This window comes from Physcomitrium patens, chromosome 22, assembly GCF_059467195.1.
Source record: "Physcomitrium patens ecotype Gransden chromosome 22, ASM5946719v1, whole genome shotgun sequence".
Taxonomy (NCBI): Eukaryota; Viridiplantae; Streptophyta; class Bryopsida; order Funariales; family Funariaceae; genus Physcomitrium; species Physcomitrium patens.
Genome location: NC_143431.1, coordinates 5,575,864 through 5,647,952, shown reverse-complemented (window position 1 = coordinate 5,647,952; position 72,089 = coordinate 5,575,864). Strand labels below are relative to the sequence as shown.

The following is a 72,089-nucleotide window of genomic DNA, read 5'->3' as shown; positions in this document are numbered from 1 at the left end:
GTGTTCCTTTCTCAACACTCCAGAACTGTCTCCATTCCTGTGAGATCTTGGTTCAACTATAGAATCATTCCATCCACTAACTGCAACCTGGCTATTTTTTTGGGACAAAACTGAGTAGGTGAAAAATGGAATATAAAAATTGATGCCCATTCATACATTTGAAAGTAAGCTTAGATCACTCAATCCAGAAGCGCAGATCTGTGGGATTGGATCCAAGAACTGCATCATTGTATTTCCGCACGGAAGATGATAGCATTTCTTATGAAGAACTTCACTCACTGTCTTCTGTTCATATACATTTGGAAGAAATTTGTATTCCGAGAGATTCTTAAGGCGGACATCGAGCTGAAGAAAAGACAAAAAGCAATATGGCAACTCGCTGAGATTTCAAGATTGTGCTTGATCATATCTTATAATTTGTTGATCCAGGTAAAATATAAAAATGCATTAAAAAGAAATACATGAGTATTTATGCTTCCAATCCATATAATCATACTTCACTTGGAGGGTGTAACCCATTGCTCCTCTGTCTTGAAATTACTAGGCTTGACTCCAGATCACAACAATAAGAAAAGGCCAATAAAATTTGGTTGAAATTAAATATTTATCCAGTTCACATTTCACAAACGTGCTTTTGAAATAGTAGTACTTTTAAATGATTAATTTTTAAAACATAAATCATATTAATAGGAATGTTTGTTTAAATAGGAAATCCAAATTTGGTAGTATTTGATTTTTCTGTAATTAGAATATTGTTACATTAGATTCAATAATAGATGGTCAAATCTCTACATGACTAGTTCATCAAGTTCAGAACCAACTTCGGAAACAATCTGTAATTCATAGTTATTATTTATAAACTGTACCCATTCTCTTACATGAATTAAATATTTGGAAAAAAGAACAGTGCTGTAAATTCGATTTCATTCATATTAATTATTGACTAAATTTTGTAACAATTTCATGAATACTGTGTTTTCTTTTAACAGTTTTAAAATTTTCAATATAAATTAAGATTTTAATAAAGAAAATACTAAAAGTTAAGTAAAACAATGGTGCCATAGTACTGTATGTATGTGTATATGAAAATAATTTGATAGTGGAAATAGAGACCAATAGTTATGAAAGGATCCAACCTAATCACACTATGCTATATGCTTTAAAGATAGATACCCTTGTGTGGCATCTAATAACTCTAATTTCACCAACCTCACACACAATAGCTTTTATGCACATAGTTGATGTCATGTCTATAAATTGCTAAAGCGGATTAACAAACTTGTTGTGAATTATCTTTAAATTTTTTATTCTATTTTTAAAAAATCTAAAGTGTCTTCAAGTCCACATTAAAAGGCCATTGTTCAAAAATCTTATTAACATCTCGTGCTTGATGAAGACAAATTCTTTTTTAGAAGCATTATTCTTTGGATATGGTATATAACAAGAAAAGGCTATAAATTAAATCAAATTATTCTTTTTATTAAAACTCTAAATATATTCGCTCATACCTTGATTTTAAATATATAAATTGATTATAATTTATAAATATTTAAATTATTATAAAATGAACTAATTAAATAATAGAATTTACAAAAGAATAAATAAACATTGGTTGATCTATCTATCTATTTATAATCATAAATATTGAGGTGCAAAGAAAAAAAATACATCGATTTTTTCTACAAGATTTTGAACAATTGTGATTTCAACAATGTTTTTAAAGAGATTAGAATAGAAATGGAATTTTAAGACCAATCTATTAAAAGTAATTTAAAAACATCCAAATTACATATCTTGATGATATAAAATATGTTATTATAGTTCTAGGTCTACAAAAACATCATTCTCAAACAAATATCTTATATTACAAGCAGTAAGGTTGACATAGTTTTGATTTATCATTTTAAAAATTAAAAAAATATTTTATATTTACTCTATAAATAAAATGGTACTTTCATTTAAAAAAAATTTTGCAATAAGAAACAAAGGGATTCAATTTTATTATATACAAAATCTATCTAATAACATTAAAAAAAATGTTAATTAATAGATTTAACCAACATAGCATTTTTATTTCAACAAAAAAATCATAAATTAAAAATTTCAAGCATATAAATATAAATATATATATATATATATATATATATATATATATATATATCTTAAATATTAATTTTGTAAAAAAATAATTTTTTTAAATATATATAAATTAATATCATTATAAATTATTTTCTCATAAAATTATAATATGTGTTACTAAAAATATTTTATAATGTTATAACTTATAAATAATGCTTTTAGTTACATTAAAGATTTATTGATTAAGTTTTTATCAATATTTTCTATTTAAATAACTTGTCAAAAAATATAATTTAATAATTAATTAATTTTATTAACTTAAAATTCATATTCTTTAAATTTATAATTACGAAAATTCTTAAAATTTGGCTATATATATTCTAATATTATCTAAAAAATTAATTTTTTTTTAAGAAAAATTATATTTCATATTCTAATTTGTAAAAATAAAATAGGAGATTAGAATAAATACCTAATTATTTATAAAAATTAATAAAATTTCATTTTTTATTGGAATATATATATATTAAATAAAACAACTATAAACCATGTATATATATATATATATATATATATATATAAGTTTTCTTTTAAAAAAACATATTCTATTTATGTTCTATACAATATTAATTAAAACAAATCTGAACAATAGTTGCAATTTTTGGTTAAAATGTACAATTATCACATTTTCCTATTATTCAATTACTTTATTCAAGAGTTTCATAGTGGAAAAATAAATAAACTAAACTAAGCTTAACTAAACTAAACAAAATTTCCAGTTCATCTAATTAAAAACATTGTAGATTAAGAAATAAATTGAAAAAAAAAATGTAGTTTCTTTAATAAATTTAAAATTTTTTTAGAATGTAGTTTACTTGATACACAATTATTATCAAGACATTAAATTGAATTTTATATTATGTAAGATTTAAAAATGAATAATATAATTGATATATTTAATTCTTAGATTATGTTTTTGACAAAATTTTCCTTGAATTAAAGTCTGGTTATCATATATATATATATATATATATATATATGAACAAAAATATGGTAATTAACATGTATCTCTCTCTCTCTCTCTCTCTCTCTCTCTCTCTATATATATATATATATATATATGTGGATTTTTTATTTTATTTTTTTATCCATATCTTGTTTATTTTGTCTTGGATTGTAATATGCTACTACATGGGATTCTCTATTATGAAAGGATTCACATCTAGATTCCTGCAAACAAACACTTTCGGCTTTAAAAAAATAGATTAAAAATTCATAATATACTCTCTTATTATAATTATTATGTCTTGGCTATTATAGAATACATATATACATATATATATATATATATATATACATAACAAAATATCGCATAGTATTTGGACAAATCAATAATTACCTAAATGTAATTTTTTTTTATCTTTATAATCTTTGTAACCATCAATACAAATTTTCGTATATATATTTTTATACATTGGTTTTGTTTTTTCTAGTGATATTTTGATATTTTATGATCTCCTATTGTTTTCTTTATTTGAAAGAAACTTCTTACTACACTTTTAGCTAATATATTCATTTTCTTAACAAATAAAAATAACTTAAATTTATTTTATATATATATATATATATATATATATATATAAAACCATAATATCAACTGTTACTTCGACATTGGCTAGTTATTTCAAACTAACATTCTTGGACTACCCTGGTAGATTCAATCAACAATGATTGCATAACAATAGCATGCTACAAGTATTGTATTGCTGATAATTGTTTCTTTCACACTATACTTCCAAGAGTTTTATACCCATTTTCTCCTCACCTACTCTTTTTTATCTATATACACATACCAATAATGCTTGCACACAAATAGCCTATTACAAATACCATGTATTGACAATATTTGCTTCTTTCTATACGAAAGTAATTCTATCTTAAAATCTGTATATTATTTCTACTCTAAATTACCATATTTAAAATCCCTCATTTCAACTATTCGAGTTTCTTTTTGTATAGAGTATAACAACTCTATCTCTACTACTACTATTATTATTACTATTATTATTATTATTATTATTATTATAGTAAGATTGTATAAAAATATGAATTGACACAAAAATGTTACAGTGCATTTACTTGAAATTTTGGATAATATGCAATCTCTGAAAAATAATATTATAATTTTTTTCAACAAAAGTCCACTTTGATATTGTATCAATTTTCTGTAATAAATATTTTTACTCATATTTAGTTCATCAATTTGAAGAAAGACTTTTCATATATATATATATATATATATATATATAAATATAGATATGGTTTATAAAAAGAACTGGTGGCAAGATTAAGTTTTTATTAAAACAAGAAAAGTTCAACTCATTTATTCAAGATAAAATTTGTAAGAATCACCATATAATTTAAAAACCAATTCTCTTCAAGACAAAATTATCATTTCATTAATATTTTAGTAATGCATAAATACACACACACACACACACACACACACACACATATATATATATATATATATATATATATATATAATTTAAAATCTTGATCTATCTTTATGATCTATTTAAAATTTATTCTAAAATATTTTAATATTTATAAATATATACATTAGAAATATAAGATTTTAAAAGAACTTCGAACTTTGTACTGGTAATACCTTGGCATGGCAAGGTATTACCATGGCAAGGTTAATACAAGAATGTTATACTAGATAATTTATTTTCTTATAATATTTTCTTATTTTAATGCCAGAAATAAACACCAAAACATTTCCATAGCTTGATCTTAATCTTTAACAAATAAAAATGTAAGATTATAATTATGTTTTGAAATAACTAATACATGTAACAGGAATGCATGGTATATATTAGTTTGTACAAAATGGTCTGACGAAAACTTTTTTAGAATTTGATTAATTCATTAATTGCCAAAAAAGGATATTTAAAAACTAATTTCTCCATTTGTTTTTATAATTATTTTCTATAAAATATGTTAGTATAATAAGTATGTAATACTTTACTACCAAAAGTATAATTTAAATTATGATATTTCTTATTTTATTAATTTATTATTAACAAATTTAAAATTATAGCAAGTGACAATTGATTTTATTTTTAAAATTTTAATTTCATGTTTAAAAATTTAGAAGCAAAAAATAATTATGATAAAGGATAAAATTAAAGGTTTTTTAAAGCTATATTTCTATATAATATTCTATTAAGTAAGCATTATAACTTCTACTAATTTATACTTATTTGTAATAGAAACTATTCTAAGACTAAATTAAATATATTTTTATTTTAAAATATTTTTGTAAACTTAAATCTATTTATATGTTTATTTATTTATTTATATCAATTTTGTTAAGATTTAAACCAAAATACATGTAATTTAAGTTCTATTAAGCTAAGCATTGTGGGCTATAAATCCTTCAAAGATTGTTTATAATATATTCCAAACATCCACCAAATAAGACATAGAATTTGTTTTTGAGACATTATTTATTCTTGCCAAGCTAAGGAAGAGTTACAAAATAGTGCTTACTTGCCTATTTCTTGCTCATTTCTTAAAATTTCTAAGAGAAGATAGATTAATAGTAGACAATATTGCTTAATTCCATATATTAAGCAGAAAAAATACAAAGTATTACCATAAGAAGACTAACTCATAGTTCTTTACATTATTATATCACTATTAACAATCATTGTAATATCTTAAAAACATATATTTAATTCTATTGGATAAAATTTAGTTTTAATTTTTTATTATTTACTATAAAATATTATTTTTTAAAGAATTATCTTTTGAAGGATATTTCAATTATAAAGTAGAAAATATTTCTACACTTATATTGATTTGGTGTATAAAAAATAATTTTTATAAAATGCAGCTATTCTACAATAGTATATATTTAAAAGTATTACTTCTATCAATACAGGTGAGATTAAAAGAGTCCTAAATCCACAATACAATAATGTTTTATATTGTTATATTGTATAATGTTGTATCAATTATCTATGTTTTAAAAAAAATTATTCAAAAAGTTAATGCATTATATTTTGTAATTATATTAATAATTTTAGTAGAAGTCTATAAAAAAATAACCATATATATATATATATATATATATATACATAAAATACATGTCTAATATTATATAATAAAAAATTATAATATAATTGCAATAAATAAATAAAGTTAATTATGCTAGAATAAATTAAGTATATTTTGTACAGTGCAGAAAATCAAAAGTAATTTATGGCATATAACTATTCAAACAATTAATTTAATGAATTTTTAGAAGTCTTTGAAGTTTCTTACATAGACATTGTTTAATATAAATACATCTTATTTGTTATTTTGCAAGTATGAATAATATAAAATAAAATATAAAATATAATTATCATGATTAAAGAATGTGTATAATTTGAATCATTTGAATATCTATACATGTCTAATATTGGTTTAATTTTTAAGATTTTTTCAAAACTTATAACATTAAATTTGAAATTTAAAGACAACACTATTGAAAAATTGCAACAAATGGATTCAAAATTTACCAATAATCAAATTAACGTTGCTTAAATTGTAATTTTATAAGATTAATTTGATTGATTTTTCATATTCTATATATATATATATATATATATATATAAAACAAGGTTGATAATCCTTTAATTATTATTGTAAAAATTATTTTTTATAGTAATCTTGTATAGTACATCTATTAGTAAACAAGTCATATCTGCAAAATATATATATATGCACTAATTGTAAGTTTATAGAATTCTTTTAAGATATATATATATATATATATATATGTATAGTACATCTATTAGTAAACAAGTCATATCTGCAATATATATATATATATATATATATATGCACTAATTGTAAGTTTATAGAATTCTTTTAAGATATATATATATATATATATATATATATGTATAGTACATCTATTAGTAAACAAGTCATATCTGCAATATATATATATATATATATATGCACTAATTGTAAGTTTATAGAATTCTTTTAAGATATATATATATATATATATATATGTATAGTACATCTATTAGTAAACAAGTCATATCTGCAATATATATATATATATATGGACTAATTGTAAGTTTATAGAATTCTTTTAAGATATATATATATGTGTGTGTGTGTGTGTTTGTGTGTGTTCCAAATTTGTATTTTTATTATATTATTTTTTGATGATTTTATAAATATTAGCCAGAAAACATGATTTTACTTATATCTTTTATTGTAACCTCTCCTTTTGACTAACACTCCCCTGGACCGGTAGCCGTGGCCTTTTGACCTTCCTTTTGACAAACGCACGGTTTCACATCAATATCCTGGACCGGTTGCCGTGGGCGAAACAACGGGTGCGAGGGAGGGGGGTGGATGTCCCTGCTACCCAAGGACCAGTACCTACCACGCGGTTAGTGAAGGCCGCCACGGTGGACAACGAGAAGAAGAATTAGAGGGGGGGGGCTCCGCTGACGTGGCGACCTAGAAGGAGAAAAAATTGGTCCTGTGTTTGCCCATTGCGGAGAAGGCGCCGGGCAATAAGGGAGGAGGATGAGCTGGCATGGCGGCTATGCCAGGTCCGCAAGGGGTGAGGAAAACATGGGAGTCACCATCTCTGTTGGCTTGGGATCTCACTTTGGCCCTTCAATCTCGTCCTGTTGACCAAATTCCCCACCCCCTCGGATTCTTTTGACCTAAATCTACCGCCTTTTTGGCACTGTTGCAGCGTTTTCCTAAATGTTGCTCAACTTTATTCATCACCTTGTTTCTTCACCTTGTGATGTGAATGAGTACCGCTGTCGAGTACAATCTCTAGGAAATCAGTATTGTAAACATTGAAACTGTCGGTAATACAGTATCTCTGAAAGATTTGTATACAAGGAGGAAATCATGTATGTATGCTTATATATATATATATATACATATATTTCATTTAGTCATATATATTTGAAAATTACACAGGATTACAAATTGAGATAAGTGTCTTGGATATTTTTCCTCACCAACATGGCAATCATATAGATTGTTATTTAAATTAGTGGAGGTTTTTTTTAGGTATACTATGTTAATATTCTAAAGATTCATTATGCATTGAACATCTAGTTGTTTTATTTTCTTCTTTTATTGGTCTAAATTTTATTACTTCAATAATTTGTATTGATGTTGATTATTTAGAAATAATGGATTATTTAAATTAATTATTTTTAAATTTAATTTAATTATTTATATCAACAATATTTAAACCCGACTTTATTTGACTTTAACTCTGTATTCTGTAAACCAAACGCTGATAAATGAACTTAAATAAAATTGCAACCAACTTAAAACCAATCATACTACTAATATCAGTAAATATGTGGATCTTGAAAACAAGTGGTCAGAAGCCTCGGCGTCCCCCATTTCAAAGGTCATTACCAATCAATTGTACTGGAAATCCAACAGAACCTTCTAAGTTTGACAAAATTGTGATATAAAACAAATGGAATGGGGCACCTCAGAGTCTTAGAGAAAGCAGGGGAATCATACCAATAATCTCAACCACTATGTGACAAGTGAGGAATGAGGTCATGTAGTAGTAGACGTACAGTGGAATCAACTGCAGTATGATAATTTTTAGGATGAGTCATCTTGTACTGTGTGAGAGGGGGTGCATGCTCTGGGCTAGTAGTTCAGCTCCTTGCACAGCTTCTCCTCGGGCCTCGCAATACAGCTCCATGGCTCAGGCTTAGGGTTATCTTATTAGCCGCGATGCCGCCTGCCCACACCGTATCCTGAGGCTAGCCAGTATCCGTAACGATTCTGACGATTTGTTTAACGTCTTTCTGTGGGATGATGTGTACTGGATGTTGCAGTTGTTCCTGCTGGTGACGCTGCAGCGTATGTGAGGAAATTGGTTGCGTTCGCCGGGGCTTATGGTAGTACGGGCTTCGCTTATGGTCGGTATTCGTACTGGGAGATTCGAGTCCACGCGCTTCTAATGTCCTGCGTCGTGGCAAATGAAGCTGTAGCTCAGAACGAGGGGTTGGTGCGTTCAGCGTCCGGCCAAGAGACATGCGGAGTAGTGATCTGATGATCATCACAGTGGTTGGTCTACGAGAGAGAGAGAGAGAGAGAGAGAGCGAGAGACAGAGGTAGAGAGAGTGAGAGCTGGAGCTGCATAAGTAATCAAAATCGTAGCTTTGCGGTTGGAAACGATGGAGTGAGGCTGGAAGTGTGTGAGCTGATTAGTAACGTTGTAACTGTGCACAGCGGATTTTTAGGGGCGGCTGTGTTCTCTTGGGCTGAGCTGGGGTCGTTTTTTTGGCCTCGAAGAGCCGTTTCCATTGCCTATGTAAGAGGGATGTTGTAGTGTTTTTTTTTTCCTCTTTGTGGTGTCGGACGAGTGTGGAGTTCGCGTTTGGGGGAATACCGACAGTGGTGCAGAGAGAAGAGCCAGAGAGTGGGTTTGAACAGGAGCTGTCAAAATGGTGTCAGCAGAAGCGAGTGAGAGGTCGCTGGAATTCTCGCCAACTTGGGCGCTCGCGGCTGTGGCCACTGTCTTCGTGGTCATCTCTTACATTGTGGAGCGCCTGTTGCATCGGCTCGGTCATGTACGAGCCTCTAAATCTCCACATACATCCCACTGGACGTCTTCCGAAAATACAGCTGATTCATGCATTTTTCTCATAGAAAAACTCGAGTAATGTTCCTCTGCGCTGTAACCTAAAAAAGCTTCCTTAACGGTTTGTGTTACTTTGTAATTGCAGTTCTTGACTAAAACCAAACGGAAGGCTCTATTTTCGGCCTTTATGAAGATAAAAGATGGTGAGTCCTTCAGAAGCAACTCTTCGCTTTTCAAGTAGTGGAAACAGTGCTTTCTCGCCCCCTAGATTCTGGACTACTAGGGAGCACGTTGCTGTAGTCGACACAGTGTGCCTCGACTTTAATTTGTATCACTATGAGCATTCTATTTGTTGCTGAGGGAGAAGTACTCATGCCGCATTTGCACCATTTTGTCAGAGCTGATGCTGGTGGGATTCATCTCCTTAGCGATGGCCCTGCTTCAGGGCCAAGTCACTAAAATCTGTATCAGCTCCTCACTGTATAATAATTGGACTCCATGCCACATTGGCGACCGACCGAATGTGGACAAAGGACACGCACGTCGCCTTTTGGCAGAGAAAGGAATTGGTGGCTGTCCGCCGGTGTGCATACACATTCCTTGACCTTCCAATTCTTGTCTCCGCACACCAATTCCATGCGAGAAATTTCTTGTTGAAGAGGTTTAGTTTCTCGTTTTGAGCTAGTTCCCTTAGTTTAAGTTTTGGGTGCGTGTAACCAAATCGTTTCGCCCTCATTGGTTGATGCTTTCTTACAGATAAAGTATTCTTTTCTAACAACTAATCCATTCTCTTTGTTGGTGATAGGGTCAAGAGCCCTTCATTACAGAAACGAGTCTTCATCAGCTGCACATTTTCATATTCATTCTTGCTGGTGTTCATGTGGGGTATTCTTGCCTCACCATGCTTCTCGCTCTCATGAAGGTGCGAGTGACACAGAAACGACCTAGTTTTTTCAAATTTAATTTAGTACAATTCAATTCAATTTTTTTGTGGTCAACAATGATTCATGTTAGCTTAGTTTCTGGAAAACTTTTTCTGCAACGTGAGCTCAGTGATCTCGTCGATGAGAGCCTTGCAGGTACGCAGTTGGAGGAGGTGGGAGAGAGAAGCACAGGATGCTGCTCACGTGGTGAATTTGGAAGGTGACTGACTCCGAGACCTCAAGTACAGCTAATGTAGGAATTTAGAAACTGAGCTTCATGATAGCTGTTGATTGTTTAGCTCTAGCGAACAAATTCATTTCTTTCTGAAATTGTGCTGGTGCAGATATCGCAAACAGCATAACTTTCACGCGTAAATCGTCGTTTCAAAAGTACCACACCGCCGCTTGCTGCAGCACCAACTTTCTCTTTGTATGGGTGGTGAGTTATTTCACAATCTAGAACCTCTTGAGAGGGTTTTGTAGTTGGGTACAGGCTAAGAGTTCAGTTTCTGGTTACAAGACCAAACCAACCTACTTAGTGTTGTTGTGTGTTCAGATCTGCTTCTTCCAGCAAATCTACATTCCACGTGCCGACTACATCACTCTTCGTCAAAGCTTTACAACCGTGAGTGTTGTCAACTTTCCTCTTCCAATGCTTGCCACTTTCAAGTGCATTTTGAAATTAGCTGCCAATTTGAATGATGTTGGCTAATTGAGAGAAGAAGCTATAATCAATCAATCAATTTTGCGTTGCAGACTCATCGCCTATCAGATGACTACGACTTTGATGCCTACATGATCCGGTCTATGGAGGACGAATTTCAAAAAATTGTTGGAATAAGGTAATGTTGTAGAGATGATTGGTTCTTGAATATTACTGAGGTGAAGGCAACCCTGCGTTTTTTATTTTTATTTATAAACAACTACCCCTTGCAATTTTTATAACTTTACAACACTCATCATATTGGTGATGTTTTGGCATTTTTGCAGCGCCAAGTTGTGGGCGTTCGTCATCCTTTTCTTGCTTTTCAACGTGCACGGAGTATACTTGTATTTCTGGTCGTCGTTCATTCCAATCATTGTAAGCACACCCTTGTCACTCCACCTAGAATATTAGGTTGAACATACTCACAATAGTATGTCTACTGTTGCATTTGATAGTTTTGGAGACATTATTGTGTGTATGGTTTTGATTTCCATTGTTTACAACCTTGACTTCGAAGTAGTGGAGACAGAGAATATCAATAGTGACCACATTGTCATCTAATTCTTTCACCTTGGATTGAGCAGTTGGTTCTTGTCATTGGGGCCAAGCTCCAGTACGTGGTTGCTACTTTAGCGTTGGAGGCCGCACATGCGCCTGCCGCATATGTCGGTACACTGCTGAGACCTCGAGATGAGCTGTTCTGGTTCAAAAGTCCCCAGCTACTCCTGTCCGTTTTGCACCTCGTCCTTTTCCAGAATGCGTTTGAGTTGGCGACTTTTCTTTGGTACCTGGTAAGAGCTGGCTGCATCATAGTCATTCCCTCTTTCCAGGATTTGTGAATGCTATAAACATTCACATCCATAGTGTACTGTACTGATGGATTTAAGTTGCATTCCCTTCCTAATGGGTTGTGCCGAAAGAAACTAACCTTGAGGTCATTGCAGTGGACATTTGGATGGCACTCATGCCTTTTGGAGAAGAACAAGTCGATGGTGTATATCCGCCTTTCACTGGGGTACCGTTCTGTCACCGACAACTTTGTGGCATTTTGTTTCCTTATTCTGAGGCCCATTCGGAGGATAGATTTACTATGTTGTGGTCCCATTCGACTATTTGCTGAGTACATCCACAGAAAACGGCAACTTATTCGGTGCACCATGTATGCAGGTTAGCGGTGCAGCTCTTCTGTAGCCTCAGCACATTGCCACTGTTCACGCTAGTTTCTCAGATGGGTAGCAACTACAAGCAGGCCGTCTTGCCTACCCGTGTCGGTCGAGCCCTACAAACCTGGCACAAGGATGCCAAAAAAAGACTCAAGGCGCACACGTCAGGCTTTTTCAACCTGAGTCACAAGAGAAGCTCTGAGGAGCATTCCTTGAACGACCACACCCCTGACCACGGATCAACATCACCACCCGACCGTCCCATCATGGAAGACAGTTCCATGATAAGAGAGGACCTGGAGAATCCTCGCACAGCAACACTAAGGACGCCGAAGAAGTTGAAGAGCTTCGAGATCGAAACGGTCCGGCTAAACACGAGTGTTGATTCAACGACCATGTACGTCCAAATTGATGCGGATTTGAAGCCGGACGAACGAGGGCGGATTTAAACAGGAACAAGCTGCTTTGGTCTTCACCTCACACAGGCAGAAGGTTACCCAAAAAAAAAAAAAAAAAAACAAACAAACAAACAAACAAACAAACAAAAAACCAACAAAAACCACAAAAATCTCGAATCTGAGATTTGATCCACAACCTATCACAGATGACAGTTCGAGATCCACCAGGAGTTATAACTCTCGAGCAAGCAGCTAATCGTCGTGACTGGTCCACCGACGTTAATAAGTCTAGCAAGATGTTCAAGGATTCTTAATTTGTTCGTGCAAGTGCGGTACTTCACCATCAATGTCGACCCTGCAGTTCGAAGAGTTGCAGAGTAGCAAGTCGTCGTGGATTGTTCAAAACTATGAAGATACAGACAAGCTGATGGATGGCAGCTTGCAAACCTGGATTGTCTAGTGGACTGAAGGTCCAGGTCTCCGATCACCTGGTTTCTAGCTTACGAATCCGACCGATACTCATTTACCTGATTTTCTCACGTCTGCATCGAACCCACATGTCCAAGATCCGTTTCACAGCTTTATAGATAAAAACTGGGTGGATCGAGAATCGGCAAGACCAAGCAGGATCTGTGATCGGTTTTGCAGATGTTGTCGATGTCCATCCATGCAGTGGAAGTTCATTGTGAACGCATTCTCTGTAGCTCCGTGTGATTCCTGTATTGTAGCAACTAAAATGGTTCTAATGGGAATATTGTTGATATCTGAATGGAGTGGAGCTTTGTGATGCTTTTCTCTGGAATGGCTTGAAATTGTTGAATGATAAATGGGTACTTTGTTGGGAGCATAACAAAACCGTGTTGAATTTAACACTTTGTTTCTCAAGTTTTTAGAAAAAGTCTGCTTTTTGGGTATTATATATTGTTATTGTTGTTATTGTTAGTACTTAGTTGAAACTTTTTTATATGGGTGAGCCTATCATTTATTGGAACTTCTTGTCTCATTACATATATATATATATATATATATATATATATACAGAAACAAAAAACAAAAAAGAAAACAAAAATAATTAGTAAAAGATTGAATCGACATAGGTCATCACTAGGTTAGAAATCCCGGCACAGTTCTCGATAAACATGTGAAGATGGGTATTGAACCAAAACAGCGCACACACTCTGCTTGCCATTCCACACACCTCATTAATGCGAAGCCTGTTTGTTGCTCACTTAAACACCTTTTGTACTGTAAGGCGCTTGTAGGGTCACTGCACAAATAACTTTTCTAACAGTTTCAGGAGTAGTATTCTACAACATGGGCTCCTAGTAAGTCTTTGTGTGTATGTGTACTCTCAGCTCTTTTTATTTTACTGTTTATTTTACTGTTTTTTGTATTTTTTGTTCTCTCAGCCTTTGAGGACATACTTCGAGAGTATGGTGAACTGCTGTTGTGGTGACATGTTGGTTTAATTTGATTTGAGAATACTCATTTGAGCTTGAGTTTGGGTTTGGAGTGTTTTTGAGGTTTTGAGATGTTCGTGAGTTATTGTTTTGAAGGTATTTTAGGAATTGTTGAAGTGGTGGAGCTTCTTGGGTAGGAGAGTAAAGTGTGTGTTTGATGTTACAAGTCTAAAACACACACTGGGAACATTTGATGAGATGTTATTTTACTGATATGTGTGGGAATCTTATTGAACACTATTTGGTGATGTGTATTTTAATGTGGATGATTGACAGAGTATTTTTGGTTGTTAACTCGTAGTTGGGTGGCTCATCAAATTGTTGAAATTATTCACATTTCTATTGAAGTAGAAAGTCTGTGTCACTAGATTTTGGACTTGAAATATTACTAAGTATTAAGTGAATTTAATAATTCGAAATAAATAAATAAATAATGATAAGAAATAAAAAGGAAATGAAAAATTGACTTCCTATTCTTTAACATCATACTCCGTATTTTCTCAGGTGGTATCAAAGTTTGGCATTCTTGCCTTGTTTGTTGAGGTTTAACTATATATCTGTAAGGTTTTCTTTATTTACTCTAACTGAGCGTCAAAATTTTGCAAATCTACTTTCCAAAACTTGAATCTTTCTGAAAGTTTTGAGATCCTTCATATCTATGAAAAAAATCTTCTTGGAAAAATAAGTAAAAAATTAAGAATACTTGCAAATTTCATTTTTGACATTACTACAAAATTGTTGGAGTAAATTAAAGTAAAAAAAGTAGCTTAAAAATATCATTTAAATGGAGGAATATTTTGGCATGTTCAGGATATAAAATGTTGAAATAAGAAATGTGACAAGCAATTACAATCATGGAACAAGACTCATGCTTTATAAATTATGTATGTATTACATAATTGATAATTGATTTATTTTTTAAGAAAATAAATTTAGAAAATGAAATGAAATATTTTTTTATTGATTTTATTTTTATTTTTATATTAAAGAAAAAAACATGTAAAGTCTAAATCTTTTATACTAATCTTCTTAAAAAGATTACATTTTTTAGAAGAGAGTTAATACAGATTGCATAACAAATGCTTTTTAATTTAGTTTGAGTGCTTTTAAAGAATATGATTTCTAGTATTTAAATGACTCAATTAATCTACAGATTTAAATAAATAATATATAATTGGATGGTAACAAATTATAAAATAATAACTTTTTGAAATACACATTTTAGTTTTTAAGTAATTTTGCAACAATATTGTTATTCACAACTAATTTTGCACGTGCTAGATGTTGTGTAAATGTTAGAATCTGTAAAAAATATGGTTAAGTTTTTACATTCTGTTTATTAATAAAAAAGATTCTTATAAAAAGTAATAATTTTTTTTAAAAAAATGAATACAATAAATTAAAAGAAATTAATAAGTTATTATTATTTTCATTATTTTTAATTTTTTACATTTTTTCACAAAATTTATGTTCTTGGATATCTAAAAACTAGTACTATCATGCAATTACATATATTTTGCATCTACTTTTGTTTATTTAAAAAAATATTAAATCCAAAATTTTAAAAATAAAAATTTATAGATTAATATTTGCTTGATTCTAAAATAATAATTTACATCTGAGTATGAATGATATATTATTATAATTAGAATTATTAAATAATACGTTTATTTAAAAATAAAAAATCAATTAATAAAAAATAATATATTTATTTAAAAATTATATTTTATAAAATAAATAATAGTTATGTTTAATTATAAATTTTTTATAAAATTGATATCTATTTATAAGAAAGAAGATATTATAGTGACTATAGTTAAGTATGATAGATTAGAGAATTATTAACCAAGATATAATTTTTAAAAATAATTTTGATCAAAATGAGGATGGTTTTAGTCTTGCCTCTATAAATACTAGTTAACAAGAAGACTTTTGAAGAACTAGATGACTAAAATCAAAAGTATCTAAGTTGTAGAATATTTTTGTAATGGCTTTTTACATAAAGTTTGAAACAAAACTTAATGTAGACTTTTAATACATATCTTAAGGTTAAAATATATTTTATATAAATTAATCTTAAAATATAAATTTAAAATTTCACATCTTATTATATTTTAATATGAAATATAAAATTAAATTAGAAAATAATAATATAAATGTAGTAATTTAAATTTATTTTAAAGAATTAAATAAATATTACATAATTTTATAAATTATTTTTACTATATATATTTTACTTGATGTATGAATATTTTTAATAAGAGATTTTTAAAAGTTATAAGATTAATTATATAGTTATTTTAATCTTTATACAAAAACAAAAAAAAATTTAATTATAAAATCAGAAAAATTTACTCTAATTCTTAATAAAAAAATTACAATTTTTTAAATTTAAGTACAAAATTAAAAAAAAATATATTTTTATTTAAAATTTTATGATTTAATAATTGATAGAGAATTACTATGCATTTTTTTTGATAAAAAAGATTAATTATTTTTATAATAGTCTTTGTCTAACTATAATTTTTTAACTCACTATTTCATTAGCTTTATCAATATATTAATAGTTGCAATCTCCAATCAACAAGTATGTTATATATATATATATATATATATATATTTATTTATTTTGTGAGTATTCTAAATTTGATATTTAAATTCTCATCATTGTCATTTTAAAAATATTTCAGTAGATAAAGTATTTATCTAATTGATTTATGATCTTCTAAAGAAGAAATAAAAATATGTACAACAATACTTTTAAAAAAGTAGTGAAATTGTCAAATATGTACAACAGAATCCAAGAAGTTTATAGGTGCAAAATTCTACCTATCAAATTCTTATAAATTCACCATTGCAAAGTTATTGAAGCAAGAATCAGACCAATACATAAAAGATTATTAAACAAAAAGTTTTTTCCTACTTGACTTCTGTGTAAACATCCCTCATGGCATTGGGAATGCTTGCCTTGCCAATTAAATGGAAAATTACACACATTCCAACAATTTTAATTATATTAAATTAATAAAAATTTAATCTATATATTAAGAAAGCTTAGGTGTAAGACAAAGAAGTCTTCTCATTGACTAAATCAAAAAAATTGTTAGCTTGAAGAAAGCCCTACATAACCTACAAAAAACCTCCAGTTTACTATCTATAAACAACTTTTTCTATGCACATCAGCACAAGTATCTACGAATAAAATATAAGAATAGACACATTTACATTTACAGGCACAAAAAAGTGAGTAAAAAGAAATGTCAACATGGAAGAAGCAATTTCAATGGAAATTCAGGAGCTGTTGAAAGGGCGCTGGTGTCCACGCGTGAAACCCAGTTGAATTCACAGACAAAAACTTTTCACACACAATCACACACGCACTCAACGAAGAAGCATTTTTGTAAGCAAAAATGTGATTCAGACTACTCTGATCTCTCTCTCTTTCTCTCTCTCTTTTGCTTGTTCTGTGTCTCTGTGTAAGAATCACTGCCCTCTTCCCTTCTTCATCTTCACTACAACCTTCACCTTAGTGACGAAGCTGGTGCTATTTATTTGCTAGCCACCAAACAGGCCAGTCTCAGATACTCCCGATGCATCCGAGTCTTCAAAAGCAACACTTCATCTGATTTTGTGGGTGATTTGAGTGCGTGACAAGCTTGGGTGGACAAAGCGACACCAGCTCCATCGAACCCGGTAGCAATGGATGTGTGCGAGAAGTTAGCGCGGTTGCTGATGCGGAGGAAATACGAAAAGGTGGAGAGGGGTGATGGATTCGGGGAAGGGGGATTGGAGCGCCATGACTGGATCCCGAAACAGACTGGGAAAGGTAAGATGGGTGAAACGAGTGACGATGGTGCGGGGGCACCAGCTGTGCTAGTGCCGAAGAAGTTCACGATTCTGTCCTCGGGGAACGACGTTGTGGACGAAGTGTGGTTGAACCAAGAGCTCCGCCGCACCATCGCCGAGGGTAGAGTGGATCTTCTGAGGAAGAAACTCCCCGCTCAGGAACCTCGTTCACGGTGACAAAATCAGAATAACACACACACACACACACACCACGTCGTCGTCGTCGTCGCGGATCCTGCAACTGATTGATGAAGTCGCCATAACATCTGTCGGCAGAAATTAATTCTTGTGGGGGATGATGATTCTCCAGTTTAAATCTCTGATCTGCTTCAACGCATGTTGCTTTTGCACCGAAAACAATTGGCGTTGACTTGAAGTTTTAGCACGCGAGGGTCGTAATTTGCCGTGAATTCTTTGCACCGTAGTGAGTTATGAATCTGTTTTACGTTAGTATCACCTCTTCAATCAAATCAAAATGGTGATTTGATTTGGATACAAGTATTTGATGCACATGACAGTTCTTGCACAGTGAAAAAAATCATGAATTCACTTTACACATTGTGTTCATTTGTTGCAGCTTATGCAATACTTGTGTATGATTTGTGTAGCTCGCTGTGATGTTATTTTGACATTACAATTGCTGATTTTTCTGAAGGGGTTTTCAGACCTAAAAGTGTATTTTGAAAGGCTTTATGGTTTGAAAACTTTATGAAAGGATTTTGCTTGGTGAAGAAAAGTATAAAATAAAAAAGAAGTCATGATGTGGATTTAAATATTGTGATCCTTGATATGGCAACTTGTATTTTGATTATAACAATTATGACAAATATAATAAAATTCGAGGTTCTTAATTGTAATAGATACTTTCAGCAATTTATGACATGACTTCTAACTTTATTGAGAAATTCACTTATTGAGGTAGGCCTAGCATAAAGTGGAGAGAATAATACTATTTATGCTTTTTAGAAAAAAAAACCTATTTTTTTTATCTCATCTTTACTTCTAAATTATTTTTGGTTGATTTATTTTTAAGTATAAAGATTTTATTCATAATATTCTTATCAATAATCATACTTTAATAATTTTGTATACCAATAAAACTAACAAAGTAGCAACTATACTACTTATTATGACATCTTTTGAGTATTAGTGGAATTTTTGTAGAACAAATACATAATCAAAGAATTGTATAACTATCTTTTTTATATAAGATATATATAATTATAATATATTATATAGATTTATGTACTTGTCTTGTTTTATTTTTATTTTTCTTTAAAAAGATTTTATATTGTTAAATAATAAATAATATTAATTAATCAAGATAAATAGAATAAAAATGACCTAAAATATATGTACATCATCTCTCTCTCTTTTCTCTCTCAATTACTTTAAATTTATTTTTATTTATGATTTTAGATAATTAATTAATATTTATATGAAAATTTAAAATAAAATTTGAATAATAAAAATAAAGTCATCTAAAATTAAACTTATCTAAAAATAAAAATATATTGAATAATTATTCTATTTAACTAAGATTTTTTTAATTTATGCTATGTACCATAGTTAGTATAAAACGTAAGTTATTATTTTACAAGATATGGTTTGTATTCTTTAATTAAAAAGGTAATGTCAAAATCTCTTTTATTAATCAATCAATTATTTAATAAATAATGATAATTTTATTGCATAAATTTATCTACTAAAAAAATTAAATAAGAAAAATTGACTATTTTTGTCTTTTAAAATAAGAATATTGTAAATTATAAAATTAGAAGTATTCTCATAATATTAAAAAGTTATATAAATTTGTTAAAATTTACATAGAAGCATCAATAAGATTTTGTATTAGAGTGTAATAAGCTCTATTACAAGTTTCTATATATATATATATATATATATATATTATTGTAAGAAAATATGTAGAAGTATATTACTGAGATAGAAGCTTAATGATGCAAATGCATGCTGAGTTCACCACCTACTAAGGAGGATTCAAAAGACTTAACAATAACAAAAGGTAAGCCTTAGTTTTGAGCTCTTATAGCATAAGTCTATAGTCTACTGACAAGGACTTTTTAGTGCAAGAACATTAACAATAACTTACCACCGTGGTCCATTTGATTTGAGAATAATCATCTTTTTAGGCCATTTAAGATTGTGTAGTATTACCACCAACTTATGGCAACTACAAGTTGACAACTAGTGATAATCTAGTGTCAACCATCTACATATCAATCAAACACGTAATATCAAATAGAAGTTAAATATGTATCTAAACACTCTTTTTAATAGTTATAAAACACTTTTTTGACAACTACTTTAAGAAAAGAGAAAATTTAGGCAATATGTCCAAATAAACCTTGGAATTATTTTATATTAATTAAAACATGTAAATTTATAAATATAACTATTTCATTAAGATTAATTATTATTCTTTACTTAGATATATTTTAAAAATCTTTTGTATAAAACTAAAGATTTTGATTTAGTGACATCTACGAAAATTTTGTATTAATCTCATTTTATATGGTATTTATTAATCTTTGATAAGTAATAGGAATATTATGTAGAGTTATAATATTTGTTATTTGTTTTTAAAGAAGGATGCTACAAGTTAGGCAATAATTGATTTATAAATCTAATGCTACTAAGAAATAGAATTCTATCATATAACTAATTTCTAAAAAAATAATTCTTACAAATACAGCTAATAACCAATAAAAAATAAAACATCTTTGTCCATAAGAAACATGATAATATGCCTAATATTTTCATATTACCTCCTAAAAGATTCTACAAGCAAAAATTTCATTCTAAACAATCAATGTAAGAAAACATTATGAGGTATTTTTAAAAATGTAATAACAAATCAATAATTTACTTGCAAAATCATTGAAAGCTAATAAAGTCAAGTATATCTTCATCTATTATTACTTACAAATGTTTTTTTGGTTAAAACTATTATTTTCTTGTATTAAACATTGATGAATTGAATGTTATTTATTTCTAATTCTAAGAAGATAAAATATTTCTACTGAAATATTAGTATTCATATTGAAATCTTCAAAAAAAAAATTTATTTTTTTCAAAATAAAGCTTAACACATTATTAATTAATTGTAGCTCTTAAGATCATTTGATGTTTTTCTAAAGAAGTCTAAGTTCAATCTTAAACAATAGATTTAATGATGATTTAATATATTAATAATTCAAATATTTAAGGTATTTATTATTATTATTATTTTATATTTTTTAATTAGTAAAATAAATATTGTAGGACATTGAGATTAGCTAATGATTATAGATGAAAACAATAAATATTATCAAGACATACTTAGAATTTGTACAACTATAACTCAATAAAATAGGTTTTTTAAATTTTATTTATATTACTTTTAAACTTTGGTGGTGATTTGGCCATGTGAATTAAATATAATTACTATAAATATTGAGGATTGTTCAAAAAAGTAATTTTATACTACTTTTTTAAATAAACAACCATGATATTTTCTAAATTTTTATATATATTTTCATACATGTTTTTTCTTCTATATTTTGACTCTTCTGTAAAAATAACTTTCTAAAAAATTAAATATTTAGTAATTCATATATTTAAAAATCTTGGTAAAATACTTAGAATATGGATAGAAAAATGAAAATAAAAAAACTTAATAATAATTGTACTTATGTATTATGATTTAAAACTCTAAAAACAAACAATAATCAAATTATTCTTTAAAACATTATATCTGAGATCTAGTTAAAATGCATAATAAAAAATAAAAAAATAATAACTTAGTTATATATACTAAATTATATTTTATAATTAGACTTTTTAGTTATCATGGAAAGAATATTAAATTTTAGATTTTTAAAAGCTTAAACATAATTTAGACTAAGTATAGACTATTTTTTATGGTAAACTTAGCAATAATATTTTGTACATAATAGTAAAATTCATATGTGAACATGTTCAAAAATCTTGCACATATAATATTAAATATAAAAAAATTATAAAAAAATTATAAAATGTATCATTTGACTAATATTTTTTCTTGTACTTTGTAAATTTATTCGTTTTTAAAAATAGTTATTTTCAATTTTTTTTTAAAGTATTATAAATCTTAAGAAAACTTTAGAAATATTAGTTTTAGTAGAATAATTTAGACAATTATTTTTCTTATTAAATAAAACATTCTATATGAACCTTAAGGTTAGCATTCATATATAACATATTCTATCATATTAGATTACTTTAGTTCTTTTTCTTCAATTTTTTTTTTCAATCAAATGTTCATGTAAATTGAATATATTATCTTAGGTTTTAATTTTTAAAAGATTTCATTTCATTAGATTAATAATTAAAATACAAGGATTTTAAAATAATATATTAAGATATAAAATTAAGAAGAAACAATTACTCAATTTCTAACAACAATAAGAATATAAAATAATATTTTATATTTATATAATTTATCTCTATTAATAATATATATATATATATACACACTAGTGGAAACCAATGTTGCTAGCCATAGTAAAGGTGTAAAAGTTTAATTTTTGGTTGCCAAGTCAAAAATTGACCACTCCTAAAGAAATGTTGACCAAGAAGAAAAAAAAAAAAAAAAAAAAAAAAAAAAGAAAGAAAGAAAGAAAGAAAGAGTATATGCATAAAAATGGAACCATTTATGTTTTTTCACTGCAATTGGCAAGCATGTTTTTTATATTAAATATTTGAAATGTTTTTTTTATTTTAAACAAAAATGAATATTTCAAATATTACATTCCACACTCTTTGCCAGAGGCAACCCCGGATTAGTGTTACTCATCGATCTCAACTTCTTGCCGTGCAACACCAATTTGGAGATCAGATTTAGAGAATCAAACTGCCAAATCATGAACGGCATCCCTCTCTATTGTTCCTCGTTCATAGCTGTGAAAATTCTATACAGTTGCTGTGACGTCCATCAACACATTTTATGAAGGATTGCAGTGTTGAAACGATCGGATTCCAGAGCCAGATGACGTCGTCGTCGTTTTGGGAAGGATTTTGCCACGGTCTGGCTGTCGATCGAGTTAAATGCTAGTTGACTGAGCCAGAATAGAAGTTTTTTGTTGGTGGAACTTAAGATCGAACCGTGGGTTGTCCATCGTTGCCTGCGCAATGTGATTGTGTCTGCAATCGACTTGTAAAAACGCTCAACACCCAACACTGTGAAGAATCTTAAATCCTATCACATTCTCATATCGGTTCCTGCGATGAGCAAAAGCGTGGACCCTTTCAAAAGCGTCACTCGAAAAAGTGACGACGAAACGGAAAGTGCAAAACAAATTCTGATCTGCTGCTGGAGTTGTGAACCCCAACAAACGGAATATTGCACCTGCGGCCAGAATTCCAACTATGGCTTGCCTCACTGCCTTAGATTCCTGCAGAATGAAAATGAAAACAACGTTACCCACATCATGATTCGGTGTGTCTGAATGGCACATCAGCATTAGACGAAAAATGGAGACGTGCTTAACGTCGCGCTCACCTCAGGACTTTCATCAAGTCAGTTGAATGGTTCTCGAAACAGTTTGCTCCATGCGACACCGACTGCTCCACGATGGCCGCCTTCGCGCTGGGGTTCTTCGACAGCTCGTAAGCGCACGAAAGCCTCGCAGACCCAGCATCCACCACCATCACGTCGGTGTCGGCGTGGGTGATCATGTCGGTCATGTAGCGCCGGGTCATCTCGCGGGCCACAATGGACTCCTTGATGGGGTCGAACGTGTAGTTGTTCTGGTCGTACTTGGCATCGGAGTACAGCGATACTCTGGTGGCCGGCGCGGCACAACGCCTCAGCTGCGCCTTGCGCGAGGTGCCCAGGCGGACCCCGCCACCGAGCTGCACCAAATCAGCGGCCACGCGCTAATGAATGTTGCATGCCAACCATTCCCACTCACGTCCGGTTTGAGTTGAATCACCTCAACGACCCTAACACCAAACCCCAGCGCTCGAGGAGCCACTAAGAAATTAGATGTCCATAAAAGTTAGAGATGAGTGTCTGATTATCTAATCGACATTGAGGCAGCTATTCAACAACACATAACACATCGGCGGCATCAATATACATCCGCTTGGAATGTTGCTTCTGAAAAAACGCAACGGAATGCGAATGCGCTCAATGCGATGAACAATTTAGACCAGTTGTTACAACGATTGCAGACGGAACATAGAATGCATCTGATGATGCAACATCTCGAAACAGCATGTTAACATCCCTAAAGGTAGCAGTTAATATCTCTGTTACATTGAGTTTTGGTCAGTTTTTTGATGAAAACAGCGAGGCATGAGCCAGTCAGAGAAAGTTTTTATTTCCTCTTGTTTATCCTTGTATTTGTCTCCCCATAAGCTGTTTTATATAATAGACTAGTTGAACCAGTGCTGTTGTCACGGATTTCTGACATAGATTTCCAGAAAGTTTAGATTGTTGATATCAGGATCTCAGCTTTTTAAGCATTTCGCCTTGCATTTTAGTAGGAAAATTTTGCAATTAGGTTCTTCAAAATTAATTCTACATTAATATAACAAAAAAGTCTAGAAACAAAAAAAAAAAATGGTAGATTGAGGAAATATTATATGGGATAATTTACCTTTTACAAATCAAGTCATGGGCTTAATGTACAATTAACTGCACATGTAAAACAATTCAATCTGCTTTATTTATTTGTTTACATATTGTCAATAAATAACATGTTATTATCGATGATCTAAAAAAATGTTAATGACAACTTGTTTTTATTTATTTTTGTTGTTGGTGTTAATAAGATAGATTTCTATCAAAAACATGGAAGTATTTACATTTATATTACTTTTAAAAAATGAAAACATTTCTAATTGAATTTCAGGAATTAAACTTTTTCAGCATATCAAACTGATATGGATATCTGTTGATTTTACAATAATTTTTCAAATCTATATATGAAAATACTGTTTGATATTTTAGAAACATCACAAACATTTAATATTGTATGTTCAATATGTTATATACATCTATAATCCTTGCAAAGAAATTTCATCATTTTATAAATTTAAGTATTTAATATTTGAGAATTATCATTATCAATTATGTAGAATACCAACCACATGATATTTGATAAATGTTTCCCAATTTTCATGTATCAATAAGAATTTTACATGGCATTAGGAAAACAGTTTATTTTTTTTAATCTCAATTACAAATGAATTTTGAATTTTTATAATTCTTCATTTTATTATCATGTATATGTTTTTTAAAAAAAAATTCCAACTGGATTTACTTAATTTTTTGCAAATAAATGACATCTTTAATTGATTTAACATACACACATATAAATATAAATTTTTGTGTCGTTGTCATTTATTATCACAATTCATTATCACAATTTCATTTGTATTTCATTTAGTCTAGATTCTTTTACTAATGTAGAAGGTTATTTAACTATTGTGGAAGTACAAAGATACTTGAAACTAAACAAAATCAAGAGATGTTCTTACTTTAAATTTAACTTTCTGTTTTTACTTTAAAATTTTGCAAATAATATCAGCATCCAAAGTTGTTGCTTCCGTTGTGGCCAAATGTCTGGCAGACTCTTGTAAGAATTTGCCGAATTCTCCTCTTTGTAATTTGATCTGGATTATTAAGGAAGTTCAGTCTTAGACCCTTCCCAATCTTGTGAGGAAAGGAATGATTCAAAAAATGTATGCGATTTAGATCAAGGATTGTGAGCCACTGCAGAAAGTATTATCAGAAGTCTCTTTTTTAGTCTTAAAGAAGTCGCTGAAGACTCAAGCACTTCAAGGTCTGTAATTCAAGAAACAATCCAGGACATTTTCAAGTAATTGCAATATTTTGAGATGTTGAACTCAGCAAGTAAACACTAAACCTGACGCACACCAAGAACTTCCATTATCGAATTGATAACAAAATCCATGGTAATCGGCAACACCCACCACATTCCGCCCAAGTATGCTAAGACAAAAAAAGACGTTGTGTAATCAGTTTGGTTACGTAAACTTGTAGCTAGGAAAACCATGAAAAAAATGATTAAACAAACATTATGCATTACACACAAGTATACCTGGTATACCAATCCTTTGTAATCCGCCTACATTGTGAACCCCATACGATGCATGAGCTATAATGTCGATTAGTCCGCTGGTGAATTAAGTGGTTTGATAGTTAAAATCTTTGTGTTGACAAAAACCAAATTCAACTCAGTTGTAACAGTCTCTCATATTCCCCGCTTTAAAGCCTGCCGTCCTCTATAAATCGCAATTAAATTTGGGTTCCTCTGTAACAACCAACCGATTCCAAACCATATTTTAAAAAAAACAAAACCATGCATCTCCTGCTGCTAAGAACTATCCTTGATCATAAAAAATCCTCACACCATTAAGAAAATCTCATGTCTCTAATCCAGCTAGCACTGACAGGCAGCAATCAAAATGTAAGGTGGTGTAGTTCAACCATTGCAACAAATCTAATGTCCAGATAATATTCCAAAAAATTTCCGACATGATCTAATGTGGTTTCAATCCCAATGAAGAACGAATATCTGTTTCACTAAATTCCAGAAGAGTGTGAGATTCAGCAATATGCTGCACATTCCTTAGTCCATATGCACCTCTGCATGAGGTCCAAAAAATCCAATACAAACTTAATATACCATAGAATAGAGTAAATTACATTTTCTTCTAAGTGAACAATACACACCATGAAGATCTTATCTAGCATGTACGGCTTTGGAATTTCCTCAAAACACCTCTTGCGACCACTTTCCATAATATGCAGGAATTGTAGAGGACTTTATGAAAAATATGCAGGAGAAACGGACTTAGCTACGATCCATACGAAACAGACATCAAAACCATGAAATGATCTCAGGATGGCACAACTTGTGATAGAATGGAAATGCGCTCATGCAACTAGGGAGAGGCCCCTCACGCAACCTAGCAAAAAAAATAAAAAATAAAAAATGGAGGAGACCATGATCAGCGAGAGCTGTACCCATTAAGAGCGGAATAGACAAACATGTGTAAAAAGCCTAACACATGCATTGGGGCCTGCACCATGGGACAAAAATGCAAAGGAGATGCTCCTGCAACACCACAAACCGCCATCGCAAACAAATAAAAAAACCCAACCTACTGTGATCAAATGCAAAGTGATCGAGGGATGTTTGTACCCTGTTGTATGCTTGAGTTTGAAAATAAATCACAAAACTATGAGCGTCGTTGCTCTTATGTCCTGCTAAATCCTCTTCTTGCCACTCCAATACTGTCACCAATAATCTAGTATATTATCTCGACAACGTAGTCTTTTGATACGATCAACAGTAAATGGCCGTGTGAAGTCTAAATAACATTAACTTTTTTGATGAGAACAAAGAGAGGGTGCATGAAGCAAATGAGAACCATGTTTTGTCTCGGCTATTTATCCTCCTGGGCAATCTTATATAATAGATATCTATAACTATAATAGATTAGTATTATTATTATTTTAAATTACACAAATTTCATTAATTCAAGTTGAACTATTTATTGAATATGTCATATTCATTCAACTATTTTTATGTATTTTATACTTAAATCATTTTTGTGTATATTCTACTTTTATTATTTATTAAAATATTAGAAGGATATAAAATAAATTTAATTATTTAAAGTTCATTTGCAACAATATTTGTTTAGTTTGCTTAACATATAATATTAGTTTTTTTCAATCAATTTTTTAAAACTAATTTATTTTATTGAACTTTGATAAAATAATAAAAATATAATCTATATTAATCAATTAAATTGTATTAAGTTCTGTTTTATTATATATAAATATATATATCTTTAATAATTTAGTTGGTTTCTTCATACAATATAATCTTTTTAAATACAACTATCAATATTGTTTCTAAATTTAAAAAATATATTTTTATTTTTTTTACACTATAAATGATATCAAAAAGTATACTATTGTAATGTATCTTATAGAGTATTATTAATGCCACAACAGCCTCTCCTCTTACCACTACAACTTCCATCTATGATATGCCACTTTTGTTTAGTTTTGTAAAAAATAATCAAGTTTTCTTTGTTCAATATTTTAAAACCATTCAATTTAACATCTTTTTGATTGGAATGAAAAAGATCTAAAGAAATATGTCAAGTGGGCAGTGAGTAGTGGTGGTACTAGGAAAAACTAAGGTGACAATAGTAACATAATAAAGTATATAAGAATACTTATTTTAAAAAATCTATTTTATTTCAAAGTGGTTATAAATTTTTAACATTTCACAATTATAGGTATAAAGATAGAATGCCTTTATAAAAGTCTATAATTTTTGAAACAAGAATATAGTTAGCAATTAAAAATGAGTTTAAAATTTGCAAATTGCGAATCTTCAAAGTTATAAGAAACATCAAATATGCAAAATTAAATAATAAATATATAACAAAAGTAGTATTTGAAAAAAAATATTTTAAAATGTATAAAAACAACCTATCACTGACCAATTCAATTCAAACACGGTAAAGGTAGCTAAATTAGCGTTCTATTTTCAAAAACCAAGTTTAACCTTTTTATCAAAAAAAAACGAGCACTTCCTGTCTAAAATAACGTAGAAGAAAAATCAACTTTACGCTTGACAGAGAAAACGTGTTCCAAGTATAAAGTTTAGAGTCTGCTGATAAACAAGTGTTTCAGTGCAACAATTCAAATATCTTGCCAATATACTATCATGGGAGATCCAAAAAGGTATGTGCTACAGTATTAATTGAATGCATCTTACAGCTACTGGAAAAAGAAAACAAGAAAACAAAAAAAAACAAACATTAATCAACGTACTCCATCCTATCAACACAATCTCCACGTACCACAAGTTTCATACATCTCTCCATTGCATCACTTTGAGCTCACGAGTTTGGGTGTTACTTCAGTACAAGCAGATGGATCATTTTCAACTGCTAAGCACACGGCACTTGAAAATATATTGGCTAGAACCTTGACGACTGCAGGATTTCACTAAAGAGCGACTTGAAATCCAGATTTTGGCTTGGAAAAGGTCAATATCACTAAGGCATGCATTCGTGAACATTGTGCGGAAAACAAAATTGATGATAGAAGTCGCTACCGGAGGTAAAGAAGTCTCACTACTAGGCTCATTTGGTATCAGATAATCTCACATAACAACTACTCCACACCCACAATAGAGCATATCCTCCTGATGCAAGACAACAGTCTGAAAAAAAGGTGGTCAACTTGCCATCGTTTCAGCTTCCGAGTCCTCGCTGTCATCACTGAAAATTACAGAATTTCAAAAAAAAATTAATCACGACTAGTCCAAGCATTCCCAGTCGAAGGATCATGCGAGAAGTTTTAATCAGGATAGACATCGACTGGACTGGAAAGATTGTGTACGCATCGATCCAAATGAATTAGCATTAAAGTGGCGGCAAGTTGCCAGGTGACATACCTCGCTTCCGGCTGCTTAGAAATCCGACGGGCATCTAACCCAGTTATGTACTTTTGGGCTGCTTGCACATTCTCACCTCCTGCAACAATGTGCTTTCAAGTCAGTCTTGGCTAAATATACACACCAAGATAAAAGAATGGTTGCACAAAAATATTCATTTACTGAAGTTCTGACTAATTAAATATGTATCTAAATTGAAGACAGGTGCCTTCGGAAAACTTCCTGAAGATGGTAATCAAGAACAGGTTAGTGTCAGCACAATCATCAAGGTGTATTCATGGTTACACAACCAGATCTAGATTTCAAAGAGTTAGTTTGACTACCTCGGCTGAGCTGGAATAGATGGAATGCGCAACGCTCTGCAGCCAATCGAACAGGAGCGCTACTATCCTGTAGGCACTCGCCCACGCCAGGGCCAGCGGCTGGGATCAAGCCTTCGAAGTGTACCTGTTGAAAAGTCTCAAGGTTACAACTATGATATATATCCAATAATCAATGCCAACTGTCGCAAACTCCCAATCTAGCGTTAAACTGCATTGAACTTATTCCGACTGTCAACTACTGTAGAAAATCCTTAAACCATTTAGAATCTTCTGGGAAAATATGATATACCCAAACATCGAACAACACAATCAAACGGACGAAGCGTGTCAGTAAACAAGGAGACCAAAAAGGATTACCTTCGCCAATGCTTTGACAGATCTTAGAGCTCGCCTACGCACATCGCTGGAGGAGTCCGTCAGTAGCAGGCATAAAAATGGCAGCGATTCCCCAGAAGACACTGGCAAGCGCTCCTGGACTTGGAATACTAAGAGCCTGGATATGGATTGGGCTGCAGCTTCTCGAACGGGAACCTGGTAGACGTTGCGATCAGACATCCATAAAATAAATACCGAACACAGTGGACGACGAATAAAAATGATCTGTGAGGACATGAACAAGGGACACCCACACATAGAAATAAATAAAGAATAACACACCAGATCTTACCTTATCATCCTTTGCCCTGGTTTTCAAATACCCAAGTACTAGCGTAAGTAAGGCTTGAGACCCACAAACGTTGCGAGAGGCATGCCGAAGTACAGAAGCCAAAGCCATTGTGCAGCCATGTCGCATTTGCCAGGTAGAGGTAGGGGCAACTGTGCATATCACATGTAGAAAGAGAGAAAATTCTGCGTCTCCCACATACTATCACAATACCACTTTTAGATAAACAGGACCAAAAAAGAGAAGATATAGCATTGCAAAAAGATAGAAAGAATGAAAATTTTCAATCAACAATCACTAAAACAAAACCGCACTAGGTTATCTTGCCCATAGAGGATTGCACCATCAGTAACATCAACTAACCTGGGAAACAATGCCCAAACTCTTTGCTGCAGAAGTCCTCACAACATCCTCCTCTGAGTTAAGAAGACCTTGAAGAGTCGATAATACGCGAGCATTTACAGTCGCACTCACACTTTTGCCAGCATGAGTCACTACTCCTTCTAGAGCTACAAGAGTTGCCTCCTTAACCCCACCTTCTGCAACCTGTTGAAATTGTGATCCAGTTAGAAGCAGAAAATATAGTGGTACCGTTCTCCTTCTTGACTAGTCTACGCACGAACAACTCAGCACTTCAAAAGCTATTCACAGTGCAATCATACTTATCCACGAGGCTCAAAATTGGCATTTTACTTAAATAGAATTTAGCATAGTATCTTCAAGAGGAACAATGCAGTAATTATATCAAGCGATATCAACAGACCTGCAGACCAGTAAGGAGGTCGCCAACGAGTGGATCAACTCGCGTACTTAGTTTGCTAAGCTTGCCCAAAGCCCAAGCTGCTCTTGAACGCACAGGCCTGAGTGAAAAACATGACAGAGGTTCACGATTGGTTCATACGAATAATGTAAAAAAAGAAATAAACTCAAACATCTGCTTCTGAGCACATATTAGACTTCTCATTTAAAGGCTAACGTCTTCTACAACTATTTGAGGCAAATTATGAATACCTTGCAGTGTCTTGCAGACACTTGAGGAATGTTGTTTGCAATTGAGGGAGAAAAGGCTTCAAACTTAGACCACCCTTTATGATCAGTACTCCAAGAGTGCCCAGGATAGAACTCTTCACTTGCCATGGGAACCTGTCTCCTATGATTCGGATCAAGGGACTGCACACAGAGAAGTAACTTAGTATATTTATCACTAAAACGAAAACAGGAGAGATGAATCAAATTTCATAAGTCCAGACGATTTACCCAGTAATTGAAACAACAAAAGTTTTCAGGGAACTCTCGCTTGTAACTTCAATTAATTCTCCTAGTCCGTCTGCCGCTTGCTCTCTCATGTCGGCTGAGCCACTCATAAGACTCTGCTCCCAAGAACAGCAAAACCCACTACGCTTAGAGTATGAAGAAATGTGGCTATCCTCATATGCACAGCACCATGTCAATGATGGCTATAGAAAGGTCCCTGAGAATGAAATTGTGAGCTTGCCTGCAGATAAATTGGCAATACAGGCTGCAAAGCTTTAGGAAGACAGAAACCTGGGATGAGTATAGGTCCTCCCTGCATAAAGAATAAACATGCTTCTTTAATTAGAGTGCTAGATAAAAACATGATGAAAAATACCAATGAACCACCAAAATAAACAGTAGATACCGAACGTAAGGGAATGAGTCCCACATATTATTCTCCCATACCAGTGAAACCATGATGGCAACAAAATGTGCTTCGGTATCCTAGGATGTGAATTTAATTGCAGCACATACATTAGAAATTGACACTGATAAATTCGACATTAACATAGGATATACGATCAAGGTTAATAATAATTAAGAAAAAAAAATTAAGTCTGTTCAAGAAACATGATCACACATTAAGCAACTAATCTAAAGGGCTAATTATATTATACGTAGAGGCAATGAGCAATTTTAACCTTGCGTTTACGACGCTCCTTGTCTCTTGCACTGGAAACTGCATCACGGATAGTTTTCAACAAGGAAGGCAAAGTTTCCTTGGAGAGAGTCCCAATAACATTTCCGAGAGCTTCCCAAGCAGCCTGAGTCAAAACAAAAATATCAATAATAAGATCACGATAATGTGCAAGATACGGTACAGAGTATTCTTCAGAGAATTACAAAATGCTAGATACGACAAATATCTTTAAAATGCAGAGGTGTTGTTGACAATTTTGTAGTACCTGAACTGTACTTTGATCATTATCAGTGAGCATTATCACCAAGGTAGTAAGCAAGTTGGGTACATCCTCCTCAATGCCAAGTTTGGTATTCTTGAACAAGAAGCCTACAAGGTAAGCAGAGCCTCTTCTCACAGCAGGCTGCACAGACACAGATAGCAATCAGTACCAAAACAAGAGAGGAAGAAACAGAACCACAAAAGGGAAGATACTTCAGAAGTGATAAACACACCATTATGTCGCTCAAGCCTCGCGAAAGTTCTGAAACAAGAGTTTCAAGACCATCTTCGTCAACTGCCAACACCACTGTTTCGGCTGCGCGCTTCGCCAGAAGTGAAATAGACTGCAAACACAGACAAATATTCAGTAAGGACAAACGTGGATGTTCTGGTTATACAGAACAGATCACAGTACACTAGCCAAGTATTAATTGGTGGATAGATTTCGTGACAGACATACCTCATCGCCACCTCCCATCGTTGCTATTAGAGGTGGTAACAATGTCGATAGATGGACATTCAAACCAGGCCCTGCAACTTCAGCCAATGCTCCTAGGGCATGAGCATTAAAGGCCCTGCACGTTATGAAGAAATTCTGTCAGACGTGAAGACCCCACTGACTTCGACCGCACAAGTACTTGAAAGTAGTAATAACGAAATTCAAAAGAGGGAATGCTTACGTTAAAGGAACTTGCACAAGTTTTGGGAGAATATGTGGAAGTACTGCAGCCGTTCTTACACTGTTCACATTTAAGAAGTATTAGCATGACCATAAAATTTGAAGCAATCATAATTTACAAACACTAGCTATCCAAGGGAAGCATACAGAATGAACATTTCAACCCATGAGCATGAAAGTGAATAGAAAAGACAACTTAGGCAGATCTACAATGAAACGGCTACAGACAATTTACATGCATATCGAGGTACCTTAGAATCTGCTTCAGACCATCCAAGGCAGTAGTTGACGTCTCATCATCCTCCAATGCATGAAGGAGGGCGGGAACAATCTCATCAACCGCCTGCATCCCTGCACTCTAAAATCATCAAAAAGTATCAACAGTCAGATCTCTTGATAGAACACAGTACTAGCAAGGTAAAACTTGAAATATTATTCGGTCTCTCCAATATGCATAGCCTTAAAAAGCAGCGGCAAGAAATAGCATAGATGGGTTTTGAAACAAACGTACGGTGAAGTCAAAAATGATACAACCACATCAGAAAACCCGCCTCAAGAAAACAATGAAAGAAGAAGACGAAACAGCACGCATGGAGTGTTAACAAGAACCAAAATAATAGCTTTACACATGAAAGTATCACCTTAAACAATGTGCTGAATGCTAAGCCTCCAGCCTCACGGACCACCAACTCTCTGCAAGGTACCAATAACAACGCACATTAAATTAGAAATTATATTTAGTGCAATTCTGCATCACAGATCAAAGAACCTTCGGCTGTCTTAAATACAGTCTTGAAAAGTTACTGACAAACCTGTCACACAGTGCTTTGCGGATGGTAGGTATCAGTTCGCTCATATATGACACCAACTGGTGCTTGCCAGCGCTTCCCATCACCTCACTTAGCCCCATGCAAACACCCTGCATAAATTAAAACGGTTAGGTGAGCTATCGGCTTACACAAATAACGAAATGAACAGAAAAGTCTAACCCAAACGAAAAAAATATACCTGTCTTGTGCTAGCAACTGGGTCATCAAGACCTTTGGCCAAGATAGGAATTATAGACGGAAGCACTCTTTCTCCTAGTTTACGGACAAGCTCGCCAAGGGACCGGCCAGCAACCTACAAGAGGACGGTGTAAACCGAAAATGTTAGAAAGTAGGATGCCTCTTATCAAATGAGGAAATAACGATATTCCTAAAACCAACCAAAATAGAAACCAAAGAACTTAAAGTACAACAAATACATATAAATAAGTTCGTCTCAATCTAGTTTCGCGATTCACTACCTGTCGACGTTCATTCGAGGTTGAAGCAAGAGAATCAATTAGAGTTCTCATTAAAACAGGCATGATCTCCTTCAAAGTCTTTGGTGTGTTAGCAACCACGGTCTTCCAAACATGAAGTGATGCCTAGCATCCAACAAAGCACACAGAACCGCAGAAGTGAATTTGGGGCAGACTTAGAAACGAAATGACACAATGTATAAATACATATATGCAAAGAAACAAAAACATACTGAATTCAATAAAACAAAATTCAGAAGCACTTGAAACATTCGCATAAGAGTACCTGTCGAACAGCAAGGCTGACGTCCGATCGCACCATATATACTGCAGCCAACACCTCATTGCGGCGCTCCGCACCTAAAATGTTAACAATAGCTCTCCCATGTGCCTCAGTGCTGGCACCCTCATCATCACTGCCTCCATCAATCACTACTTTACCAGACGTTCCCGCCACCTACATAATTGCAAATTACAAAAAAGAGTCAGCGCCCACCAAATGAACACATTTAAAATAAAATAAAATAAACCCCTACAGAATGAAGACAAAGCCGCATACGAATGGCTGCAGGCAGTACAGCAAACAATGTCCAAGAAACGTCTTTGAAGTTGTATCCTGAACAAACCTTAAAAAGCAGGTCACCCAGAAGCTCAACAGAGCTCTGACGAATACGCCAATTGTCATGAAATATCCCTTCCTCCACAGCAGGAAGCAAGAGTGGAAGAGAACTGTCATCCAATCAAGCCCACAACGAGAACTGAGGTTAGAAGTGGAAAATTTTAAATTATTAAACCATAAACATGAATAACTTTCAATATCAACTATATGCACAGAAAACGTAGTAATAAATGATCAACTTAAAAAAAGAGCTAAGTAAGTGCCCAGGGCATACGATGTTGCATAGTGCTCCACGAGAATGTGCCCTGAACTTAGAGCAGCATCCCTCACAGATTCGTTCTCATCAGCGAGACCTAATGTGTGACCACAACATGATGTTGCTTGTTATCAGGCAGAGATGAATTTGCTCTAACCTTATAATGAAAATCCTTCAAATTATAATATTCACAAACCAACGCATGACGTATAATAACCAACACAAGAGATGCATAGGGCCTTACCAAACTCAAGGAACATTATTGCTGCATACATATTTTTCAGGTAAAAATGCATCACACAATTAAATCATGATAGCTAAGTAGGAAAGTATAAATTCTACGGGCAGTTTACAAAATCTCCTAAACAAACCCGTCGAAAGTAAACAAGTTCTGTGTAGGTTCACGCACCATCAAGAATAGCTGGCAGCACTCTCTGAAGATATCTCTGAAAAACTGGTCCAAGAGCCACAGGCAGATACTGCAAAATACAATTTAGAATACAGTATCAGCTTCAGGTACTTAACGTGCTCAACTATATCGAATTAGATAAATATTTATCAACTAACATCCGAATCTCACCTTGAAAAGTGTAAGATAACCCTCCCTGACAGCAGGTCGCGGATGTGAACAATTAGAAATAATATCAGGTAGTAGGGACTCGAAGTATTCAGTGCCTAAAGCTGCAAGAACCTGCATAACAAGAATAGTTGAAGGATTTAGAAGACTTAAATAAACACACATTTGGCACAATCCAAATGAGCAAAAACATCTGACATCCCCATCCACTTTAAGGCACTTAGAATGTACATGACAATTCCAAGAGCAAGCATGAACATAATCTTCGGAGTATTGTCATCATAAATACCTCACTCAATCCTTGAGCGGCTCCAGATCTCTCAACACTGCTAGTTTCTGACTTCAATGTTTGCAATAGCCAGGGCACCAAATCCTTGAAGTTGTCATCTCCCATGCCTTTGATCAATGAGCCCAAAGCTCTGGATGCCACCGTTCTCACTTCTGGTATAGGATCGACCAAAACCTGTACCCACATAAACTCCATAATCAGTAGGTGTACTAAATATGAACACATTCCGCTACTGCGAAACAATATTCAGTGAAAATTAATGTGCTTAACAATTGTGCAAGACAACACCTACCTTTTTTACTTCCGGAAGAAGCAAAGTGAGATATGGAAGCATATCTTTATGTTCCGCTACTAGAGAGCTCATGTTGCCAACAATTTGGGCAGCTTTTTTCTTTGTCTCCGAACTTCTCTCTCTCAATCCACGATGCACAATTGGAACGAGCAATGCCAAAGATGGCGCATCCACCGAATTCACAAATGTAGTCTACATCGGAACATGTTTGGTGAAAAATATGGGTTACCAAACTTAAGTAATTATGATACCAAAATAAACTGCGTGCACTTTACTGCAAAGTTCAACAAATCACAACATCTACGTAACATTCTGATTAGCAAATGTAGGTCTTCAGGAGATGTTTCCATTGAATGGCCAAAACTGATACAAATCTTAAGCGACAAGAGGTTCAAATTCATGACGAAGAATACCTGTAAAAGAAGGTTTAGGGATGTTTTTGTATGCTCATTTGGATCAGCAATTGAAATTAAAAGTGTAGGCACCAAAGCAGCTATCTCGGGATTCCTTATGACGCTGCCAACCTGTCATTGAGTGACGACAAGTAAATTTAATGACATGTCATCATTGAACATAACGAGAAGCAAACACACTAAGGTAGAAATGCGAACATCCACCACAGGCAAAGTATTGGTTTGCAGCTATATAAACAGAAAAAAAAAACTGCCAGGTTTAAGGAAATTGCAAACTGGATTACCCATTAGAAATTAAACATGGTGCTCAAATAATGACATCACAGCCAAATACCTGTTGCAAGGCGGTTTGTGCGGCTGCTTGAACTTTGGGATGTGTATCCGTAAGCACCTGTTAACATTTAAGCAAACAACAGCCAGCATTCCATTTAAAAACTATTGCCATGGTAGTACGGTGAAAAGAGTAGAATTTTCAATTATTTAGCACTCAATTCTAAACATGATTCAGCACATTCACACAATTTGGTACCTCACTGAGTTTGGGAACAATAGTTGGCAAGCATTGAGAAAGTTGCCGAGGTGCACAAAATGCCATAGCGCCAAGAACTTGTATACTCCCTTGCTTTGTACGCCATGCTTTATCCTCTAGACCCTGTAACAAACCATATAAGCTAGACAAACATACATTAGAAGGTTCAACTAAAGCCTAGAATTTCAATGGGCATAAAATGAACAGATTAGAAATAGATAACATTAGGAGAGATACATGGCAAATTGAAAAAACAACCTCCGATAAAGGGATGTATTTCTAACTCTGTAGAGACAATAGATGCGAACGTGAGCACATAAGTGAATTACGACCTTCATCAACGCAGGAAGGACAAGCTTAACGCCAGGACCACTAAGTTGAGACATGATAGCACGGGCAGCAGCATCCGTTGCATCTCGTACAGCAATAACAGGATCCGAAAAGCAGATCAATAGGACGGGTAATATATGGATCACATACCTACAAAAGCAGAATGTAAACAATTTTTGTGAGCAAGCAAAAAAAAACACAATACTCGAATACTCACCTAAAGGGAAATAAAGACTATTCATTCATGAATTACTCAAATCCCGTCCTGCGTGCTACTTGATGCATAGATGAAAAATCCTGAAATAAGTAATATAATTCCTGATTCCTCACACTTTCGGCAGTAGTTTCTCAATAAATTACAAAATTGATGTTGGGAGAAATCTCACGGTTCAAAGAGGCGGCCCAGCTTCTCACACAGGCATTCAAAACCCAGTAGCGCACCTTCTCGTGCTTTTGCAGAAGACCTGTACATTGTACAAAGTGAGTATGGACAGAAAAACATCAAATTCTAAATGAAGTGATTCGTCTTTTTGCAACAGTGACAACTTACTTGTCATCAACACCTGCTCGTAGAGCTTCCATGATTTTGTAACGCTTTATGCTTGGAAGACCAAGACCCTTAATGACACCAGCCAAACCAAATGCAGCTCCTCGTCGCTCCCCATACTTGTCTGAGGCCTTGAGTTTATGCAAAAGATTTGACAACAATGCTGATGCATTATCCTGCAGAAATAAAGACGGTAAATATCCAAGGTCAAAACATCAAACGCAAGGTACGCATTAGGCATCATAAGATGTTGAAATCCAAAAGCATCCCGACACAGGGCAACTACGATTGGAGACAGGATAAAGTAATTTAAGTTGTATAGAATTTCTAAAAACGACAATGAAGGTATGTAAAATTACAAAACATTCAAAAATGCAGAAACATAAACTAGTTATTTCAACATAAATTTTCATAGGGATTCGAACAATTTGAAAGATCCTCAGAGTGGTTATACGTTACAAAATTAGTAAGGTTACTGTGCTAGCACATGAAACAACCTTTCGAGGCCTAAAGACCATTTGACAGGTATCATTTGTGCTTTTTAATACGTAAAACAGCAGAATAGTAAAAATACACTTTACTAATTCTAGAATTTTTTAAATGACATAAAGAAATGCTTATCCTGAATAATCGAATTTTGAAAAGAAAAATGCAGGTCTTCGGAAGGAAAACCAATAACATGCCTTTTGAGATGGCATTAACGGTGGCAAGCAGTCAGATACAGCACGCTGCACTGATTCCGACGGTGTGTTCAATACTTCCAGCAGTCTGTCTAATATTTTAGATACTTTGGAGGCATCCTGTAAAATGTTCAAAACAAAACAGCACAAAGACGTGTCACCAGTAAATCAGATTGGTGTAGACAAATCAAATCAAACAAAACCAAATAATAAGGTAAAATTGCTCATTATCCAGCATACAAGGAAATTGTATCGTCATTTAAAACAAATAAATTCAGAAAGTTAGACCGTACAAGCGTGAGATGTTTCGCAAGTGCTCCCATATAGATAACAACACCTTCCCGCACCAAATCATAGCGTTCTTCATCGGATGCCTGAAAAGGCGACGGATTTTTCAGTATGACATTCAATCTCTAAGACTACAAAAGCTCAAACGTTGAATTTCTTTAAAGAATGTTAAATGTTGAGACCATATAGTGGAAATATAAGATGAAAATCTTATCAAGTTCATAGTCAAAACATCTACCGACTTATGGGATATGTGAGAGCATATAAATAATAAGCTAGTCCAACACAAACTACATACAGATGAAAGTATAACTTCAAGTAACAAACAAATTCTGTAATTAATTTTTTATAAGCTGTGCAAGGTAACCATGTTTAGTAAAAATTAAAAGAATCAAAATTATATATTTACTTATACACAATAAAATATGAAGGCTAGACATACATTGCGATATGACAGTGAATGAGAAACATTTGTTCGAATAGGTAAATGTTGAGGGAACTTGACCTTCTTATCCAAGTAATTCTCAAGGATTGGGAGCAAAAGTTCAACATTCTTTCTGCCTTGTTTATCTATAATAGCCACCCCAGCCTGCATCATCTTTGACCTAACTTCCTGGTTGGGATCTGCCTGCGGACGTTGTAGAAATGATTTAAGAACGTTAGTAATATTTCACAGATCCAGGTACAACACAACTCAATTGAAGGGAAAAACCAAATAATACACATCAAAAAGTGGTACTACATACCAAACCTCGAGATATGAGAAACGTTATGACAATACGCAAATCGTTTTGTGTAAGGACATCTGCTGCTGCATGCAATGCCAGTCCCACTCCATGCCTTCCATACCAAGTTTTATCACCTTCACTGCGTGGGTTGGGTAGCTCATTGGTATACAAGGAGAAAGCTAAGCTTAAAGTCTCCTGAAGCATACAACAGTTAACTGATCAAAAAGCAAATACATACAGACGACAATATAATAGAAAATCTAACTGACTGGAAGCAGAATAACTAAGTGATAATGAACGTACCAGCACTGTGACTGGAAATTCGTACATCGCTGCAGCAAGAGCCTCAGCTGCTGCTTGACGCACATTTACGTTCACATGTGCAAGGGCTGTCATCAACCCTTTGGCATAATCCGTGTGTAACTCAAGGCCAGGAAATTCAGACCAAACTCCTTCTGCCACATCTCTGACGGACTGTTACCACAACATAATCAAACAAGTAAGTAACAATTCGTGACCAATCGTAAATAATTGAGATCGAGAACTACCTTAACCAATATAGCACATGAAAGTTGCATCATTTTGAAAGAAAAGGCAGGGTGATCTTCTTGACGTACCTTGGCTGGGTCATACATGGCCATCCAAAGTAAAGTAGTAACTGCAGAATTTTTCGGAACATCTTTTTGTCGAAGAATAGGTACATGTTTCACGGCATTTAAACATGCAATACGAACGATAGCAAACTCCGAGTACAAGCCGTTAAGGGCCTGATCATCATAGAAAGGAAAATGTGTCAGTTCAACTCTCGTGTCGGTAAAAGATATACATGTAAAAGTGACCTGGAATGATAAAAAAATTGGTGATACCAATGCAGTACCTCAGCTAAATTGTCAGGGTCCAATCCTTCACAAAGCTCCTTCAGCATAACCACGATTTTAGAGTGATATGAAGGTACACAACCCAACACATGGTAAAGAACCTGCAGAACGAAGGGCACAAAGGTTTTAAAACACATCAGCACAAGTGCATGCAACATTTTCCAGCCATTCATATGATAATAAAGTTCGCAATCAAATTCTAGAAACTAGGCGTTAAGCGTTTAAAGTAATGCATGAATAAACACGTAAGCCTCGGCAGAGTTAACTTAAAAATGGAGAAATGGTGGCAAGAACATTAAGTGTCGACTTACATTTAACATTCGTGTACGAGGTAGGGGGATTCGTGGAGATGAATGAAGAGTTAGCACAGCAAGCACATCGTCATGTAGCCTGGTCTTTTCATCCGCCAGCATAATTTGCTCCAAAACCTGGGCAGAACATTCAGCTCATGACGAAAGAGGTAATTCCAACATGAAATCTAAATACAACCAAACAGTGATATGATCTCAGAACTTAGAGGCTCCTGCATAAATTATCAAAAAGCCACAATGAATTACTTCCTTGAAATACCGATTCTTGGCTTCTAAATGACTATTGCCGAAAAATACAAGAGCTCTGACTCAAATTACCTTAAATTTGAAGAACTCTGATTAACAAATTACAGCTCCAACATGTAAGCATATGTGACATAGGCTGATAAAAGTATAATTGAGAACACGTACTGGATAGAGGACGATAAATGATGGAGGAGGAAGTGGTCCGTTTTTACAAGCTTGCACTAGACTTGTGATTACTCTGTCCACCACGCCTGGTTTCTGATTCTTCTCTTTATCAGATATTTGCAACCCTAGCAAAACCGAATTTGTTGCAACCATTCGCAAGGATGCCGCAATATCTGCACCCATGTCCCTAGGAGCTGCTACAGAATTGGCTAGCTTTTCTACAGTCTGATACGCCTCCATACTAACTAGAGGCGAATTGAGCAAGGGAAAGACACGATCAACCTGCAAAATTCGGTAGAGACGTTTTCATTATGAGAAAATGCCAAATTCATGCCATTCATGAAGTACCCTACTAACTAAGAATATCCTTATGCATTCCAAAGCTACCAGAAAATTTTACGGAGCAGCCAAAACGGTAATGATGACCAACAGAAAGTAGAAGTCGTGTGCTCAGAAAAATTACCAGGGCTGGTAGTTGTTCGTGTGCCTTTGCTGGATTCGCAGTAGCAACTGATCCTAAGGCTTTCAGCACCAACGAAAGTCTTCTCTTGATTACTTCCACATTTTCACGCACAACAGACTCTTCCTGAAGCTTAATCTCCCGCGCTTCCTCTTTCGCGGACTTGGACTTATCGGAATCATCTGCATGGGGGTCATTTTAAGATTATTTCAGATGAGCGCCGCCAAGCTGCGATAAATTTTACTGAAGCCATTGAAAGTAAAACGAGACACTACATGTTCGAGGAACAAAATAATGATTCACATGCTTCCTCCGTTTCTAATCCATTGATCTAGTTTCTCAATGCCCGCACACGATAATCTTCTCTCGAGCTACCAATTGACCACGAGGAATCTCATTTGAAAAAAAACCATATCTCTCACGTAGATAAATGGTTAATCACTCACAGACTACCGACAGCTGGATTTGAGCCTATGAATCCAGGTTTGGAATAGAAAAACTTGGTATCGATCAATTGGGGCTCTACGAGTTTCTCAGCTCCACACCGGGCAGTACAACAGAAGGTTGACCATGGTCATCCATGCTTGAGCAACAAAATATCGAAAGAATATGAAACCAACTTACTTGGTTTCTTTATTGCCTTAGTAGTGTCCTTCTTCCCATTATCAATCTGTCGAGAGATTGGCACAGGCTTCGACGAGTCCTGTAGAAGCATAACAAATACATCCTCGGTTATAAGTGTTAACAGGACAACTCCTACGATGAAAATGTTCAGAAAAATTGAAATATCAAACTTGAACAGTAAGACAAATTGAAATAACAAAGTATCAGGATACACCATTCCAGCGCACGATTACGACACAATCTGCTCAAAAAAAATGGCCCCTTCAATCTACCTAAGCTTTTGAGGAGATCGAATTCAGTTGTCATAGAACGGATGTTGTGTAAGAGGACTGCTCACTCAACACAGCTGGAAAATTCAGATGAGAAGAAGGAAAAGTTTAAAAGAGACTGAACCTCGTCATCTCCGTACATCTTGAACCGACCCCGTGCACTTCGGACATTTTTGTCCATCACAGCCTCTGCTACATAGACACCGAGCTCAGTAGACAGCATCCCTTCCTCAGTGTTGAATATCTGAAACGAGTGGAAACACAAATTGTGATATTAGATATACATAATAAGCGATAATTCGTGCTAAAACCTGTCTTGGAGTTCATCTCAGGATCAAACTTGCTAAAATTTTGTTCTAAGCACGTATAATAAATAGCAGAAAATCGATGGCACGTGTATTAAAATACAACTGCCAGAATGCCAGCTAAACTGAGCGGACGTGCAGATTTCTGGTAGAGAAATACAGAAATAATTAGTAAAATGGGGTCTACGAAAACAAGACTTGGCCCTACGATTCAAGTAAATATGGTTCGAACAGCAATCCAGGCAGTTCCATTAGACAAATCACATGTAGACATAGAATAGAACTATATCTAGAGCCTAACTGTCCTTATTCAACTTAAACCCCCAGTGTTTGGATGATGAAAAAAATAATAAATCCTCCTTCCTGGTTATACTTGCTGAAAATACGATGGTATCCTCAATAAAACTTGCAAACAACATCAATAATTGTATCACGCAATCCTCACTTAAATACTACCTTTTTAACATGAACACAATCGGACCATAACTAAAACAATTCAGATTAAGTAAGAAAAAGTACCTTTATATCTAGGGAAGATAAAGAATCGTGAAGGTTGCGATCCCCAAGAATATCCATTTCCTACACAACAAATTGTGCGCATTCACGTATCAGTTGTGTGCAACATGTTCCAGCATTGAAGTCATACACCAAAAGCAGTGATATATCGAGGCTGTTGATTAGTAATGTAGATGCAAACTACACTCATTTTTTCGAGCCCTAACAACCACGAAACGAAAGCATTCTCAACCGTACTTGGAGAAAAGTTGGAAAAAATTTGTCAGGTAGCATCCTCATGGCAGTTTCAAGAGAAAATATAGCGGCTTGAGAATCTGATGAATTTGTGCTAATTAACCCTGAAGATCCTAGAAGAACCTGCAGTCATTCACAGAGATCGATCCAAAACCATCAACCACGATATAAAGGCTATTTCAAACAAAACAAGAATATTCTGAAGCAGAATGGGGTCTAGGAAAACAAAATAGAATAATTTGAAACAGATTAAAATCTAACAAAAGCACCCAAAAAAATGAAGGTTTGTTAAAACTTTAGAATAATAAAACTATAATCCAATCCTTCAAGTCTAGATTGACTCGCCTCACAGACAGCAGAGGGATCAGACGCCAGAACGTTTGATAAATGCAGGCCAAGTTTTTTCATTTTCCTACACACAATCTGCATTCAGATAAAGAAGAACATAACCCAGTTTAAGTCAATACACATAATGCGAGTCAACAGTAGTTAGTCACTGACGAATAGGAGGAAAATAAAAAAGGAAACGCTATAATGAATGTACGATAACCAAATTCCAAAAATATGATCAGAAACAGTGGCGAACCTTTTAATCATTTTGCATAGAGGCAGCGAATGACATCCAGAGAGGAAAGTAATTGCACAAATGAAAAAAAAAAGGGAAGAAAAACAATACTCAACAATGATCTTACTTTCCAAATGACATCTTTGTGACGACCAGTTGCAATACAGGGATTGAGAGATAAAAGTAGTAATTTTGCACAACTTGAAGGTTTCTTAGCCAATGAGGTAGATGACACGATCAATAAGGCCTTGGCTAGCAGGTTAGAATTTGGAATAATGTTCACGGTTGCCCCTCCCGAAGACTCTCCAGCATCACTGAAATGTCCTTCCCACAAAACAAGCTTTCAGAAAACATCAACAATAGCACGCACATGATCCACATTTTTAGTCAGCATAGTTACAATATATAAAAACCAAGAAAGGAGCGGAGAAATTCGTTAAAATAAGATAAGTTAATTTCTTACAAAAACGTAAATTTCAGGGAAGAACTTTTCCCACCTAGTCTTAAGAAGGATAAATTGTCCTCCAAATTCACTAACTTCCACACTGAAGGCATCAAAAAGTGATTCAGATAATAAGTCATCTGCTTTCTGTGCATGGAGCACAACACCTTCAGCAGCTTTCCGCACAATTAATGCAGGATGCCACAAGAGGTTGACCAAAAGCTGCAGCCAACACACATTATTATACGTCAAAACAAACCCACAGTGATGTTTCAGGCATAGAAGGGAATTCGTGGCTCAAATAGACAAGCCCCAGGCAGAGAATAAGGAAACATCTCTTCTATTAAAGAAAACATCCCTCAAGAAGAAAATATGGTAGACTCAAAGCCAAGCTAACACGTTTACAGATGATATTCAAATCCAGGATCATAACTACACAAATAAATACCCTAGTAACAACGCGAATTCATCAGATTCGCAGAAGGAGCATGATGGAAGCAGAAAGTAAAATTTAAACATTGACCTAAGGTTAAGTGCACGCAATACAAGTCGTCCAGCACCGTTATACTAAACAGTAGACCTAAATGAAACTTCAGAAAAGATTTACTGCACCTTGGAAAAAGCTGTAATCCCATCAGGATGAGTCACAACCCTGAGAACCATGTCTTTGGTGTTAAATGACATTACAATCACAATAATAACAATCATAATAATAACATTCACAAACGAGAAGCAACGTGCTATTTTATCTCTTGAGAGTGTCGGAGAAAACACATTGATCTTGAAATTTTTGACAAAGATAGTGAACAAAAATGCGTGTACCTGCTCAAGTGTTGAAGGAGAACAACATCAATCAGTTCAGCGACAATAACACAATCATCCATCAATAGTTTTGCAACCTGAATCAAAAAGTAAGAGAAATACTGTTGGATCTGTTGAACCTCAAATGGCAAATCTCCTCCAAAATATGTCAAAATAGAGCAACTAGAAAATTTTCAATCAAAGAAATCAATCAAGCAAGAAAAACATGAATAAATGAATATATGCAAGTATAGATAGGTAGTTACCAGAGATGACGTGACAAATGTTGAATTTTTATCAAGCAAAACATCCCATATCTTCTCCTTCACAAGTATGTCACCTGTAACCACTCGCTCCATCAACAAGCATGTGAATACGTATCCAATATCATACTTAGCACTCTCTTCCATCTAAATCAGATGTAAAAATTATTAGATCGTCATTAAAGAAGGATACCTACGATAAAACAGACAGCTTCTTATATCAATGACTGATGATCTCATCGGGATTCTAATAAAAGCTCTACTGAGATCATCTTATAATTGATAACATACGTATGACATAATATCACACTTATTTTAAAAACATAGGATAGGCACTCGAGAAGGTAGAAGACAATAAATTTAGGTATGTCACTACAGCAGAAATTGTATGTTCGACATCAAACCACTTGCAAAAAACCACAAAAATCGGAACTGCTCAAACTAAAGTACAGCTTCGAACTGCAGAAAAAGAAAGTCCATTGTAATATTTTTGTGAGCTGCAATGATTACATAGTTAATTTATTCAAAGGCAACTGAGAAAACAAAGGTACCAATATCAAAACAGCAACGTCCAGTCGTACGAAACTTACTAGCTTTAGTATGAACAGCCGCAATCTTGGACACGAGTAACAAAGAGTAGATTGCATCAACTCGCAAGGCAGGTTTTGTGGCGCCGGACTTTATCAACAGGACCAAGGGCTCCGTTAACCCCATCATCTGCAAACATGACCACAACATCCATAATTTGCAACCCAATATGCTTGCATTCGAACAAAAAAAACATGAAAACATGACGTGTTGAACGATAACGACAAAGTGCACTAACCTCAGTCAAGATATCGCTGTTCTGAAATGCCAGTCTCAGACACCGAAGATGAGCTCGACGGAGGGTGTCCTTCTCTTTGAGGCCCAGACAGAAAAACTTCACGCATCCTGCAGGGCAGCTAGATCCAGCTCTCGAAAGCCAGGCACCCAGTGCCAGTAAAATTGCAACTCGTACCTCTTCATTTCCTGGCACATACATACGAAAGCTAAGAAGTTGAAGTTCTGCGCTTTAGGTATACTATAATTCAAGAAGGAGACTTGTACCGCACGCTACCAAACATTTCTTACAAAAACTTGACTCGTTGATTACCATCCACATTTTACAAACAATCTGCTAAAACGCCACTAAGGTTAAAAAATCAAGCATTATCAAGAAAAGATGCTACGAATTGGATTTAATGTCACTTTGAACACCATAAGGACACAAACAACTAAGGACATACCATCATCCTTGTAGAGGGACATCAGGTATACAGCTGATGTAGACGCGAGTGATGCGACAGCTTTTCCTCCATCTACACTAGACAAAACTTGGAGTATGTTGACCATTGTAACTCTTTGATATGCTTGCACAAGCTTCCCTTCTGCACCTGGAATTATGAAAGAACTAAAATCACTTTCATGGAGCTAACAATCACCCCAAAAAAAAAACTCTGCTTTCACCTTAATCATCCATGCTGGAGGAAATGTGAGAAAGGAAAAAAGCAATGGTGTACCTGCTAATACAGATTTAGCAGACTGAAACATGGTTGAAATAGCATCCAAGTCACTGGAATGAACCACCAACTGGTTCACTAATTGTACAGATTCTTTGCGTCGGTTTTCGTCACTATGCCGAGCCTGAACTAAGATTGATGGCAATATTTCCGCAGAGTATTGACTAAGGTCTAAGCTGGTATATGTCAACAGAAGGCCAAATGCTTCCATCACTAGCTCTGGATTTCGTTTCAACATCTTAATTGCGTTGGGCAAAATAGTCTTTCCAAAATCGTCATGTGTTAACCGCTCAAGCAGTGGCTGAAAAGCTTCACTCAAAACTTTAGGAGGCTTCCTACTCGTTGAATTAAAAACCAGCTTTAAATACGATTGCAAGAACCAGGCCTGCCAGCAGAAATTGGACAAAACAAATTAATACACCTCTCGAACAGCTTCAAGGACATACGATATCTCTTCATACAATATCTAGCCCCGAAAAGCTTCAGGGAGAATTGAATTCCAGTAACTAGCGTGATTACTCTTTTCCAAATTATCATTGGTAGTTCCTAGAAGGGTGAAAAGATTATCGTCCGACAGTGGCCAATTAACTCGAAAACGAATTTCCGACAGTATCCACTTGGAACAGGTTTAGGACTGTCATTCGTAAACCTTTATGGTAAAGGTTCCAATATTTCAGTTCATTACAATGAAAATTACATGTACGTTCCTCATGTCAATAAGTTTCCTAGCCAGGCATGGCGCCAGGATTCTCTGGATGACTGGAACTCCCATTAACACAATCCACAAAACAATTTAAATTTCATCACGTGGTTTGAATAGAAAAATACCTTGTGTGAATCTAGAAGAGATTGGTTCTTGGTGCAAAACATAAGAAGAGCCTTCATGAGACCATATATACATTCGACGGGAAAGCTCTCCACTTCAGCAATGTAGGACTTGAAAGCACCTCTCACCTGCATAAATCAACACAAGCCTCTCTGAGCGAAATAACCGATACTACCAACACTACTGAAACTGCTACATAAAATTCATCCAATCAACACACTAAAATTTCATGTCTAGATAAGCGATTATTTCTAATGTGATGCATGTGTATAGGTCGAATAGAATGAACAAAGCCCAACTCTATAATTGCGCAAGTTGATGTGGCGGATGGATACAGTTCAAGGAAAGAGTAACGCACATTCGTTAAGTAGTGATTGAAGATGCGACCAGCTGCTTTTCGTACTGGAACCGAGGCTTGATAAAGAGATGCAAGCAAGAAACCCTGTGCAGGAGCAAGCCGGCCGAAAGCCGACTTTGCAGAGAGCAATGTGGGCACTTGCATAATGAGAAGGCAGGACCATCTCAACAGCTTCAAGCGCACAGCATCACTGCTGGTCTTGTGAGACTTTTCTATAGTTTGGACAAGAGCCCCAGCAAACGCTTTCACAAAAGACGCCTCTTTCAATCCTCTAGAGATTAGTTCCACCACAGCTGCCTGTGAATGTCGATCATCGTAAAGAGGGAGTGTTGAAAAAATAATATCAACTACTTCTGCTGCGTCCTTGTTGAGTGTTTCTCCTGCAGGCACCCAGAAAACCAGTCACGTTATTGCGAAAAGATGTATAAAAACAGGAATTCCTCAACCATCAAGTTAATGTCAATCTTATCCGAAAACCAACAGGAAAAAATCCCAACGGAAATCAACAGTTGAATCCAGGAACATCAATAAACGCATACTTAGCCTACAGTGTTTACTCGCGTACAATTGAAAGTAATGGAGTACTCTTAACAATCCTTCAGCCCAACCGTCTAGAAAACGTCGAAGAGGCCATTCCAAGGTGTTCGATTTCGAGAAAAAGTTAGGTTTCCTTATGTCAATTAATTAGGTTGTCGCAAAAACTACACCGATTCGATTCACAGTCAAAAACTAAACCAGCTTACAATCGTACAAAATGAATTCAAAACTGATCCAAGGTCTTCATAGCTTAGGCAATACTATTAGACAAGTACGACAGTTTCTGATGTGCAACAATTACGTCACTGATCAGCTCACAAGTCAAACTCATAAGACAGTGAAGCAAATCTCCCTGATTCAATGTGGAGGATCACGAAACTGTAATTAGTTACCCAGTGAACTAGACCAACAGAAAACATTGTGATAAATTCGAGAGAATTACGTAGTACGGAGAAGAGATTTAAGGGCTGGAATTGCGGAAGCCAATACAAGCGAGAGCATGAATGCAGAGAGGAGGAGATGGGAAGGAATTCACCTGACAGATTGCGGGAGAGGTTAAGAAAGAGAGCAATGCGGTGCTTGGTGGAGGCAGTGGAGACATCGCGGAACGCAGCAAGAAGCAGAGGATCATGGTCGGAGGAGGCCATGGCAGGCAGAGGCAATCAAGAGGAGAATGGAAGGGTGCCGGCGAACATAGTAGATGGACCAATGCCAAGGAGGAAGGAGAGGTCACGGGAGGCCAGAGGCAAGCTCTAGAAGAAAAGCAGCAACAATGAGAGTGAGAATAAGAATAAGAATGAGAAAGAGCGGGAGGGAAGCAAGGCCCCGGGGACCAGAAGCACAATACACAACACAGCTCTCTGTGTGTGTCGTCTCGCTCGTCTCGCTTTGTCCCGAGTCCTCTCTCCCGAGCTCTCTCTCCCCGACAATCAAGCCCTCGCAGGCTGTCTCGGTTAGTTTCTGCTTTAGGGTTACCCCCTCCCACGATGACCTGACTAGACCAGACCAGACCAGGCTGATGATGTCATTCTAGGGTTTTAGCCCTCTCCCCCCTGCATCGCACCATTCCGCTCTCCGTTTCCACCCCCTCTCCCTCTCCGGTCCATTTCCTGCCTTTCCTCCCCTCGTTCCCCTGATTTTGTGCTCCTTCCCTTCAGCCTGCAGTTCACTTTTTCAAGTTTTGACATACTAAAAACTATGCAGAAGTGTGCTTTTCACCATCTCTCTTTGTCGATAGTTTAATGTGTCTCCGGTTGTCTTCTTCCACCACAAGATTGTACAAGGCCACAATCTTCGTAAAATCAGCCTTCAAATTGTGTGTTTCGAACCTTTGGTCAAACCTTGTAATTTCTAATGATGTTACACTTCATACTATATAGACATATATATTTTGTAAGTTTTAATATCCAAAATAATGTATATTTATATTTAATGATATTCAATATGGTTTTCTTTTAGGAGAATGTTAAATAGAACTAGGTTTTTACTAAATAGACATAGTCATCCTAATTATGATGGAAAAAATTAAAATAAAAATAAATAAATGATCTCAAGATTCATTTCTCCACTATTTAATCCAAAACCAACAAAAACCAACAACATTATTCATCATGATTATCATATTGTTCATCATAGATAGGTCAATTTAGTAAAAACCTATGACTATTTAACATTTTTTTATATTTAATATTAGCACGAGATTATAAATTTTGAATCAATATTTATGTTGATACATGCTTGATTTTAACTATCAAAAAAAATTAACCAAAATCTATGTATGATTATTAAAAAAAGAACAAAAAATGATTTTTTTATATTCTATATATTAAAATAAGAGATACTTATTTATATACAAAATGATTTTTTGTTACATAGATATGAGGGTTTATCATTATAAGAAAATTTTATGTCATAAAAAGAGATGCTAAGTCAATTTAGTGATTATTTAGTAGCAGTACAAAATACAATGTTAACAAAATATCAAAAATGCATGAATATTGTAGTAGAAGTATCCAATCAATACTATAGAATACACAAATTCTTTAAGCCATTCTAAATGTCTTACAAAGTGTAGAAAAACAGTTATTATATTTCAGTGTATAAAAAAGAAAAAATATCATCAAAGAAACCTATTTACAAGTTCATCTAAGCTAAATAAAATGTAGTTCAAAGTGCTTCAAAAAAGACTTAGACTCTAAATAGAAAGCCTAAATGATGCCAATTGATCTTTATTTAAAATATTTTGATCAATATTCCATCTTATAGAAATTCATTGTAAAATTTTCTTTGCCATCTATAGAATTGACATATGAATATTTTGTGTTTATATAAGAAAGTCTAAAATTTGACCACCCAAAAACTTACTTCAATTATTGCAATGCATAAAATCCTATGAAAAAACAACTACATTTTAAAACCAAATTAAAGCCATTGCATCTAATTTATTATCACAAAAATTCTACTAAACTCTATACTATCTTTATTGCAACAAAATTAAAGAGTTGCATGGCCAAAATAAGATTTTAAAAATCTAAAAATGGCTAAAGCATGGAGATTCTTTATCAATAGAAGAAACAAAGATAGCAATCTAAATAGAAATGATTATTACAGAATAAAAAAACTAAATTAAAAACAACAAAAAATAGGTTCTAGTAATAACAAAAAAAAGAAAAAAAAGAAAAAAAAGAAGAGACTTTTGATGACAAAGTATCTTTTGAGCAAGCACTAATATTAATTGGTGCAACTACATCCATGCTTAGCAATAGAGTTGTTATTTTTACTTAGCTTCTATGGCTTAAATTGAATTGTAGCCAAAACTAGGGCAAGTATGCACTAGCATTTTAATTTTCTAATTATAAGTAGAAATATGGCTTTCCTTCTAATTTTCTCTCAATAAGTTGAGTCAAATTCCTTACATTGCTAGTTATATAGCTATTCAAAATTATTATGCACAATAATATAGTCTTGCCTGTTCTTGCGTTACTTTCAATCAATCTTATAGAAAATTTTCTAATTTAATACTTTATATATTCATCAATATATTTATATATCTATTAAGACTTTGTTGATTTTTATTATTCACAAGTGAGTTTTTTCAAAAAATTATGCCCAAATCAAAGAAAGTATTATTTGTTCTAATTATTATTATAAGAAATAAAGCTTTAAAATTATATTTTACTTAATTTTATGTATATATATATTAAATCAAGAATTTAAGATGTTAAAATATAATTTAACTTTAATAATTATAATATTAACTTTTGACTATATAAGATTTAGTGGATAGTCTTATTTACTAATATATATACTTAAGTAAATAAAATTATATAAAAAATAAAAATAGATTAAATTATTGATATATTATTGAGAAGTTCTATAGACATTGGATATATTTATAAATAATTGATAGGTTGATAATTTGGCTAATAAATTGACGATGTGGTTTACATATCAAAAATTTGTTTTACAAATTAGACATACGTATCACAAATTGGACACATGTCATATGCCATGTAAGATATTGCCACACAATTTTTTAGTAGATAATATATGTATTTATATATATATATATATATATATATATATATATATATATAAGCAAGAGTGTGGCCTTCTTTACGCATGTTAACATCTTTCTTGTAATCTATCTTAGTTTAAAACTTCATAGCTCTTTTATATTTGGGAATATCCATTTTAGCCTCAATTTTATATCTATCTTTTAATTTTTTAATTTCTCTCTTTTGATAATATAAGAATATATTATAATTTTTGAAATTATTTTGTAATTTTTATATTTTCTAATTTAATAAATATCCTAATTTTTTATAATTATTTGGTTTAAAGTGAACGATTTTCTTACTTCTTATTATTGTATTTTAAAGATTATAAATTATCCACCCTCAAATTAATATTTTTTATTTTTTAACATTGATTCTTATCTTACAAAGAATTGACTACCATTTTTTGTAGAAATTTTTATTTAATATAAAAGATTATAAATTATCTTTATCTAATTTAACTTAAAATTTTATATAAATTATCTATTATAAATATTTTAAAAAATATTTTAGATAATATATTTGAAAGAAGTATAAATAAATTTATAATTATTGCAAATTTTCAAGGACTTATCAATATTCTTAAGATAATAATTTCATGTATTACAAATATCAAACAAAAAAATATTATTTTTATATCTATAGAAGAAATCAATAATAAAGTCCAATGTTTCAGCCAAAAAGTTGTATAATTGAGAGAAATAAGTAAATCAATCTTTTGATTGAATCCAAAATATCTTGTTACTTTAAATATGAAGGATATAAAAGATTAGTTGATTAGGGATGTTTCATAGAACAAAGTCAAAATTTTGAGGATTTCTATAATAATCCAAGCTCTACTTAAAGTTATATCTTGTTAAAGACATAAGTTATAAACAACCCAAAAGTCAATACATTCTTAGGTTATTAAAAATAATAGATAATTAATAAAAGATATTATAATGTTAAAACTAGAATGACTATTGCCAAAGACAAGAAGATTAAAGACTCTTGAAATAAGACTAAAAATAAGAAAGACATTGACAGGAGTGACAAAGGCCTCACTCTTCTTTTCATATTTAATATTTAGCTAAGAGCTACAAAAAATTGTTTTATAAGATCTCTCACAAGTATCTAATTTCTAAGATAAGTTTCATATATATGATATATGACTAACTTATACTACAAGTTGTCAATATATACAACATATGATTAACTTGTTGGCCAAGTTTTCAACTTACAAATCACAAGTAGACATGTATAAAGTCAAATCTATATTTATGAATCTTTTCTACAAAATATCATCAAATTCATCTATTTTTATTTAATTCTATATAATTCCTCTTATCTACATAAATATAAGTGTTAGTTATATCCATGATATTACTCTTCCTTTTAAATATGAGTAGTAATGACATATTAAGAAAGTCCAAGAGACAATAAATTATATTTGATACTTACTTTGATCTTTTTTCTCTTTAAAGGTAGTTCATAGGTCTTTTTAGCTATCAATAGTCTCTTATATTAAGGTGGGATGTATTATCAATTATTATTTAGTAAATTATTATTTTTTGATATTAACATAGTTAATTTATAATAATATAATATATTTTTTAAAAAATATTTTTTTATGCTAATCATGGTTATCATCTATGACTTGATAATTTTAAATTTTTAAAAGTTTAAAATCTTATGGCAAAAGATTTGATAAATTATTTATTAATGGTATATAAGATAATGGAGATACAATTAAAAAAATCTCAAGAATAATAAAATATCAATAGAAATGTCTATTACAAAGAAAAATTATAATTCTATATTAAAGGCAAGATATAATTACATTGTTGTAATATCAAGGCTATTGGCTCTTCTAAAAAATTAAAAAACTGTAGACTTTAATTATTTTTATTTTCAAACTAATCAGTCCAATTGAATATTAATTATATCTACTAGAGTCTATAAAGATCTATCATCTATTACATGAATATTTTTTGAACCCTACAAGATATTAGATGTATTAAAAAGCAGATAAATGATACATTTTTAAAAAAATAAAAATAGATAATAATTAAGAATTTGAAATAGAAGAAGCCTTAGAATTAAAGTAGCACAAAAATAAATTAGAGTATCTTGTACTTTGGTACAAATATAATATTAATAAATACACATAATGTTACTAATACATACATCTATTTCAATAGTTATTTGTAAGATTAGGTAGAAGTAGGTCAATATAGATTAATTTCATAGAATCTTCTACATGAGCTTCTTAGAAGCTTTATAGACATGGTTTTGATTTTAGATGTGTTTGTAGGTTAGAAACTTGGCCAACAAGTTAACCAAGTGTAACTAGCTTATAAAACAAGCTTACTATAGGGCATATAAATAAATAACTTGCCTTGCAACTTAAGACATGTGGCTAGCAAAGTCAATACATGTCGGAGGTCCAATAGAATATTGACACATAACTCATAGTTAGAGAGTATATATGGAGGCAAGAGTGAAGCCTTCTTTATTCTTGTCAATGCATTTTTAGTCCTAAGTCTTATTCTAAGACTTTCTAGTCTTCTTATTTTTGGCAATGGCCATTTTAGTTTAATATTTTATTATCTTTGAGTGACTTTTTAGTCCCTTTCACTGACACAAGAGGGTATTAAGGATTTTCTTTCTTCGAGATTCATATCCTTGATAGTTTGACAAGAGTACTAACTTATTTTTTTTGACTTTTTTTGGATGTAAGTTGATTATCCTGCTTTTATTGTTGTGTTTTGAAGGTTGAAGACTATCCACCTTTAAACAATTTTTTTTTTTTAACATTGATCTTTTCTTTAAAGAGAATGGATTATCCCTCTTTGTGGAAATTTTTATTGAAGGTTGTAGATTACTTTCATCTAATTTAATTTTTTAATTTTTTTTTTTGAGTTGTCTATGGAAGAAAAGATTATAGATACTACTCTCAATAGAAGTGAAAATAGATTTGTAACTATTGCCAATCTTCATCAACTTATCAATACTCTAAGAATAGAAATCTAACATATTTTCAACGTGAGTCACAAAGGTACTATTCCTACGTCTATAGAAGAAGTTCAAAGTCTACGTCAAGAAATTGTGCAATTGAATGAAGCAAGTAGATGAACTTCACAACTAAATCCAAGAAGTTTTATTTTTATAAGTATGATGAGAACTACGATTAGTATGCTTAAGAAGTTTGATGGAACAAGATTAAAATTTTGAGGATTTTTACAATAACTCAAGCTAAATCTTAGATTGCATCCCTTCTAATATCTTGATGAATTTATTCAAGTTGGATTTGTAGATGCAGTTCTATATGAGAGTACTCTTTCTTGGTTTGTACCTTTAATGGAAAAAGATTTGTGACTTATTTATAATTTTAATTTAATTCTAGAAGTGTTTATGCTAAATTCTAAAACCCTACTTGCGGTGTGGATTGAAATGACAAAGCCTTTATCAATCAATTTTGGTATGGATTGAAGGACAACATTAAAGAATTATTATTGACAATACCAAAGACGTAATCTTTAAAACAATTTATTGCTCAAGCCATTACATGCAATAATAGATTATTTGGAAGGCGTTAAGAATAAAGACTCAATTGAAGAAGAACAAGTCAAGTAATGTTGGTAGCTCTTAAATTTTCAGAAACTTATTCATTAAAGCCGAAACTAATATGTTTTAAATTCTTCACAAGGCAAGAAAAAAATTGACGTTATTAAGAGGGTCTCTGCTTAAATTGTAGAGAAGCTAGACACATTGATCATCATTATCCAAAGAAACAACGCAATTACAAAATGGGAAGCAAAATTGTCAAAAAAAACAATATATCAAAAAATAAGTTGTTCCAACTACAATAGAGACTGTGTGGCTAGAATCATGTACAACATCTAGTAAATGTCTTATTCTTTCTTTAGATCCTTCACCTTGTTTTATAATAGAAGTTTGTTTACGACCAAAAAATCACAAAGTCTTAGCCTTATTGGATTTAAGAGCCTCAGCTTGTTTTATAGATGAAGACTTTGTCAAAAAATAAGATATATTTTTAATTAAGAAAATCAAACTTGTTCATGTAGAAGTAATAGATAGGCATTCATTATCTTCTATGGATGTTACACATGAAACTATTCATGTAGAAGTAGCAACTAGTGGTTCAATAGTTTAGTAATATTTAATGTGATTTATTCTCCTTCTAATCTAATTATTTTAAGATTATCATGATTAGAAAGATATAACCCTCAGATAGATTGAATTTCTTGCAATCTTGATTTTTCTCATAGTTTAACTTAAGGTCCTATTAGGCAAGTAGAAATCCATAAGTCTAATATATTCAAACCCTTTTTGATAAGTACGAGAGCTTTCATACATGCCACAAATGAAGGACCATCTTTTGCTATATATGCCATGTCCATTCCTGATGGTGAGAAGATATCAAGTGATATTCTTAGCTAATATCAAGATTTTCAAGATGTTTTTGAAAAAAAGAATACAAATATTCTTCTAAAGTATTGTCCTTATGATTGTACCATTGATCTTTAAGAAGGAACTCAACCACCATTTGGACCAATCTATAGCCTATCACAAAATGAGTTGGCTGCACTCAAAGAATACATTGATGAAAACTTAGCTAAGAACTTTATATGCCATTTTAAATCTCTAGCCGAGGCTCTTATCTTATTTGTGAAGAAAAAAGATGGATCTCTATAAATGTGCATTGACTATCAAAGACTTAACAAGATCACCATCAAGAATAGATATCCTTTACTTTTGATTTTAGGACTTCTTGATCAACTAAATCAAATAAAGTTTTATACAAAAATAGATCTATCATGAGCATATAACCTAATTCACATCAAAAAAAGACATGAATAGAAGATTTTTTTTCAAATTAGGTATGGACATTTTAAATATAATGTCATGCCTTTTTAATTCACAAATGTATCAATTACTTTTTAACATTTAATAAATGATGTCTTTTGTGAGTTTCTTGATGATTTTGTTATTTGTTATTTAGACGATATTTTAATCTATTCTAAGAATAAAAAAAAGCATAAATTTTATATTTGTCATATGTTACAAAAGCCAAGAAATATAAGATTATATGTAAAGACAGAAAAGTGTGTATTCTACACTACTCAAGTTGATTTTTTGGAGTACATCATTTCTAATGAAGGCCTTATGATGGATCCAAAGAATGTCTAAACTATTATAGATTAGAAGATCTAAAGAATAATAAAAGATGTGCAATGCTTTTTGAGCTTTCCCAATTATAAGCAAAACTTTATCAAGAAATTTTTTCAAGCTGTAGCTCCCCTTATATGTTTGACTTATAAAGATAAACTTGAGTAGAATAAAGAAGCCAAAACATTGTTTGTTGCTTTGAAAAATGAATTTATTTTTGCACCAACTTTGTATTGCATCAACTTTTTTAAGACATTCTCTATGGAAACAATTACATCAAACTTTGCCTTGGATGCAGTATTGTCACAAATGGAAATAAATTATAAACTCCATCTAGTAGCTTTCTATTCCAAAAAATTTTCAACAACCAAAATTAACTATGAGATTTACAACAAAGAACTTCTTACAATTGTGGATTCATTTCAAAAATAGTATCATTATCTAGGATGCACTTTAAGTCTAGTCATAATATATATAAATTACAAGAATCTTGAATATTTTATGTTGGCACATATTTTAAATTGTTGCTAAGCCTGTTGGAACATGTCATTATCAAGATTTGATTTCAAGATTATATATCAACCTAGAAAACAACAAGGTTTATTAAATGCTCTTTCTAGACCTTCTTATCTTGCACTATAAGAAAGAAACATATCTTTTGATTAGTAAAGAACAATCCTCTTGAAGCTAGAGCATTTTCTTCTTCGAGCAATGAAATCAACATTGATTGTTGATTTGACCTTTATCAAACAAATTTAATCAACTATGTCCTCTGATTCTCTTATTCATGATATCAAGAATCTTTCTTCTAAGGCTCATGATGTTTCGAAGTTTGTATTCAAGAACAACCTTTTTTATTTTGAAAGATATCTATATGTTCCTAAAAGAGAAGCATGTTTATGTATTCTTCAAGCATGTCATGACTTTTTGACAGCAAGATATTTTAGATATAACAAGTCTTTAGAGCTTATATCTAAAGATTTTTGGTGGTTGCAAATGTGGAAGGTGATAAAAGACTTTGTCCAATCATGTGACATTTGTTCAAGATCAAAAACTCCTCATTATTGATCCATGCAACTTTTCCAACCATTGTCTATACTTGGACAACCATGGTCTTCTATTTCTATGGATTTTATTATAGATCTTTAAAGTTCAAATTTATATGACTCTATATTTATAATTGTAGATTGATTCACCAAAATAGCACATTTTATACCATGTACAAAATCTATTTTAGATGAAAAAACAACTAAGCTTTTTCATTGATAATATCTATTGCTATCATGGATTGCTAAAGGATATTATATCGGATAGAAAGATTTAATTTATATCAAAATTTTAGAGAATCCTATTTAAGATTTTAAAAGTGGATTTAAAGCTTTGTTTGACTTTTCATCCTCAAAGTAATGAGCAAAAAAAATGTGTGAATCAAATTTTGCTACAGTATTTGAGGTGTACTATCAATTATCATCAAGATAATAGCATAATTCTTTTATTTTTGGCAGGGTTGCATATAGTAACTAGATACATTCTTCTACTCAATAAACACTTTTATTTATCAATTATGGTTATCATCTACAACTTGATACTTTTGACTTTTCAAAAGTTGATAACCCTATGATATTTTTGGAAAATAATATAAGATTGATGTTTTGGATAATTTCAAGAGTTTAGTAACTGATCAATGAGTGATTATTTTTGGATTTGTGTATATAATTGTGCTTAATATGTGTTGTAAATTTGAGTTTGATTGAATAGTTAGATTGAAAAGTATGAAGGTTTTTGTGGGTTATGGTCTTGAAAATCAAGGTTTTGAGGACTAGTGAGGTTTTACTAGATATCTGTCAATCTGCCAATTAGATTGAAACAATTTTTTTCACAAAGATAGTGAGCTTGATTTCTAATAAGTATATAAAATTTGGAAGCAAAGTGATAGTTTAATTAGGAGTAATTGGCTCTAAGAGATTGACATTAAGGTCGGAGAAAAAGGCTGGCCAATACCTAAGCTCATTTTTGAGATTAGTATCTATTTAGTAATTTTGATTCTTTTAAATTTTTTTATGCTTATTATTAATTTAATTAGTAAATAATATGTAAAAATTTGATTTAAAATCAATTATTCAAACATTAGTTATTGAATTTCAAAATCTATTGTAAGGTTATAAGAAATTTATTTGAGATTTAAAAAATTGATTAGGATTTGGTTAGGATTAGGATTTGGTTAGGATTTAGGTTTTGGTTACAATTAGGATTAGAGTTAGGATTTCGTTAGGGTTAAGATTTGGTTTGGAGTTTTTTTAGCATTTCTTTTTAATTCTTTAGAATTTTTTTAGGATTTTTTAAGATTCTATTAAATTTTTTGAGGATTCTTTTGAATTTTTTAAGGATTTTCTTAAGATTCTTTATATTTCTTTAGGATTTTTTTTTATAATTTATTTTAAAAATAAAAATAAGATAAAAATAAAATAAAGTAAAATATTAATAATTAGACTTAATTGATGATTGATTATATTTGTTAAGCTTCTACAACAATTTTTACATGATTTTATTAGAGTGGTTAAGACTTATTGTTACAAATTCTTTTTATCTTCCACAGCCAAGTACTTAATGCAATATCACTTCTTGTAGAATTCATTTCTAAAAGAGGAGGTAGTGTCACAGATTTATACATTTATTCAAATAGTTACTTATAGGATTAGGTAGAAGTAGGTCAATATAGATTAATTTTATAAAATTTTCTAGAGAAGCTTTTTAGAAGCTTTATAGATGTGGTTTTGACTTTAGATGTGATTGTAGATTAGAAACTTGGCCAATAAGTTAATTACATGTTGGTAGCTTGTAGAATAAGTTAATTCCATGTAATAGCTTGTGGAACAAGCTAACTATGTGGCGCATAAATAAATAACTTGCCTTGTAAGTTAAGACCTGTGGCTAACAAAGTCAACACATATCGGAGGTCCTATAGAATATTGACACATAGCTCCTAGTTAGAGAGTATATATGGAGGCAAGAGTGAAACCTTCTTTATTCTTGTCAATGCATTTTTAGTCCTAAGTCTTGTTCTAAGACTTTCTAGTCTTCTTATTTTTCGTAGTAGCCATTCTTATTCAATATTATATTATCTTTAAGTGACTTTCTAGTTTCTTTTGGTGTTACAAGAGTGTATTAAGGATTTTCTTTCATTGAGATTCATATCTTTGATAATAAGAGCCATTTAAGAATTTTATAAATGTAACAAAGATGATTGATTCTTTTCATTGACAACATCTATCAGAACCAAAATAAAGAATCAATCAATTTTTTGCCATAAAATAAATAAGATTCAATGAAGATTATATTTTATCTATATTTATTTGTATTTTTTTTTATATATTTCTAGTATTAAAAAGATAAATAATCAACAACCATTACATTAACTCAATACATATTAATTGATGAATTATCAAACGAAGTATTGAGATTGGTTCAATCTTAAAGATAACATAACAAGAAATAAAGACCTTCAAGTAAGACATGTCTTTCTTCAAATAAATGGCAAAATACAACATGTTCAATATTATAATTTCAAAAGAAATTTTTAATATTTGATAATTTTATTAGAAATAAGAATTACTTCTTATGGTGTTCTAAATGCTTTTTTCAAAAGAAAATATGAAAGTCTTATTAATGATCAAATAACAAGATAAATCTCAATATTTTTCTAAAATTTGATTCAACTATTTTATTTTTTTTATCACATTGAAGATGAAAAACCAAAGATAGTTTTAAATCCACATTCATTGAATTCCAAAACCTTAATAAAAATTAATTCCTTCTATTTGATATAATATTCTTTGGTAATCTATAAATATTAATAAATACTATAAAAAAAAATTAATTGATTCTTTACTTATGATAGTTTTATATATGATATAAAATATGTCATTTTAGTAAAAAAAATCTTATTACTTAGACTTTTGGAATTTCAAATAAGTACAAGATAATATCTTGTAAGTTTAGATATAATACACATAATAATTGGAAAAATATATTTTTATTTATTAATTTAGTTAAAATCACTCAACTTCTAAAATAATACTATTTATCCATGCAATGCTACTGCTTAGGACCAATTAAGACATTGAACTAATTCTTGACTACCTCTTTGTCTTTCTCTTAATCCTTAAATTTTCTTCTATCTTGCTTTGTCTTTGTTAATTTTGGCAGCACAGTAATAATTCATTATTTCTTTGCTTACTATTTTGATAGTGTTGTGGCATTGGATTATTTTTGGAAGTATCATCTATAAACAGGCATAGACTCCTTAGATGGATAATACATCTTCAAGCAGATGTAATCACTTTAGGTGGATAAAAAATCTACTATTACAATTATAAAATTAAAAGAGTTTGAAATTAAAAGACTTATAATAAAATCTATAGAAATAAAATGCCATGATTTTTTTGATTTAAATATTTATTAAAAAAGTCCATATGAATAATGATAAGTAGTTATTTTTTCTTCTTATTATTTTTTGAATAAATATTAAATAATTATATAAAGTATTTAACTATCTTTTATATTTTATAATACCAAAAATATCTTATAAAATTTTCTAAAATGTTATTGTATCTATAATATTCTACAATAAGAATATTTTGATAAGCTTGAAAAGTATATAATCATGATTCACATTCTACAACATAAAATCATTCTTTGAAATAGAATAGATTATTTTAAAACTCAAACTTAAAAGTATCATGCAATTAGAAGAATTATTTTTAATATCTTAAACAAGACAATTTAAAGGCACACTTGATTAAACTTGATTAAAAAAGATTTAATCAATAATTAATGTTGATTTTTTTGATAAAAAATAAAATTACTCTAGTTTCAAAATGATTATTTGTTGTTTGTTCAAAAATTGCATGTCATTCTTTTGATCTAAGATAAAAACATCTAAAAAGAGCATCTAACAAATTATGTTGTTTTCTTTGTCAGTAAGTGATCTTAAATTCTAACTTCACAAAGACAGGCTTTAATAAGCTTGGTAACAATTTAAAACATGTATTGACATAAAATACTTGAGGTAATTGTAAACTATATAAAAAAATACTAAGCTAGAAGTGCCTTCTATATGATAGCATAATTCTTAAAATAAATTTATTATTTCAAGAAGTTTTTTATTGTAGATCTTTTAATTGATTTTGTAGTATAAACAAAGTTCATTATACATAATTCATCAAGTTCTATGAACCAAATATAAATGCACATGTAACACTTGTCATGGACATGTATATACTATAACTATTATCTAGGTAACATGAATAGGTAGAGGTAGATAAAAGTAGATTAATTTTATAATATCTTATAATAAAGCTTTCTAAAAGCTTTATAGAGGGTATTTTGACTTTATATGTATTTTTAGTTGATTTCTTAGGTTAGAAACTTGATCAACAAATTAATCATGTACTATAAGTATTGGTAGCTTGCAAAACAAGCTAACTATGTGGTGTCTATATAGAAAACTTATCTTGCAAGTTTAAATATATGTTATACAAAGTCAATACATTTTGGAGGTCCTATAGAACGTCGCCATGTAATTCATATGTACATAATATATATATAGAGACAAGAATGATGTTTTTTTTACTCTTATCAATTTTTTTTTTTTTTTTTTTTTTTTTTTTTTTAAGTCTATTATCAAGAAGTTTCTAGTTTTTTTTAGCAATATCTATTTTAGTTTCTTTTTAATATACATACTTCATTATTTTTAATTTTTTTTCTTTTTTGAGAAAGTTTCACTTATTTATTTATTTTCATCAAGTTCTTATCTTTGATAAATTGACAAGAATAGACTTATAATATTAAAGCTTTGTATTTTCTTGATTAAGAATAGATTACACTTTTTTCTTGATAAAATATAAGTATATTAGAAATTTCAAATTATCTTCTTTTAAAATGATATTTTTTTCTTTGTTCTCAAACCTGATCTTTTACTTATTCTGATCGATATTAGATATTTTTTTCCTTCTAAGTATTATTATATCATAACTTATCAAAATGAATAGTGAAATGGCACAAATGCAAGAACAATTGAGAGAATTAATGCTTATGATGCATCAAGTCAATTTACCACCACAAAAAAGGATAAAAATGATAAAAAGTGGAGATATAAAGATGATTAGAGTTGCTTCAATATTTGCACCAAATTATATCCCTTTTCTTATGGTAGAACACCATTCAAGTACTAGAGAACTAAGAATTGCCTTATTTGAGAAATTTGATGATACAAGATTAAAGTTTTGATGATTCATCAATCAAGTACAATTAAAAATTGAACTTCTACTTCAAAGCTATCTAATTCTAGGATCACAACTCGGATTTATAAAAACTCTACTTTCTAATTTTGTATTATCATGGTTTTTATTTTTTATTAAATAATATTACTTAATATTAAATAATTTGAAAGCTTTCTTAGAGGAATTTTGATTTATGTATCGAAAACATGATGCAATTCATGTTACAACAAACAAGATCTAAATTTTGTGACAAAAAAATTAGTTTATAACATTATATACTTTTCAATTTAGACAACTTATAAATGATATCAAGTAGAATGATACTGCATTCATTACCCAATTTCTTTATGAATTATAATATAAGCTAAAAAAATTGATGATTAATTTATGTAATCTTTATACATTGAGTTAAGCAATTGATTTTGTTATAAAATGTTTCAATTGATTTTTTAAATTTTGATCCAAGAATTACATTAGTAGGCTTTAATTTCATTATAATTCAATGGCGATACTAATGTCTTCTCAACACATACCTTTGAAAGTAGAGGATATGTAAATTGATGCTATATATTTCAAATCTCTTACTAAGTTAAAAAAAAATATTATCGTCAAGAAGGATTGTGTTTATATTGTACAAAACTAAAGTGTCATGGAAATAATCATGTAAGCTAGTAATTACATATACAAATAGGTAGAAGTAAGTAAAAGTTGGTAAAAGTAAGTTAATTCTATAGTATTTAATATAAAAGCTTTTTAGAAGCTTCATAGATGCTGCTTTGACTTCATAGGTATCTTTAATTGACTTTTTAGATTAGAAACGTGGTCAACAAGTTGGCCATGTGCCACACATGTTGTTAGCTTGAAGATCAAGCTAACTATGTGGCCCATACATAGAAAAACTTGCCTTGTAAGTCAAGGCATGTGTTCTACAAAGTCAACACATATTGGAGGTCCCATAGAACGTCGCCACATAGCCCCTAGTTAGGTAGTATATATAGAGACAAGAGTGAAGGCTTCTTCACTCTTGTCAACTCCTTTCTTACTTCCAGTCTAGTTTCAAGGGTCTCTAGTTTTTTTGTCTTTTGGCAATAGCCATTCCAGTTTCTCTTTCAATATACATACTTGTTTATTTATATTTTGTTACCTTTCTTTGAGTGAAGGCTCACTTGTCTGAATTGTTTTTTCATCAAGTTCTTATCCTTGACATAAAGCACATTGTGAACATTATTCAAAGAGCAATGTAATCTTAATATAAAAAGAACGATTGTCAAAAAAAATAGCATGTCAAAAAATGAATTTATCCAACTATAATAGGAACTATGCAGCTAGAAACTTAGACAATACCTAATGAAAGTCCTATTCTTTTCTTAGAATCCTTTCTTTGTTTTATAATAGATGTTAATATAGGACCTAAATATCACAAAGTCTATGCCTTACTGGATTCAGAAGCCTCAACTTGTTTTTTAGATGAAAAATTTGTTAAAAGACATAACAAATTTTTAATCAAGAAAACAAAACATGTTCATGTAGAAGTCATGGATGGTCATTTGTTAGACTTTAGAGATATTACTTATAAAATATTTCCTCTAGAAGTAGTAACTAATAGTCATAATAACTTTGTGGTATTTAATATCATTAAATCTCCTTTTAATTTAGTTATTTTAAATTTATTGTGGTTAAAAAATTACAATCCTTGAATAGACTAAATTTCTTATAGTCTTTATTTTTTTGAAAGTACAACTAAGAATATAATTAATCAAGTAGAAAGTCATAAGTTTAATATAATCAAATATATATTTATAAATGTAAAAGCTTCCTTGCATGCTATAAAAGAAGGATCATCTTGTATCATTTATGCCACATAATTTTCTAATAGTAGAAAGACTTCAAATTGTATTCTTAATCAATATCAAGATTTTTAAGATGTATTTAAAAAGAAGAATGCATATATTCTTCTAAAAAATTATTCTTATGACTACTCAATTAATCTTCAAGAAAGAACTCAATTACTATTTGGACCAATTTATAGGTTATTAAAAAATAAGTTAGGTGAATTCTAAGAGTATATTGAAGAGAATCTAGTCAAGAACTTTATATATTTTTCCAAATCTCTATTAAGAGCTCCTATTTTATTTGTAAAAAAAAAGGTGGATCATTGAAGATGTGTGTTGATTATAGAGGATTCAACAAGATCACCATCAAGTACAAGTATCTGCTACCTTTGATATTTGGATTTTTTAATCAATTAAATTAAGCTAAGATCTATACAAAAATAGATCTATGAAAGGCATACAATTTGATATGCATCAAAGAATAAGATGAATAAAAGATTATATTTTGAATTAAGTATTATTATTATTATTATTATTATTATTATTAATTTTTTTTTACAAACAAATATATCAGATTTTGCTTCAAGTTTCATATTCTCACAAATGGAAAAAAATGATAAACTTCATCCAATTGCTTTTCATTTCAAAAAGCTTTTAGCAGCCAAGATCAATTACAAAATCCACAATAGAAAACTTCTTGTAATTGTGAATTCATTTCAAGAATGGTGCCATTATCTAGAAGACACTCCTAGACTTGTCATTGTGTATATGGATTATATGAATCTTGAGTATTTTATGTCAATATACATTTTAAATCATTGCCAAGCTTGTTAGAGCATGTTTTTGTCAAGATTCAAATTCAAGATCACTTATCAAAAACAAAAATAATAAGATTTGTTAGATGCACTTTCTAAACAATCTTATCTTCTTCCAAAGAAAAAAATGCCAATGTCATGTAGTAATACTACTATATGGTAGAAAATAAGAACATAGATGTTTTTATAGAAGAGCCTAGTAAGAAGATGTCATAGAAAAATAAGAATAAATGATATGAAGGTAATAAAAAGTTTAGTCTTAATGCTGCCTTTTAGAGAAGGAGCTTCTATTTGCTTTATGAGGGCATAAAATACCTCATATCAAAGTAAATAAGATAAGTAATTAATAAAAACATATTTAGAAGATAGTTATCAATAGATTCTAGTAAAAATTACCTCAAATTACCAAATAATGATACCTAAAGAGGACCAATTGTCAACCTAGGTCAAAATCAGACCTTAATGTACAAAACCATGTACAAACAACGACTTTGAGGTTCTTTGGTAGATCAAAGAGTGGGATTTCAGAGCAAACTAGCAAAGAGATTTTTGAGCATTGGTTTTATATCAACTAAGTTAATATTCAATTTTTGGAAGATTTTCAAAGTTAGTGATGTTTTTGGTTGGATTAGATTTTGAAAAATAAAATTATGTTTATAAAATTGAAGGTTTCTTGAGTTTTGTGGTATATATATAAGTAAATTTTAGGTAGTGTGTTGGTATTCTAGTTGTTAATATGTGTGAAGATTTTGAGGGTAATAAAATAATTAGATCAAAGTATGTAAAGGTTTTTGTGGATTGAGGTCTTAAAAATTAGAATTTGAGGATTAATAAGTATTTTTAAGATCTTTAGTAATCTGTTGATTGGATTATAGTGATGTTTTTTTTGTGTAGAGATTAGATTTTATTTTCTATGGTTTAAGTATATTTTGGAGGCAATTCAACGATTCAAGAAGGAGAATTTTGTATTAGAAGTTCAATATTTAGATTAGAGTAAGAGGCTGGCCAATACCTGAGTGGAATTTAGGATTGATCTTTTATTTGGTAAATTTGATCTTCTTCAAATCTTGTGTGCTTGTTGTTAATTTAGTTGTTGAAAAGTGAATAAAATTTTAAGTAAGATCAATAGTATAATTGATAGATATTAAGGTTCTAAACTACCCAAGGTTAGATTAATTTGATTAAGATTTGATTTATGATTTAAGAATTGGTTAGGATTAAGGATTTTTTTAGAATTTAGTTAGGATTTGATTTAGGATTTAAGTAAAAACTATTAGGATTTTAACTAGGATCAAATTAAAACTTCATTGGAATTTATTTAAAATATATTTTGGATTTTATTTTAATACTTCTTTTGAATTTCTTTAGGAATTTTTCATGCTTCTTTTGTAATTTTTTTGAGGTTTTTTTAGATTGACTAAAGCTTAATTAGCATTTTTAGGATTTAATTTGAATTATTTAAGATTCTATTAGAATTAAAATCTTTTTATTGCAATACTCCCTCTATCTTCTACAACCAAATGCTTAATGCATTCTTAAGCAAGGCTTTACATAATATGACATTACTTTTGATCAATAACAGATAATTTTCTCAAAGTTAAAGCATCTTCATCTTTGAGCAATGAAATCAATATTAATTTTTGATTCAACTTTCATTGAGTAAGTTCAATTAGGTATGTCTTTTGATTCTCTAATTTATGATATTAAAAAAATCTTTTAGAGTATTATAAAACTTCTAAATTTGAATTCAAGAATAATCTATTATATTTTAAGAAACACTTATATATTCCAGAAGGTAAAGCTTGATTACATGTTCTTCAAGCTCATTATAATTTTCTAGTAGCAGAAGATTTTGGATATAATAAGACTTTGGAAGTAACATCCAAGGACTTCTAGTGGCTCCAAATATAGAAGGCGGTCAAAGATTTTATACAATCCTTTGATGTTTGCTCAAGTTCAAAAACTCCTCATCATTAATTTTACAAACTTTTTCAGCCATTATCCATTCCAAAACAACTATGATCTTTTAATTTTAAGGATTTTATTATGAATCTTCTTAAGTTCTTAAGATTTTGTATTTGTGATAGTAGACCATTTTATCAAGATATTAAATTTTGTACTATGTACAAAGCCTATTAGATGTGAAAAAATACTAAGCTTTTTTTTAATAATATCTATTGCTATTATAGATTGTATAAGGATATTATATTGGATTGGATAACTCAAATTATATTTAGATTTTAGAGATTTTTTTTTAAGATTCTAAAAGTAGATATAAAACTATCTTTGGCTTTCTATCTTTAAATTGATGGACAAATAAAGTGTATAAATTAAATTTTGAAGCAATATTTGAAGTGTACTATCAATTAATAATAAAATAATTGAATAACTCTTTTACCATTACTATAATTTAATTTTAATAATATGATATATTTTTCTATATAAAAATACTTTTTTCTAATTATAGTTACTATCTATAACTTAATACTTTTGACTTTTTAAAAGTTAATAATCATGGAGAAGAAGATTTGACAAAGTATTTATTTAAGTTACATGTAATAATGAATGCCTAATTAAAAGAGGCTAAAAAATAACAAAAGAACAATGTAGATACCTATTGCAAGCAACACCCTCATTTTTATGTTGATAAGAAGGTATGATTACTTATTCGTAATATTAAAACTATTCACTTTTCTCATAAGTTGGATTATCATAGACTTTGACCATTTCTTATTTATAAATAAGTCAATTTAATTGCTTATAGATTACATCTATTGTAGTCTATAAAAATCCACCATATATTTTATGTGTCTCATTTAGAGCCATATAAGACAATAAATATCTTAGAAAAAAGACAAATACTACCACCTCCTATAGAAGTGGATAATAATCAAGAATTCAAGGTAGAAGAAATTTTAGATTTGAAGTGGCATTGATTTAGGTTGAAATATCTTATTCATTGGCATAAATATAATATTAACAATCACATATAATAGTTAGTAAAAAATCTTACAAATGCAACAAAAAAGATCAAAGCTTTTCATCAATGACATCCATCAAAACCAAGATAAAGAATATCAAACCTTTGCTATAAAAGAAACATAGTTTAAAAAACATTGCATTCTAGCTTCTATCTTTATTTGTAGTTTTTATATAATTGTTGTTTTAAGGAGATGGAGAATCAATAGCCAATAGATTCAACTCAAGAACCATTATTTGTTGACTTATTAGATAAGACTTTACAATTATCATAGCCTTTAAGATAACATAATAGGAATGAAGACCTTTAAGAACAACATGTATTTTCTTGAATAGATTGTAAGATACAACACATTTAATATCTCAATCCAAAAAAAGAGCCTTAATGTTTGGTGATTTTATTAGAGGTAGAATTGATTCTTGATGGTGTTATAAATATTTTATTTGAAGGTAGTTATGAAGGTTTTAACAATGATTAAAAAATAGGATGATTTTCTTGCCTTGAAATAAGACATTATCGATGAATAAGAGGACCTATCAACTACCTTCAAAGAAAACAAACAGTTGAATATGTGGCAAATACAATTTGCTATATCTTAAACTTTTTTAACATGTCATGATCACTTCTCATGGAATTTATCTTTAGAAGAGAAGAGCAATTTCATAGACATATATTTATTGTAATTATTATTTAAATAATATGAATAAGTAAAATTAGATAAAAATAGATTAATTTTATAATATCCTCTAAGAAAGCTTTTAGAAGCTCCATAAATACTACTTTAATTCTATATATATATATATATATATATATATATATATTTGAAGCTGATTAGTAGCTTAGAAACTTAATTAATAAGTTAATTATGCTATTGTGATATAATATGACTATATAGTGAAATTATAATTAAAATTGAATTTCTAATTAATATCTAATTATCTTAGTTCAATTATAATTTGAGGTATCTAAGCATGGCTTTTATAAAAGCCTCTTAGGTTATTTTCTTATCTTAATAGTTAGTAGGTTGAAGGTTAGTTAATAATTTTACCTTCTAGGTTGTAGAGACTCTTCTACTACCTTAGAAAGACCATAAATTGATAAAATCAAGGTAGAAGAAGTAAATGATTGGTATGGTTGATACTAAGGTCAAGTTAAAGGTATAATTGGGCTAAAAAATCCTTAGGATAAGTTAGATTGATACCTGGGGGTCGACCATTTGTCAGATAGGGTCGAAATTAGACCTCTGATCACTAAAACAACTATCGAGGGTAAGTTATGGGAGAATTCAAGATTGGAGGTTAGAATTTGAGAGCTAGCTTGAAGTTCTTTCTAAAGACATAAGAATTGTTTTGAGAAGGTTTTGAAGGACTTAGAAATTATTATTCAAAGTCAGGATTTATATCAATGATTTGGATTTTATATAATATAATTAGGACTAGTAATTTTGGCTAGTTCGTATAATTGGTGTGACATCTATGGTTGAAAATTTGGTACTATTTGGATTATTGAGCGTGCTAAGTGTATATAAAATTTTGTAATCATCTAATAGCGTGGTTTAGAGATATCTAGTTTTTAGCACAAGAGGATTTTGGAAGGTGGCAGTTTGAGGTTGGATAGAATTTCTATGATATCTAAAGATCTATTAGTCGGATTAAGGTGAAAATTGGCATAGTATTGAAAGACTTGAAGAT

General features: G+C 31.5%; 2 protein-coding genes and 1 pseudogene across 3 annotated transcripts; 1 reads left to right on the top strand and 2 right to left on the bottom strand.

The window, feature by feature from the left end:
• Positions 1 to 8,742: 8,742 nt before the first annotated feature.
• Positions 8,743 to 13,692, top strand: LOC112275255 (MLO-like protein 14). Its single transcript, XM_024505475.3, has 12 exons — positions 8,743 to 9,722; positions 9,879 to 9,936; positions 10,132 to 10,316; positions 10,539 to 10,655; positions 10,813 to 10,876; positions 11,001 to 11,095; positions 11,213 to 11,281; positions 11,413 to 11,498; positions 11,647 to 11,737; positions 11,947 to 12,153; positions 12,307 to 12,377; positions 12,530 to 13,692. The coding sequence occupies exons 1-12, from the start codon at positions 9,597 to 9,599 to the stop codon at positions 12,972 to 12,974; spliced, it is 1,614 nt and encodes a 537-aa protein (XP_024361243.1). The 5' UTR covers positions 8,743 to 9,596; the 3' UTR covers positions 12,975 to 13,692.
• Positions 13,693 to 22,995: 9,303 nt separating this feature from the next.
• Positions 22,996 to 26,214, bottom strand: LOC112274943 (thiamine thiazole synthase 3, chloroplastic pseudogene; annotated as a pseudogene). Its single transcript, XR_016500026.1, has 3 exons — positions 26,143 to 26,214; positions 23,769 to 24,145; positions 22,996 to 23,661 (listed from the first exon to the last, which is right to left on the bottom strand). The product of XR_016500026.1 is annotated as a thiamine thiazole synthase 3, chloroplastic pseudogene (transcript).
• Positions 26,215 to 29,122: 2,908 nt separating this feature from the next.
• LOC112274808 (protein ILITYHIA) lies at positions 29,123 to 50,697 on the bottom strand. Its single transcript, XM_024504578.3, has 60 exons — positions 50,297 to 50,697; positions 49,225 to 49,604; positions 48,869 to 48,994; positions 48,041 to 48,425; positions 47,768 to 47,914; positions 47,326 to 47,510; positions 47,090 to 47,216; positions 46,503 to 46,576; positions 46,258 to 46,334; positions 46,048 to 46,087; positions 45,491 to 45,657; positions 45,121 to 45,307; positions 44,774 to 44,851; positions 44,432 to 44,551; positions 44,198 to 44,257; positions 43,498 to 43,617; positions 43,105 to 43,183; positions 42,484 to 42,662; positions 42,021 to 42,302; positions 41,610 to 41,726; positions 41,298 to 41,399; positions 41,038 to 41,187; positions 40,724 to 40,894; positions 40,439 to 40,615; positions 40,198 to 40,320; positions 39,698 to 39,778; positions 39,408 to 39,524; positions 38,728 to 38,900; positions 38,564 to 38,641; positions 38,180 to 38,327; positions 37,848 to 37,970; positions 37,653 to 37,709; positions 37,319 to 37,429; positions 36,906 to 37,097; positions 36,614 to 36,787; positions 36,328 to 36,438; positions 36,157 to 36,226; positions 35,766 to 35,844; positions 35,499 to 35,601; positions 35,159 to 35,329; positions 34,876 to 34,998; positions 34,596 to 34,709; positions 34,400 to 34,506; positions 34,229 to 34,280; positions 33,839 to 33,945; positions 33,589 to 33,648; positions 33,369 to 33,483; positions 33,142 to 33,252; positions 32,913 to 33,050; positions 32,649 to 32,771; positions 32,207 to 32,278; positions 31,969 to 32,081; positions 31,723 to 31,881; positions 31,475 to 31,571; positions 31,075 to 31,257; positions 30,715 to 30,912; positions 30,405 to 30,578; positions 30,048 to 30,171; positions 29,725 to 29,803; positions 29,123 to 29,548 (listed from the first exon to the last, which is right to left on the bottom strand). The coding sequence occupies exons 1-60, from the start codon at positions 50,406 to 50,408 to the stop codon at positions 29,506 to 29,508; spliced, it is 7,845 nt and encodes a 2,614-aa protein (XP_024360346.1). The 5' UTR covers positions 50,409 to 50,697; the 3' UTR covers positions 29,123 to 29,505.
• Between the last annotated feature and the right edge of the window lie 21,392 nt (positions 50,698 to 72,089).

What these genes read in the sequence shown, in the direction of transcription:
- LOC112275255 (XM_024505475.3), top strand. Translation starts at nt 9,597, where the DNA reads ATGGTGTCAGCAGAAGCGAGTGAGAGGTCGCTGGAATTCTCGCCAACT. An exon ending in CTTTATGAAGATAAAAGATG is followed by an intron (nt 9,937 to 10,131) that starts GTGAGTCCTTCA and finishes CCATTTTGTCAG; the next exon opens with AGCTGATGCTGGTGGGATTC. An exon ending in ACTTTCTCTTTGTATGGGTG is followed by an intron (nt 11,096 to 11,212) that starts GTGAGTTATTTC and finishes TTGTGTGTTCAG; the next exon opens with ATCTGCTTCTTCCAGCAAAT.
- LOC112274808 (XM_024504578.3), bottom strand. Translation starts at nt 50,408, where the DNA reads ATGGCCTCCTCCGACCATGATCCTCTGCTTCTTGCTGCGTTCCGCGAT. An exon ending in CTGGGCCGCCTCTTTGAACC is followed by an intron (nt 38,328 to 38,563) that starts GTGAGATTTCTC and finishes CTGCTTTTGTAG; the next exon opens with GTATGTGATCCATATATTAC. An exon ending in ACCTCCTTACTGGTCTGCAG is followed by an intron (nt 31,258 to 31,474) that starts GTCTGTTGATAT and finishes CAATTTCAACAG; the next exon opens with GTTGCAGAAGGTGGGGTTAA.